This window comes from Mesoplodon mirus (assembly GCF_964341445.2).
Source record: "Mesoplodon mirus genome assembly, contig: SUPER_3_unloc_4, whole genome shotgun sequence".
NCBI classification, from domain to species: Eukaryota; Metazoa; Chordata; class Mammalia; order Artiodactyla; family Ziphiidae; genus Mesoplodon; species Mesoplodon mirus.
In genome coordinates this window covers 330,957-403,045 of record NW_028295514.1, presented here as the reverse complement: position 1 = coordinate 403,045, position 72,089 = coordinate 330,957, and the positions used below count along the sequence as shown (strand labels likewise).

The 72,089-nt window shown below is 41.8% G+C and overlaps 1 pseudogene across 1 annotated transcript; it reads left to right on the top strand.

Moving 5' to 3' along the window:
• The first annotated feature begins 14,326 nt into the window (after nucleotides 1-14,326).
• LOC309801724 (piwi-like protein 3) lies at nucleotides 14,327-49,197 on the top strand (annotated as a pseudogene). The gene is made up of 15 exons: nucleotides 14,327-14,646; nucleotides 26,254-26,450; nucleotides 28,439-28,550; nucleotides 34,733-34,859; nucleotides 35,066-35,183; nucleotides 35,897-36,011; nucleotides 37,188-37,366; nucleotides 37,808-37,880; nucleotides 43,564-43,748; nucleotides 43,874-43,977; nucleotides 45,959-46,029; nucleotides 46,389-46,542; nucleotides 47,249-47,369; nucleotides 48,228-48,381; nucleotides 49,063-49,197. The product of its transcript is annotated as a piwi-like protein 3 (transcript).
• The last annotated feature ends 22,892 nt before the right edge of the window (nucleotides 49,198-72,089 follow it).

Here is a 72,089-nt window from a genome sequence, read left to right as displayed (position 1 = left end):
ATGGGGGGCTGTGGAAAACAGGAGCCCAATGTAAGAAGACAGCCTGGGAAGGAGGTGTGTTGTCCATAGGTTCAGTATCAGACCTTATGCCTGCTGAAGCCGTAAATGGGGGGCTGGGGTAAACAGTAACCGAATGGAAAATAACAGCTTGGGAATGAGGTGTGTTGTCCATAGGTTCAGTGTGGGAGATTCTGCCTGCTGAATCCGTAAGTCGGCGTTGGGGAAAACAGAAACCGAGTGGTAAATGTTAGCCTGGGAAGGAGGTGTGTTATCCACAGTTTCAGTGTCAGAGCTTCTGCCTGCCGAAGCCGTAAATGGGCGGCTGGGGAAAACTGGACCGTAATGGAAAATGACAGCTTGGGAATGAGGTGTGTTGTCCATAGGTTCAGTGTCAGAGCTTCTGCCTGCTGAAGCCCTGAATAGGTGGCTGGGGAAAAGAGGAGCTAGATGGAAAATGACAGCCTGGGAAGGAGGTGTGTCTTCCGTAGGTTCAGCATCAGAGCTTCTGCCTACTGAATCCTTAAAGGTGGGTCTGGTGAAAACAGGAGACGATTGGAAAATGACAGCCTGGCTAGGAGGTGTGTTTTCCATAGGTTCAGTGTCAGAACTTCTGCCTGCTGAAGCGGTAAATGGGGGGCTGGGGAAAACAGGAGCCGACTGGAAAATGACAGCCTGGAAGGAGGTGTGGTGTCCATAGGTTCAGTGTCACAGCTACTGCCCTCTGAGCCATAAATGGGGGACTGGGGAAAACAGGAGCTGAATGAAAATGACATCCTGGGAAGGAGGTGTGGTGTCCATAGGTTCAGTGTCAAAGCTTCTGTTGGCTGAAGGCATAAATGTGGGACTAAGAAAACAGGAGTCGAATGACAAATGACAACCTGGGAAGGAGGTATGTTGTCCATAGGGTTAGTGTCAGAGCTTCTGCCTCCTGAAGCCTTAAATGTGGGGCTGGTGAGAACAGGAGCTGAGTGGAACATGACAGCCTGGGAAGGAGGTGTGTTGTTCATAGGTTCAGTGTCAGAGGTTCTGCCCGCTAAAGCCATAAATGGGGGCCTGGGGAAATCAGGAGCCTAAGGGAAAATGACAGCCATGAGGGAGGGCTGATAGTCATAGATTCAGTGTCGGAGTCTCTGCCTGCTGAAGCCATAAATGTGGGGAGTGGGAAAACAGGAGCCGAAAGGAAAATGACATCCTGGGTGGGAGGTGTGTTGTCCATAGGTTCAGTGTCAGAGCATTACCTGCTAAAGCCGGAAATGTTGGTCTGGGGAAAACAGGAGCCGAATGAAAAATGACAGCGTGGAAGCAGGTGTGTTGTCCGTAGGTTCAGTGTCAGACAGAGCTTCAGCCTGCTGAAGCTGTAAATGGGGGGGCTTAGGAAAACAGGAGCCGAAGGTTAAATGACAGCCTGGGAAGGAGGTGTGTTGTCCGTAGTTTCAGTGTCAGAGCTTCTGCCTGTTGAAGACATAAATGGGGCGCTGGGAAAAACAGGAGCCGACTGGAAGATGACAGCCTGTGGAGGAGTTGTGGTGTTCATAGGTTCAGTTTCAGAGCTCATGCCTGCTGACACCATAAATGGGAGACTGGGGAAAACAGGAGCCAAATGGACAATGACAGCCTTTGAAGGAGGTGTGTTGTCCATAGATTCACTGTCAGAGCTTCTGCCTCCTGAAGCCGTAAATGCGGGACTGGTGAAAACAAGAGCCTAGTGGAACATGACACTCTAGGAAGGAGGTGTGTTGTGCATAGGTTCCGTGTCGAGGATCTGACTGCTGAAGCCATAAATGGGGGGCTGGGGAAAACAGGAGCCAAATGGAAATTGAAAGCCTGGGAAAGAGGTGTGTTGTCCATAGGTTCAGTGTCAGAGCTTCTGCCTGCTGAAGCCGTAAATGGGGGCTAGAGAAAACAGGAACCTAATAGCAAATGACTGCTAGGGAAGGAGGTGTGTTGTCCATAGGTTCCGTTTCAGAGCTTCTGCCTGCTGGAGCCGTAAATGGGGGTCTGGGGAAAACAAGAGATGAATAGAAAATTACATCCTGTGAAGGAGGTGTGGTGTCCATAGGTTCAGTGTCAGAGCTTCTGCCTGCTGAAGCCGTAAATGGGGGGCTGGGAAAGCAGGTGCTGAATGCAAAATGACAGCCTAGGATGTAGGTGTGTTGTCCGTAGGTTCAGTGTCAGAACTTCTGTCTGCTGAAGCCGGAAATGGGGGGCTGGAGGAAACAGGAGACAAATGGAAGAAGACAACCTGAGAATGAGGTGTATTGTCCATGGGTTCAGTGTCAGAGCTTTTGCCTGCTGAAGCCGTAAATTGGGGGGCTGGGGAAAGCAGGGCCTTAATGGAAAATGACAGCATGGGAAGGAGGTTTGGTGTCTATAGGTTCAGTGTCACAGCTTCTGCATGCTGAAGTCGTAAATGGGGGGCAGGGGTGATCAGGAGCCAAAGGGAAATTGAAAGCCTGGGAAAGAGGTGTGTTGTCATAGGTTCAGTGTGAGAGCTTCTGCCTACTGAATCCTTAAATGTGGGTCTGGTGAAAACAGGAGACGAGTGGAAAATGATAGCCTGGCTAGGAGGTATGTTGTCCATAGGTTCAGTTTCAGAACTTCTGCCTGCTGAAGCGGTAAATGGGGGGCTGGGGAAAACAGGAGCCAAATGGAAAATGACAGGCTGGGAGGAGGTGTGATGTCCATAGGTTCAGTGTCACAGCTACTGCCCTCTGAGCCATAAATGGGGGATGGGGGAAACAGGAGGTGAATGAAAATGACATCCTGGGAAGGAGGTATGGTGTCCGTAGGTTCAGTGTCAAAGCTTCTGTTGACTGAAGGCATAAATGGGGGACTGAGAAAACAGGAGTCCAATGAAAAATTACAACCTGGGAAGGAGGTATGTTGTCCATAGGTTCTTTGTCAGAGCTTTTCCTGCTGAAGCCGTAAATGGGGCGCTGGGAAAATAGGAGCCAAATGGAAAATGACAGCCTGGGAAGGAAGTTTGTTGTCCATAGTTTCAGTGTCTGAGCTTCAGCCTGCTGAAGCCGGAAATGGGGGGCTTTGGGAAGCAGGAGGCAATTGGAAAATGAGAGTCTGGAAGGAAGTGTGTTGTCCATACCTTTAGTGTCAGAGCTTCTGCCTGATGGAGCCACAAATAGGGGGCTGGGGAAAACAGGAGCCAAATGGAAATTGAAAACCTGGGAAAGAGGTGTGTTTTCCGTAGGTTCAGTGTCAGAGCTACTGCCTGCTGAAGCCGTAAATGGGGGCTAGAGAAAACAGGAAACTAATGGAAAATGACTGCTAGGGAAGGAGGTGTGTTGTCCATAGGTTCCGTTTCTGAGCTTCTGCCTGCTGGAGCCATAAATGGGGGTCTGGGGAAAACACGAGATGAATGGAAAATGACATCCTGTGAAGGAGGTGTGGTGTCCATAGGTTCAGTGTCAGAGATTCTGCCTGCTGAAGCCGAAAATGTGGGGCTGGGAAAGCAGGTGACAAATGCAAAATGACAGCCTAGGATGTAGCTGTGTTGTCCGTAGGTTCAGTATCAGAGCTTCTGCCTGATGAAGCCAGAAATGGGGGGCTGGGGAAAGCAGGGCCCTAATGGAAAATGACAGCCTGGGAAGGAGGTTTGGTGTATATAGGTTCAGTGTCAGAGCTTCTGCCTGCTGAAGCCGTAAATGGGGGGCAGGGGTGAGCAGGAGCCAAATGGAAAATGACCGCCTGGGAAGGATGTGTGTTGTCCATAGCTTCAGTGTCAGAGCTTCTGCCTGCTGAATCCGTAAAGGTGGGGCTGGTGAAAACAGGAGGCGAGTGGAAAATGATAGCCTGTGAAGGAGGTGTGTTCTCCATAGGTTCAGTGTCAGAACTTCTGCCTACTGAAGCGGTAAATGGGGGGCTGGGAAAACAGGAGCCCAGTGGAAAATGACAGCCTGGGAAGGAGGTGTGTTGTCCATAGGTTCAGTGTCAGAATTTCTGCCTGCTGAAGTGGTAAATGGGGGGCTAGGGAAAACAGGAGCCCAATGGAATATGACAGCCTGGGAAGGAGGTGTGTTGTCCGTAGGTTCAGCGTCAGAGTTTCTGCCTGCTGAAGCTGTAAATGGGGGGCAGGGGTGATCAGGAGCCCAATGGAAAATGACCGCCTGGGAAGGATGTGTGTTCTCCATAGCTTCAGTGTCAGAGCTTCTGCCTGCTGAAGCTGTAAATAGAGGGCTGGGGAAAATAGGAGCCAAATAGAAAATGACAGCCTGGGAAGGGGGTGTGGTGTCCCTAAGTTCAGTATCAGACTTTCTGCCTCATGAAACTGGAAATGGGGGGCTGGGGAAAACAGGAGCCCAATGGAAAATGACAGCCTCCGAAGGAGGTGTGTTTTCCATAGGTTTAATGACAGAGCTTCTGCCTGCTGAAGCCTAAATGGGGGCCAGGGGAAAATGGGCCAAAGAGAAAATGACAGCCTGTGAAGGAGGTGTGGTGTTCGTAGGTTCAGTGTCAGAGCTTCTGCCTTTTGCAGCTGTAAATGGGGCATTGGGAAAACAGGACCTGAATGGAAAATGACAGCCTGGGAAGGAGGTGTCTTGTCCATAGGTTCAGTGTCTGAGCTTCTGCCTGCTGAAGCCGTAAATGGGGGGCTGGGCAGAACAGGAGCCAAATCGAAAATGACCGCCTGGGAAGGAAGTGTGTTGTCCATAGATTCAGTGTCAGAGCTTCGGCCTGCTAAAGCCGTAAATAGAGGGATGGGGGAAACAGGAGCCAAATCGAAAATGACAGCCTGGGAAGGGGGTGTGGTGTGCATAAGTTCAGTGTCAGAGTTTCTGCCTCCTGAAGATGGAAATGGGGGGCTGGGGAAAACAGGTGCCTAATGGAAAATAATAACCTGGGAAGGCGGTGTGTTGTCCGTAGGTTCAGTGTCAGAGCTTCTGCCTGCTGAATCCCTAAATGGGGGACTGTGAAAAACAGGAGCCCAATATAAGAAGACAGCCTGGGAAGGAGGGTGTGTTGTCCATAGGTTCAGTATCAGACCGTATGCCTGCTAAAGCTTTAAATGGGGGGCTGGGGAAAACTGTGACCTAATGGAAACTAACAACTTGGGAATGAGGTGTGTGGTCCATAGGTTCAGTGTGAGAGCTTGTGCCTGCTGAAGCCCTAAATGGGGCGCTGGGGAAAACAGGAGCTGGGTGGAAAATGACACCCTGCGAAGGAGGTCTGTTGTCCATAGGATCAGTGTGGGAGCTTCTGCCTGCTGAAGCCATAAATCGGCGTTGCGGAAAACAAAACCGAGTGGTAAATGATAGCCTGGGAAGGAGATGTGTTGTCCACAGTTTCAGTGTCAGTGCTTCTGCATTCTGAAGCCCTAAATGGGTGGCTGGGGAAAAGAGGAGCCGGATGGAAAATGACAGCCCGGGAAGGAGGTGTGTTGTCCGTAGGTTCAGTGTCAGAGCTTCTGCCTACTGAATCCTTAAAGGTGGGTCTGGTGAAAACAGGAGACGATTGGAAAATGATAGCCTGGCTAGGAGGTGAGATGTTTTGTCCATAGGTTCAGTTTCAGAACTTCTGCCTGCTGAAGCGGTAAATGGGGGGCTGGGGAAAACAGGAGCTGAATGGAAAATGACAGCCTGGAAGGAGGTGTGGTGTCCATAGGTTCAGTGTCACAGCTCCTGCCCTCGGAGCCATAAATGGGGGACTGGGGACAACAGGAGCTGAATGAAAATGACATCCTGGGAAGGAGGTGTGTTGTCCCTAGGTTCAGTGTCAAAGCTTCTGTTGGCTGAAGGCATAAATGGGGGACTGAGAAAACAGGAGTCAAATGAAAAATGACAACCTGGGAAGGAGGTATGTTGTCTATAGGTTCTTCGTGAGAGCTTTTCCTGCTGAAGCCATAAATGGGGGGCTAGGAAAACAGGAGCTGAATGGAAAATGACAGCCTGGGAAGGAGGTTTGTTGTCTATAGGTTCAGTGTCAGAGCTTCTGCCTGCTGAATCCGTAAAGGTGGGGCTGGTGAAAACAGGAGCCGAGTGGAAAAATGAATGCCTGGAAGGAGGTGTGGTGTCCATAGGTTCTGTGTCAGAGTTTCTGCCTGCTGAAGCCGTAAATGGGGGACTGGCAGAAACAGGAGACCAATGTAAGAAGACAGCCTGAGAAGGAAGTGTGTTGTCCATAGGTTCAGTGTCAGAGCTTCTGCCTGCTGAAGCCGTAAATGGGGGGCAGGGGTGATCAGGAGTCAAATGGAAAATGACAGCCTGGGATGGCAGTGCGTTGTCCATAGCTTCAGTGTCAGCGCTTCTGCCTGCTGAAGCTGTAAATAGAGGGCTGTGGAAAATAGGAGCCAAATAGAAAATGACAGTGTTGGAAGGGGCTGTGGTGTCCATAACTGCAGTGTCAGACTTTCTGCCTCCTGAAGCTGGAAATGGGGGGCTGGGGAAAACAGGAGCCCAATGGAAATTGACAGCCTCTGAAGGAGGTGTGTTTTTCATAGGTTTAATATCAGAACTTCTGCCTGCTGATGCCTAAATGGGGGCCACGGGAAAACAGGGGCCGAACAGAAAATGACAGCCTGTGAAGGAGGTGTGGTGTTCATAGGTTCAGTGTCAGAGCTTCTGCCCTTTGCAGCTGTAAAGGGGGCATTGGAAAAACAGGACCGGAATGGAACATGACAGCCTGGGAAGGAGGTGTGTTATCCATAGGTTCAGTGTCAGAGCTTCTGCCTGCTTTAAGCCTTAAATGGGGGGCTGGGAAAATTATAGCTGAATGGAAAATGACAGCCTGGGAAGAGGTGTGTTGTCCATAGGTTCAGTGTCTGAGCATCTGCCTGCTGAAGCTGGAAATGGGGGGTTGCGGAAAACGGGAGCCGAATGGAAAATGACAGCCTGGGAAGGATGTGTTGTGTCTATAGTTTCAGCGTCAGAACTTCTGCCTGATGAAACCCGTAAATGGGGGGCTGGGGAGAACAGGAGCCAAATGGAAAATGACAGCCTGGGAAGGTGGTGTGTTGTCCATAGGATCAGTGTGCGAGCTACTGCCTGCTGAAGCCCTAAATGGGGCGCTGGGGAAAACAGGAGCTGGGTGGAAAATGACACCCTGGGAAGAAGGTGTGTTGTCCATAGGTTCAGTGTGGGAGCTTCTGCCTGCTGAAGCCGTAAATCGGCGTTGGGGAAAACAGCGCATGGTAAATGATAGCCTGGGAAGGAGGTTTGTTGTCCACAGTTTCAGTATCAGAGCTTATGCCTGCTGAAGCCGTAAATGGGCGGCTAGGGAAAACAGGAAGCTAATGGAAATTGACAGCTTGGGAATGAGGTGTGTTGTCCATAGGTTCAGTGTCAGCGCTTCTGCTGGCTGAAGCCCTAAATGGGTGGCTGGGGAAAAGAGGGGCCCGATGGAAAATGACAGCCTGGGAAGGAGGTGTGTTGTCCGTAGGTTCATTGTCAGAGCTTGTGCATACAGAATCCTTAAAGGTGGGTCTGGTGAAAACAGGAGATGATTGGAAAATGATAGCCTGGCTAGGAGGTGAGATGTGTTGTCCATAGTTTCAGTGTCAGAACTTCTGCCTGCTGAAGCTGTAAATAGAGGGCTGTGGAAAATAGGAGCCGAATAGAAAATAACAGACTAGGAAGGGGGTGTGGTGTCCATAAGTTCAGTGTCAGACTTTCTGCCTCCTGAAGCTGGAAATGGGGGGCTGGGAAAAACAGGAGCCCAATGGAAAATGACAGCCTCTGAAGGAGGTGTGTTGTCCATAGGTTTAATGTCAGACCTTCTGCCTGCTGAAGCCTAAATGGGGGCCATGGGAAAACAGGTGCCAAAGAGAAAATGACAGCCTGTGAAGGAGGTGTGGTTGTTCATAGGTTCAGTGTCAAAGCTTCTGCCTTTTGCAGCTGTAAATGGGGCGTTGGGAAAACAGGAGCCGAATGGAAAATGACAGCCTGGGAAGGAGGTGTGTTATCCATAGGTTCAGTGTCAGAGCTTCTGCCTGCTGAAGCGGTAAATGGGGGGCGGCGGGCTGGTGAAAACAGGAGCTGACTAGAAAATGACAGCCTGGGAAGGAGGTGTGTTATCTATAGGTTCAGTGTCAAAGCTTCTGCCTGCTTAAGCCTTAAATGGGGGACTGGGTAAACTGCAGCCGAATGGAAAATGACAGCCTGGAAGCAGGTGTGTTGTCCGTAGGTTCATGGTCAGAGCTTCTGCCTGCTGAAGCCATAAATGGGGGGGCTGGGAAAACAGTAGCCAAATGGAAAGTGACAGCCTGGGAAGAGGTGTGTTCTCCATAGGTTCAGTATCTGAGCTTCTTCCTGCTGATGCTGTAAATGGGGGGCTGCGGAAAACGGGAGCCGAATGGAAAATGACAGCCTGGGAAGGATGTGTGGTGTCTCTAGGTTCAGCGTCAGAAATTCTGCCTGCTGAAGCCGTAAATAGAGGGCTGGGGGAAGCAGGAGCCGAATCAAAAATGACAGCCTGGGAAGGCAGTGTGGTGTGCATAAGTTCAGTGTCAGAGTTTCTGCCTCCTGAAGATGGAAATGGGGGGCTGGGGAACACAGGAGCCCAATGAAAATGACAGCCTGGGTAGACAGTGTGTTGTCCATAGGTTCAGTGTCAGAGTTTCTGCATGCTGTAGCCCTAAATGGGGGGCTGTGGAAAACAGGAACCCAATGTAAGAAGACAGCCTGGGAAGGAGGTGTGTTGTCCATAATTTCAGTATCAGACCTTATGCCTGCTGAAGCCGTAAATGGGGGGCTGGGGTAAACAGTAACCTAATGGAAAATAAGAGCTTGGGAATGAGGTGTGTTGTCCTTAGGTTCAGTGTGGGAGCTTCTGCCTGCTGAAGCCGTAAATTGGCGTTGGGGAAAACAGAAACCGAGTGGTAAATGATAGCCTGGGAAGGAGGTGTGTTATCCACAGTTTCAGTGTCAGAGCTTCTGCCTGCTGAAGCCTTAAATGGGCGGCTGGGGAAAACTGGACCCTAATGGAAACTGACAGCTTGGGAATGAGGTGTGTTGTTCATAGGTTCAGTGTCAGAGTTTCTGCCTGCTGAAGCCCTAAATGGGTGGCTGGGGAAAAGAGGAGCTAGATGGAAAATGACAGCCTGGGAAGGAGGTGTGTTTTCCGTAAGTTCAGTGTCAGAGCTTCTGCCTACTGAACCCTTAAAGGTGGGTCTGGTGAAAACAGGAGACGGTTGGAAAATAATAGCCTGGTTAGGAGGTGTGTTTTCCATAGGTTCAGTGTCAGAACTTCTGCCTGCTGAAGTGGTAAATGGGGTCTGTGGAAAACAAGAGACGAATGGAAAATGAGATCCTGTGAAGGAGGTTTGGTGTGCACAGGTTCATTGTCAGAGCTTCTGCCTGCTGAACCCGGAAAAGGGAGGCTGGCGAAAACAGGAGACCAATGTAAGAAGACAGCCTGAGAAGGAGGTGTGTCGTCCATAGGTTCAGTGTCAGAGCTTTTGCCTGCTGAAGCCGTAAATGGGGGGCAGGGTTGATCAGGAGCCAAATGGAAAATGCCCGCCATGGAAGGAAGTGTGTTTTCTATAGCTTCAGTGTCAAAGCTTTGGCCTGCTGAAGCTGTAAATAGAGGGCTGGGGAAAATAGGAGCCGAATAGAAAATGACAACCTGGGAAGGGGGTGTGGTGTCCATATGTTCAGTGTCAGAGTTTCTGCCTCCTGAAGCCGTAAATGGGCAACTGGGGAAAACAGGATCCTAATGGAAAATGACAGCTTGGGATTAAGGTGTGTTATCCATAAGTTCAGTGTCAGAGCTTCTGCCTGCAGAAGCCCTAGATAAGTGGCTGGGGAAAAGAGGAGCTAGATGTAAAATGACAGCCTGGGAAGGAGGTGTGTTTTCCGTAGGTTCAGTGTCAGAGCTTCTGCCTGCTGAAGCTAGAAATGGGGGCCTGGCGGAAACAGGAGACCAATGTAAGAAGACAGCCTGAGAAGGAAGTGTGTTGTCCATAGGTTCAGTGTCAGAGCTTCTGCCTGCTGAAGCTGTAAATAGAGGGCTGGGGAAAATAGGAGCCGAATAGAAAATGACAGCCTGGGAAGGGGGTGTGGTGTCCATAAGTTCAGTGTCAGAGTTTCTGCCTCCTGAAGCTGGAAATGGGGGGCTGGGGAAAACAGGAGCCCAATGGAAAATGACAGCCTCCGAAGGAGGTGTGTTTTTCATAGGTTTAGTGTCAGACCTTCTGCCTGCTGAAGCCTTAATGGGGGCCAGGGGAAAACAGGGGCTGAAGAGAAAATGACAGCCTGTGAAGGAGGTGTGGTATTCATAGTTTCAGTGTCAGAGCTTCTGCCTTTTGCAGCTGTAAATGGGGCATTGGGAAAACAAGAGCCGAATGGAAAATGACAACTTGGGAAGGAACTGTGTTATCTATAGGTTCAGTGTCAAAGCTGTTGGCTGAAGGCATAAATGGAGGACTCAGAAAACAGGAGTTGAATGAAAAATGACAACATGGGAAGGAGGTATGTAGTCCATATGTTCTTTGTCAGAGCTTTTCCTGCTGAAGCCCTAAAAGGGGGACTGTGGAAAACAGGAGCCCAATATAAGAAGACAGATTGGGAAGGAGGTGTGTTGTCCATAGGTTCAGTATCAGAGCTTATGCCTGCTGAATCCTTAAAGGTGGGGCTGGTGAAAACAGGAGCCGAGTGGAAAAATGACAGCCTGGAAGCAGGTTTGTTGTCCATAGGTTCATGGTCAGAGCCTCTGCCTGCTGAAGCCGTAAATGGGGGGCTGGGAAAACAGTAGCCGAATGGAAAGTGACAGCCTGGGAAGAGGTGTGTTCTCCATAGGTTCAGTATCAGACCTTATGCCTGCTGAAGCCGTAAACGGGGGTTGGGGAAAACTGGACCCTAATGGAAAATGACAGCTTGGGAATGAGGTGTGTTGTCCATAGGTTCAGTGTGGGAGCTTCTGCCTGCTGAAGCCGTAAATCTTCGCTGGGGAAAACAGAAACCGAGTGGTAAATGATAGCCTGGGAAGGAGGTGTGTTATCCACAGTGTCAGTGTCAGAGCTTCTGCCTGCCGAAGCCTCAAATGGGCGGCTGGGGAAAACTGGACCCTAATGGAAAATGACAGCTTGGGAATGAGGTGTGTTCTCCATAGGTTCAGTGTCAGAGCTTCTGCCTGCTGAAGCCCTAAATGGGCGGCTGGGGAAAAGAGGAGCTAGCTGGAAAATGACAGCCTGGGAATGAGTGTGTTTTCCGTAGGCTCAGTGTCAGATCTTCTGCCTACTGAATCCTTAAAGGTGGGTCTCGTGAGAACAGGAGACGATTGGAAAATGATAGCCTGGCTAGGAGGTGTGTTTTCCATAGGTTCAGTTTCAGAACTTCTGTCCGCTGAAGCGGTAAATGGGGGGCTGGGGAAAACAGGAGCCAACTGGAAAATGACAGCCTGGAAGGAGATGTGGTGTCCATAGGTTCAGTGTCCCAGCTACTGCCCTCTGAGCCATAAATGGGGGATGGGGGAAAACGAGCTGAATGACAATGACATCCTGGGAAGGAGGTGTGGTGTCCCTAGGTTCATTGTCATAGCTTCTGTTGGCTGAAGGCATAAATGCGGGACTGAGAAAACAGGAGTCTAATGAAAAGTGACAACCTGGGAAGGAGGTATGTTGTCCATAGAGTCTTTGTGAGAGCTTTTCCTGCTGAAGCCATAAATGGGGGTCTGTGGAAAACAAGAGACAAATGGAAAATGAGATCCTGTGAAGGAGGTTTGGTGTCCACAGGTTCCTTTTCAGAGCTTCTGCCTGCTGAACCCGGAAAAGGGGGGCTGGCGGAAACAGGAGACCAATGTAAGAAGACAGCCTGAGAAGGAGGTGTGTCGTCCATAGGTTCAGTGTCAGAGCTTTTGCCTGCTGAAGCCGTAAATGGGGGGCAGGGATGATCAGGAGCCAAATGGAAAAGGCCCGCCTTGGAAGGAAGTGTGTTGTCTATAGCTTCAGTGTCAAAGCTTCGGCCTGCTGAAGCTGTAAATAGAGGGCTGGGCAAAATAGGAGTCAAATAGAAAATGACAGCCTGGGAAGGGGGTGTGGTGTCCACAAGTTCAGTGTCAGAGTTTCTGCCTCCTGAAGCCGTAAATGGGCAACTGGGGAAAACAGGATCCTAATGGAAAATGACAGCTTGGGAATGAGGTGTGCTGTCCATAAGTTCAGTGTCAGAGCTTCTGCCTGCTGAAGCCCTAAATGGGTGGCTGGGGAAAAGAGCAGCTAGATGGAAAATGACAGCCTGTGAAGTAGGTGTGGTGTTCATAGGTTCAGTGTCAGAGTTTCTGCCTTTTGCAGCTGTAAATGGGGCATTGGGAAAACAAGAGCCGAATGGAAAATGACAACCTGGGAAGGAGGTGTGTTATCTATAGGTTCAGTGTCAAAGCTTCTGCCTGCTTAAGCCTTAAATGGGGGACTGGGAAAAGTGGAGCCGCATGGAAAATTACAGCCTGGAAGCAGGTGTGTAGTCCATAGGTTCATGGTCGGAGCTTCTGCCTGCTGAAGCCGTAAATGGGGGGCTGGGAAAACAGTAGCCGAATGGAAAGTGACAGCCTGGGAAGAGGTGTGTTCTCCATAGGTTCAGTATCTGAGCTTCTTCCTGCTGAAGCTGTAAATGGGGGGCTGCGGAAAACGGGAGCCGAATGGAAAATGACAGCCAGCAAGAGGAGTGTTCTCCATAGGGTCAGTATCTGAGCTTCTTCCTGCTGAAGCTGTAAATGGGGGGCTGCGGAAAACGGGGGCCGAATGGAAAATGACAGCCTGGGAAGGATGTGTGGTGTCTCTAGGTTCAGTATCAGAACTTCTGCCTGCTGAAGCCATAAATCTGCGCTGGGGAAAACAGAAACCGAGTGGTAAATGATAGCCTGGGAAGGAGGTGTGTTATCCACAGTTTCAGTGTCAGAGCTTCTGCCTGCCGAAGCCTTAAATGGGCGGCTGGGGAAAACTGGACCCTAATGGAAAATGACAGCTTGGGAATGAGGTGTGTTCTCCATAGGTTCAGTGTCAGAGCTTCTGCCTGCTGTAGCCCTAAATTGGGGGCTGTGGAAAACACGGGCCCAATGTAAGAAGACAGCCTGGGAAGGAGGTGTGTTTTCCATAGGTTCACTGTCAGAACTTCTGCCTGCTGAAGCGGTAAATGGGGGGCTGGGGAAATCAGGAGCCGACTGGAAAATGACAGCCTGGAAGGAGGTGTGGTGTTCATAGATTCAGTGTCACAGCTACTGCCCTCGGAGCCATAAATGGGGGACTGGGGAAAACAGGATCTAAATGAAAATGACATCCTGGGCAGGAGGTGTGGTGTCCCTAGGTTCAGTGTCAAAGCTTCTGTTGGCTGAAGGCATAAATGTGGGACTGAGAAAACAGGAGTCGAATGAAAAATGACAACCTGGGAAGGAGGTATGTTGTCCATAGGTTCTTTGTCAGAGCTTTTTCTGCTGAAGCCGTAAATGGGGGGGCTGGGAAAACAGGAACACCAGGGGGAGAGGCCCTCTGCTGCCCATGAGTGGTCCCAAATATGGGCTGTGGTTTGGTTTGGGGGCCAAAAGGATGGTTAAAATTGGGGTGGCCTAGGGCACCATCGGCAGATGTGCGGTGATGGACACTCTTACCCCTGCAGGGTGCCTCTGCTCCACCCTGAAACCTGGGAGAGACCTAAAAATTACAGCTTGGGAAGAGGCTGTCGTGTCCATGTATAAATCAGAGTGTGCAGTAGACTGGAAGGTGAAACTTCCCGATGCCGTGGCCATGCTGGTGGAAGGGATTCCCATAGAACTTATTGGCCGCCCGGTTAAAATAGGGGGATTGATGGTAGGGACTGGAAGAGGGGTAAGTAAGTATAAAGGGGGGCTAGAATCTACACAAACAGGTGTTGGGGGTTCCTTTTCGTGGAATGGTGGCTGGAAGGAGAAAGCCTGGATGCTAGGAGGTGTGGGGAGTTCAGAAATAAGAGGTGTGTGGCTGTGACTGAATGAAAAGGTCCTTCATTCTTCTTTAGTGGAATTCCCAAAATGGGATCAGAAGCTGAAGGAGGAAGAGAATCAGCAGGACTGGCAGCTTAGGGACTGTGTATCTTGTTTCCTGATCAATATTAGGTGTTGGGGAAGGTGGAGGGGCAGACAGGATGAGGGACGTGGAATATAGGTCGGCCAAGGCGGTGGTAGCAGCAGGGACCTGCAAAGTGTGAGTGGCCGTGGGCAGGGAGTCTGCAGTGTGTGAGGCAGGTGGGGAGAGAGAAGGGGCAGGCTGAGGGGCACTGCAGTCTTCCTTGACCGTCCTTAATATGATTCAGGATCTTGTTCCACTGACAGTCAGTGTTCTTCTCCAAGGTGCCTGGGTTTTTGGCAGCAGCTAAGCGCAGAAGCTTAGGAGGGGACAGCTCACCTTGATCCCATGTCAGTGCCTCGATCCCTGATGGGAGTGACCTCAGCCCTGGCAGCGGCAGAAAAAGCGGCAGGGGAATCCCCCTTGCAGGGCCTACTGCTGGTAGATACCAGGGAAGAGGAGCTTTTTGATGGGATGCGTGAAGACTTTTCACGCTGCAGCTCCTTCCCAGCCATCAGTGAGCCTGGTGATTTGGGCTGGTGGTCTTCACCCAGCACTTCTTTTGTTGGCCTCTCCAGCAGCAGGGAGCAGCATGCGGTTGGGGCAGAGAACACCATGGCATGGGATGGGACCTTCACCTCCCTCTCCTTTGGGGAAGGAAGTGGGAGGTGACTGGATGGTACCAGATTCCTAACGTTGACTACCTGCTCAGGGCAGAAGTAGTATTTGGAGTACTCTGATAGCTATCCTAATAGATAACATTTTGTTCATTTCAATAGTTTTAATGAGAGAGCTGGGAACTAGGGACACACAGCATCAAGGTTTTTATAATGCATTTTGTAAGAGTTCTTTTTAAGTGTGTACAAATATAGAAAATATATGCACTCATATACACCTCTGTTGTTTTATTTAGCGCTTTACAAGAGCCCCTCAGTGAAGGGGTAGTAGCAGCTCTCAGTATCCTTCCTTTATGATGAACTTAATTTATGCAAAGTTACATCATAATTTATTTGTAACTGTGAAACTAGACTTAGTTATTGAGTAGACCCTCCCTAGAAACCTATGGCATTAATAAAACCAACAAAAATTTGTTCAATTTCCAATGATACACACACTACAGACTGAATTATGGGCCATCCATTTTAATGAAGGGAAGAAGTGCTGTAACAAATACAGAGCAAACGGAATATGAAGTTTTGTCCTCCATTAATATTAGTGACGGGTAAAGTGGGCTCCAACGCCTTCAAGGTAGCTGTAGACCATCATCTCTGTGTCATGGGCAGAGGGATGTTCAGCCAGGATGTCTTTCTCTGTCACTGAGAAAAATTTCCATAATATATAATGATACTTACTGAAACAGATATGGGGCATTTGGGTAATTAGGAATCCGTTAGCATATTTTTCTCTCTTCTCTTTTTCATATATGTCATCTTTTTCAGCAGATGTGTTTGGCTAATATTGGGAGGTAACACGAGTAAGAAAGGATATGGTAAGATTCCTTAGACATGCTTGTTTCTTAAAAAAGAACTGCTTCCTTTCTCTGTTAGAAGTAATTTCATATTCAGATGGAAAGCATGGCTTCCCGAAGCTGTTAACATGTTCACTTAGTCTTGGATGTGACCAGTAGCACAGAACTCTGGTGGAACTCAGTAAGACTCCAAATGGTAGCAAGTCAGCATGTCATGGAAAGCACACCATAAGCAGGGTAAAAACTAGATGTGCAGGGGCAGCAGGAATGGTGGCAGGCACACATATTGCACGTGTCTCCTCTGCTCATGCGTACATTTTATCATCCCATAAACGTTCCTTACAAAACGTAAGTTCAAAGATAAAATTATTAAGAATTTCAAGACAGCAGTAGCAGAGCATGAAACCAAGCAAGCGTGGGGCCTTCCTGAGCATTGTTCATGAGGGACGTGATAAACTGATAAAACAACCAAGGCTCTGAGATACCCACACCATGTCAGTGACAGAAGTCCAAGCTACAGATATTGAAGGAACCCTCAATGCCGCTCAGGTACCGAAAGCCCTGTCACTGAGAATGAACCAAAATATAAATTTGGGAGGATAATTTATGGACATTTAGGACTTTGGATTTTTAACCCACAATAACAAGAAAACTTCATTTCAAAAGAAAGTGTGAGGTCTTCAAGTTTGCTTTGGTTATTGAGGGTCCTGTGTGGTTACATATCAATTTTGGGGTCGTTTCTTCTATTTCTGCAAAAATAGGGGATTTTGATAGGCATTGTATTAAATCTGTAGATAGCTTTGTATAATATGGACATTTTAACAATAGTTCATGAACATGGGGTATCTTTCCATTTATTTATGTCTTCCTTAATTTCTTTCAATAATGCTGTAGTTTTTGTTTGTTTGTTTGTTTTTTTTTTTTTTGCGGTACGTGGGCCTCTCACTGTTGTGGCCTCTCCTGTTGTGGAGCACAGGCTCCGGACGCGCAGGCTCAGCGGCCATGGCTCACGGGCCCAGCCGCTCCGTGGCATGTGGGATCTTCCCGGACCGGGGCACAAACCCGTGTCCCCTGCATCGGCAGGTGGACTCTCAACCACTGCGCCACCAGGGAAGCCCAATGCTGTAGATTTCAGTGTACAAGTCTTTCATGTCTTTCGTTAAGCTTATTCCTAATTATTTTCTTCTTTTTGATGGTATTGTAAATGGAACTGTTCTCCTAATTTCTTTTTCAGATTGTTCATTGTTAATGTACAGAAATGCAAGTGATGTGTATATGTTGATTTCTTACTCTGCAAACTTTGCTAAGTTGTTTTATTCTAATAAATTTTTTGTGAAATATTTAGCATTTTCTATATCTTTTTCAATAGTTTCCCTTTCAGCCTAAGTGTATCCTTAAATCTAGGGGACATTATGACCTCCATCTGAGGCTTTCATCTTAATTATCAACTTATTCAGAGTCTTAGTTGGTTAATGTTCTCCTTATTGTTTGCCACTTTGGAGAATCCAACAAAATGTTCTACTCAAGGTGAGACCTCTTTTCTCTTCCACCTCTGAACCTGAATATCACTTATTACTTACTTCATTCTCTTAGAAGTTTAGCATTTGAAGTTTAAGTGGTGATCCTTCTTAAAAGAGGTCAATATGCTCACCGAATTCAAGACCTCTGGTGAGTTGTGTCAAGTGTATAGGAATCATATTGACTTCTTGGCTGTTAGCACCCCTGGAAACATTTCTAAAGTGGCATTTGAGCTTGATATTCAGGTTTATTGGACACCACATTAAAGAGGTTAACAGAATAAGAGTAGGCTGGTCTTTCCTAAAGCAGACTTTATTCAAGAGTGACCTTGTAGCCACGTGCATCAGGCTCATCCTCATTGAGTCACTGAGAGCCCTCAACCCCCCTAAACTGTAAACTCCTTATAGACAAGAATTATATTTTATAGCTGTTGTTCCCCTTCCCTATGCCTAAACATGCCTGAAATAGAAGGTGCCTCTACGAACAGGTGTTGCTTTATTTTAAACTACATTAAGTACATGTATATGTTCATTTCCCTCTGGGAAAGGAGGCTGCATTCCACAGGATTCAAATATCAAGCCTTTAAACTTCTTTGAACCCATAGATATATAAGTAGTTGCATAACTATCCTCCCTCTATACAACTCTAAGATGATCATATCAAAGTATGGTCATTAATTGTTTTTAATTGCAAACAGATAATAAAGCAAAAGGAACTTATTCCACCAAAGTAAAGGCCAAAGTTCGAAAAGACAAATTAATATGGGATTTGTTACTATTTAAATAGTAAAGAACACTGACAAGAAATATCACAGTGCTGGTTGCTATTATCATCTTTTCATTTTCCATTACAGTTGTTTATATTATCTTCATGGAGTTTCACTGAAGTTATCAAGGTTTTTGAATAGTCAAATTAAAAACCAAAATCCCTTGAAATGCCAATACAAAGAAAAATGAGTCAGAACATGAAAAAATGCTTTAGACAAGTTGACAACACATATTCTTTGCTCATTTCTCTTTTTGAGAGAAGTTCCTTTTTATTCGCACCCACATGTACAAGACACTGAATAAAATACAACCCCATCACTCGATGGTGATAAAAAAGGGAAAGACAAGCTGTTTCCAGAAAATTCCTCTATTTATTCCTAGTATCTTGTTACATCTGGCAAAAAAGAGCATTTTGAAATATTCTCTGAAGTTTTGTATTTTATAATTTGCTTATTTATCTCAATTTAAACATTAAAAACACATGAGAAATATTTTGACATTTGGCATTTGACTATTCCTATCTATTTCCTTAATGTTTCCTTTGCCTCCTATGATGATCTTTTGGGATAGACAGCACATACCGCTCTCATACTCCCCAGACTCTACAGCCCCATACACATGCAAAATAGCTTGTGGGGATGTGTTAACATACACTTGGTTGAGGCAGGAAGGCTGTAGAATACATCGTTTATACACCTCAACATTTTAAGTGTTTTTGGAAAGTAACCCTAGTTTGAGTGCAAATTCCATCGATTTATCAAATGCATTTCAGGTATACCTAGATATGTCCAGTCAAATGGAAAGGCTATATTACTGGGAGACTATTTACATGAGCAAGTGAAAAGAAATCAGTGGAAGAATATATTATAACCAAGAGTCAGATATAATAGGTCAATCAAATAGAATGTAGATCCCAGAAGCATATCCACACATATAAGGACAATTGAATTTTCAACAGAGGTTCAAAGCCAATTTAGAGGAGAAAGGATAGTCTTTTTGACAAATGATGCTAGAAGCATGTAGTACACGGATATTGTGCATAGATAGCCATATGCAAAATTATGACCTCTGATCCCTACTTCACACCATATAAAGAATTAACTAAATGTAGATGAAAACATGAATCTCTAAAACATGGACAGAATCTTTTTGACCTTGAGTTAAGTGAAGATTTCCTACAGATGATACCAGAAACAAGATCCATAAAGGAAAAAAAGTGATAAATTGGGTTTCATCTTTGGAAGCCATTATTAATAAAAGCCACAGGTTGGAAAAAAATATTTACAAATTATATACATGAAAAGACTTGTATCTCTAACACATATAGAACTCTCAAAACTCAGTAATTAGAAAAAATTTTAAAAATTAACAGTATGGGTAAAAATATTTTAAAAGAGATCCTGCCAAGGAGGTGTACGGATGCAAATAAGCACAGGAAGTTGCTCACTGTAATCAATTATTAGCTAAATGAAAGTGAAAGCCCCAGGAGATACCACTACATTCCTATTGAATGTCTAAAATTAGAAAAGTCCAACCACACCACTTATTGGTGAGGCAGTGTAGGAACTGGAAGTCTTTTACACTGCCAGTGGGAAGGAAGGTGTCATAGTCACTTCAGTCAACAGTTTGGCTGTTTCTTTATAAGTTGAACATACACCTACCGTATGATCCAGCCTTTCTGCACCTAGATATTTATGCAAGAAAAATGAAAGTATATGTTCATACAAAGACTTGTACATGGATCATCATAGCATCTTTATTTTTAATAGACAGAATTGTAACAACCTCAAGCACGCATCAACAGGCGAATGAATAAACGTACTGTGGTATCCTCATACAGTGAAACACTACTCAGCAAAACAAAGTGATAAACTATTGATAGCCACAAAAATATGAATTACTCTCAAAATGATTACATTGAGTAAAAGAAGCCAGATAAAAGAGTCCTCACTGTTTGAATCCCTTTATATAAATTTCTAGAAAAATGCAAACACATCTATAACGATAGAAAGCATATCAGTGGCCATTTGGGGATGTGGAGGGGTGGAATGTGAGGGGGGAAAAGGGGCTTTATGAATGAGGCATAAAAACACTTGCAAGTGATGGATATGTTCGTTTTCTTGATTGTGTTGGCAGTTCCATGGGTATATGCATAGTTCAGAACTTAAATTGTGTTCTTTAAGTATGTGCAGTGTACCGTGTGTCCGTTATATTTAACAGAGCCATTAAAAAAGGCTAAGAACAGACGTTTGTCTCGACAAATGTAGCAAAGAACAGAAAAGTCAAGTACAGTATGATCTCTGTCCATTGAATTTTCCTATACTTTATTTCCCTCAAAAAATATATCCCAGTTCTTAAAAGAGATGGGACTCTTAATAAAAGGTAAAAACAAAACAAAACAAAACAAAACAAAAACCGGCAAAGCCATCAGCAGGGTGAGCTCCAGCTACTTTTCAATTGTGAGACACTAGGTGCACGGTGCAGACATGCCAGGATGTTTGTTCTTCCTGCACAATATTTTAGAGAGGAAATTAAACCACCCCTGTTAAATGCCTGCAAGTGACGGCCAGAGTGGAGTTTGGAGAATGATGGCTGTGATCTTTAATATGGTTGTGCCTTTGTAAAGACTCTCACTCAGAATTTCCAGGGTAATTTTGGAGTCAACTTGTTTTTGTTTTTTGGATGATATATATGTCTTAACTCACCTCAAGAATATATACACGTAGACTTGAAGTTAGGGACCAGCTGGTATAAATTTGTGTGGTTATCTCCTGACCTTACCTTGTAGCTTCCTTTTGTTCCTTGATTGTAGTTAAGCTTCATCTTCCCTCAAGGCCTTTGTATTTGCTGTTCCCATGTCTTGGAAATAATATTTACAGAAAAATTGTCCATAAATGATTCCTTTCTATTTGGCACTCATCTCTTAAAGATATTTTTTTCCTTGATTGTCCTACGAGCCTAACTCAGTCCCAATTTATCAGATTACCTTACTTCTTTCACAGAATAATAATAAAAACAAATATTATCTTTGGTGTCTCTTTGTATTTAGATGAACTTCTTCCCAAAGAACTCAAGCCCCGCAGTGACAGAGGTTGTTACTTTTCTTATCCCTTATTCTGTGTCTTAGAACTGTGTCTGGCATGTAGTAATCACTTGAGGTCTGTTGACTGGGTAAAGAAGATGTGAGTAGATGAACAGATTTGGAGTTATTTGAGGTCGCGCTTAATGACGGCTGGTGTTGGTGATTCAAATTGTAGGTTTTAGAGTTGGAAGTGATCTTGCTGGTCTCACAGCTACAGCAAAACTCTCCCTACTGTAACATCCCTGACAGACGATCAAGTCTGAGCTTGAATAACTGTATATGGAAGACCCTAACCAGGGCACCCTCCTAGTTCTCTTCAAGCAGATCACAACTTTCCATGGGAGTTTGCTCCCAGTTATTCAGCTGTAATTAGGAGAAAACGGTTTGACTTACCCACAATCATCTTCTCATTCTCCCTGTTCTAGTTCCTAGAGAATAGACAGGAAGAGTTTCCTCTAAATTACATCCTTTGGATTTGCATTCTTGCTTGTACCAAAATAAACACCATGCTATGGCAAAATTCCCCTTGATTGTCTGCCACTTATTGCTACATTGCTTGTTAGTGTTTAGAAATAATTTGTCTTAATGTTCCACATTATAACTGATGGAGTACCTAAATAAAAGAGCTCTCAGTGTTATGTCAGAAGCAATCATACAGATATTTTAACTTACCCTTTTCATGTATTTAATGCTGATGCTGTGTGGAATTGAGCAATAGAGTCACCACATTATTGCCATTGATGAAAAAACATATTTATGGTGAAATTTTTGGTAACTTTGAAAGCTTTACCTGATGCGGAAATTGTCAGCTACATCTTAGAGCTCTGAGCATTTCTCAAAAAGCTGTGATACGAAACATCTCTGCCTTTTCTTGTATTTCTGTTATGTTCAACCACTTCACAAAAAGCATTCTTCATATTCCTGAAATAATGATGGGCTTAGTTGAGATTCTTTTGGGACCTAAGGGACCCACATGTGTTCATAATAGTGTTGAGTTACACAGAGCCTGGATGTTTGGCTCCAGACTGAAAGCCCCATGGAGTCGCTTTTTCACATCTGTTTACCAGTGTGTATGAATGGGAGAAAACCAAAGTTCTGGTTCATTTGATCAAGGTGAGCCAAAGTCCTTTTACTTTTGCTGTGACAAACAGGTAAAGAGGTGTAAAATATCTGAAACCAGCCACTTAGGGTTTGGTAGAATGCTTAGAGAATATACAACAAAAAGAAAAACAAGTGAGTACTGCTGGCAAACTGTTTCAAGGACAGCTAACGAAATAATAATAATAGTAACAACAATAGTAAGGTTGATTTTAAAAGACTTAAGAGTGGCATAGATTCCTAACCACTCTACATGTATTAACTCCATGCCACAGCTTTGTAGAATGGGTGAGGTTATTAACCCCTTGTTTTTTAAAAAGGAAGTGAAACAAAGAAGAAACACTCCTGAAGTCCCACCACTAATAAGTGGTAAAGCTGGGGGAAAAAGATCCAGGCAAATTAATTTCAGAGTTAGTGGTCTTAACCAGTAGGTTATGTCCCACAGGTAATATTTGCACGTTTTGAAATCACTTTTCAAATACTATTTCTACCCCTAAAGTACACAGGGAATACCCAGAGAAATTGGCATTATAATTATTGTTATTTCTTTGCCAATAATCTGTTAACTTTTGGCAGTTCAGTATCCTTCCCCAACTTCTTAAAAATTCAGCCAACAATCCCAAAAAAATAAGGGCTAGTGAAAATAAATGTCTTCTAAATCCAGTTCAAGAGAGCAACTAAAACCTAAGGCCCCCAAGGATGTAAAAGAGAAAGCAAAAGAAAAGAAGAGACAAGAAGCCCAAACCCAATGATTAAGCTCCACGTTGTTAGGTAAAGGGGCACTTAACTAATGCTTCTTTAACACCTTGTGCACAGAGACATGGCTCTACAGAAGCCAAGGAGTCTCCCTTTCATCACTGATTCATGGTATGCTTCTGGCAGGGTCACTTCCTTCTTTGAGCCTCAAAGCTTTTCATGAATATAATGAGGGAATTAGAACAAAGTGAGCTCTCACAAGCCAGCTCTCATGTTCTCTCGTGGTACCTGTGAGTCTAGGTAAGTGCTGAATGTCGTTAACATGACAGGTTATATTTTTCTTAACCATTTCTCTTCTCCTGATTTTTATGTAATTTCTAATACATAGTAGAATACTAGAAAAGAAAAAATACCAAACTGAAAAGTAACTGATACACTAACTTTCCATTCTCATTTCACTGCCAATTCAGCCAAAAGCCATCTGTAGAATTCTGATGCAGACCATGAAAACACACTCTAATTGTTCCAAAGTCTTTGCCATACTTGGTAGTCCTGTGATTTCCATTGGCAGAACTATCTTGGACTGTCATCTGCAAATCAATGAAAAAGAAATTAAGTAATAGGAATTCATATCAATGGTATTGGAGAAAGAAATCCTTGAAGTTATCTTATTGTGTGAACCTTCATCCATGTACAAAATCAACAAGAAAAGTTAAGCTTTAAAGGCAACATATTCCCATGAATAGAAGGGAGAATATAACACAAACAATATACAATGCTGAAATTATGTACATGCACATATATACAAGTGGTCTTGAAATATATTCCAGGATATTAATTGGATTAAGTTTTGGGGCACTAAAGCATTTTTTCTCATAGAGAACATTATTCTTTAAGACACATACAGACACACACATATCTGCCCTGCTGGCCTCTCATAGTTTCAGTTGATTCCAATCATTTCCCCATATATTTATTCTCAGATTAATGATTTTTGAACAAGTGTTCATCTCTTTAGAAATACCTGTGCCATGACCGCAGAGTGCTCAGATTTTTTTTGGCATTTGGTGGCATATGATGGGGAAAATGATGAGTTGTGTGACAGGAGAGGTACAAGGTGAACCTTAGAGTAAGTAAGACTTTGTGCATAGTTCTTAATCCCAAAAGGAAAAGAGAAGGATAGCAACAGCAGTCATTGGAATAAAGGACCTCTCAGATGAATCAGCATTAGGATAATTCATTGGTTACTGACTGTCCAGTCATTTTACGTTATAAAGTATTCCTGAGTGACTGCATCATTTTATGAAAGGATCTACCTAACTATAGCTATGTCTTGCTGGAATTAGTTTAGATGGCAATAATGTGCATAGAGAATGGCAATTCTGAATTCATGTCTTCCCAAAATTGAAGACACTCATTAAGGTACAAGTTTACCCAACACCAAAAATGATTTATCCATACTATACTAACTGAGACTGTGTCTTACCATTCTTGTTTGTTAAAGGAGATAACAAGGCTAACTTTTAGTAGAGTAATAGCAGTATACTTAGAAAATGCTTTCAGGTTAAGTTTTGTAAGCAAAGTTCAGTGTTCACCCACCAAAAGCAAATCAGCTCATTTAGTATTGCAGGAAATGCCTTCATACTTTTTCATTGCCACTAAAGGAATTGAAAACACCTGTTGGATATATTCCCTCCTAGAATGTCATTTGTACACTTATTCCTAATAGGACCTGTTATTTTAAAAGCAAACTCCTATTATACAGCGCAGAATAGATACTCAGTATTTTTAGTGATCACATGGTTTGGGGTTCTAAGATTTGGGCTCAGACTTGCATTTCAAGCATTGCAATCTGGGCTTGTTAAATGATTTCCTTGCAACCAGGAAAAGTTGTTTATCTGAATCTAGAGCCCAATTAAGTAAATGTGATAGTGGTGATAGTGGTTGATGAAGCAGACTAGCATAGCAGCTAGGGCAATTATGGACAAGTTCCTTTCAACCTCTCTGTGCCTCAGTGTCTTCCTCTGAAACTGAGTTTCTTCATCAATGGTGATAAATACTGGTACCAATCTGACAGACTTATTGGAAGAAATGAAGGAGTTCACAAATTTCCTAAAGGCTTAATGTTTAGCTTGTCGTTACTAAATGCTGGTAATTAGTAGTAAAACAATATCCCTCTATTATTTATTATATCAAAATAATAATGATAAGGGCCTGTAATTTTATTTATTTATTTAGTTAGTTTTGTTTTTTGCGGTACACAGGCCTCTAGCTGTTGTGGCCTCTCCCATTGCGGAGCAAAGGCTCCGGACGGCAGGGGCAGCGGCCATGGCTCACGGGCCCAGCTGCTCCGTGGCATGTGGGATCTTCCCGGACCGGAACACGAACCCGTGTCCCCTGCATCGGCAGGCAGACTCTCAACCACTGAGCCACCAGGGAAGCCCAGGGCCTGTTATTTTAGTAGTTCTATTTTTTGGTCATATAGTTTAGACTAACACATATTGTTTAAATGTGAAACCAAGAAGAAAAACAGTTTTGTTTCTTAAACCTGGTCAAGGCACCCAAATCACCTAATTCAGAAATGTTTCTAATTTGGCATCTGCTTTGAATCTGTCACATCCAGAGAAAGTTTATTGTCTCAGAAAGTGACAGCCTTGTATTTGTGTAGCATAGAAAAGAAGATACAAGCTAGATAAGATACATATACCCCTTATCCTAGTCATGCCACATAGAGTGCAAAACTATTCCTGCTGGGTTCAAACATTGTGATCCAGAGCCTGCCATTGCCTATTATCAGGAGCAGCAAAGGGTAAGAACCGTATGTGTTTTCCCTTAAGTTGGTCTACAACACAGATACTGTCAATCAGCGTCTGATACTACCCTCCCCATGGACAAACTTCTGTGCTCTTTTGAGCATGCTCAGATGGAGTCTACCATCAGTGTGGTGGGAGTTCACTTCGCTTCAAGTGTGTCCACGTTGAAGGGTGAAATTAACACATACTAACGAAATTGTGGCTGTCCAAACTAGGAAAATAGTTAAAGAATCAGGACAGGAAGAATCAGGCAAATACTCATTCGGCATCAACCCAATAAAAAAGCTTCTTGGTGAGAAAATAGTTGCCAAAGATGAAAACCCAGAATAGTGCTACTTTAGCCTAACCACAGTGTCAAAGCAAATAACACACATACACAAAACGCAAAAGGAAGCCCTCTTCACACTAATGCCCCAAAGTCCTTTATGGGTCTTCAAATTGAGCAGGTATGTTGGTTGATTACTTGGGTAATTTCTCTGAAAATATTGTCAGTCATCACACTTGTGTCTCTGTGTATGTATTACTCCTTGGTATACGTGTATATAATTTACATATGTATGTATCATATATATCCTCACATTTGAGTACAGATAATAGTTTAAGCCCATAGGTGATAATAAAAATGGTTTAACAAAGATGATGTATTACTTATAACTAGTGTATCTGGTAAAAATCTCTGTTTGAAGGTCCTTCAAAAGACCAGAGATTATTAAAAATAAGAGATTAAAACTGACTCTAAAAGCCTCAATTTTAGACAGTGAGTTTAGGTTCCCTAATACCTGGATTTACGTCCAGAGCTGGGATCTTGACACCCACATCTAACTTATTTGCAGATCGGAAATCTGGCCTGGCTATATTACTTCCATTCTTCCATATGAAACTGGTCTTACCCTCTGTGCTGATGTGAGCCATAAACTGCTCCGAATGGAAACTGCTTATGATTTAATATCACACACTCGTGAAAAAGCCAGAGGAGAAGATGCAAAAGAGAAATTCTTAAAAAATTAGTTGGGTCATCTGTTCTTACAAAGTATGTCTGCTTTTTGGAAACCTATCCAATCACTTTGACTTTTTTTCATTAGAGATGTTCCTAGGGTTTTTGAATGATTAAATGTAGACATTCAGAAGTAGAAATAGCATGAAAATGGCAAGAATCACTGGATAATTTTTCTCATCTGGTTGTACAGCATGGGAGAGGAACATGTGTCAGTTGTAAACTCTGAGGCTCTTGTGAGGCCTACTGTTAACTCAGTTGTTGGCTCTGAACGCTCACTTGCACTCAAGAGAGTACGCATCTTCCAAATTTCTCTTTTCCTTTCTCTGTCTAGCTATTTTTAAAAATTGGTGCTTAATTACAATCTACTAGAAAATTTCCATTCGAAGGAAGCTTTTATTTTTAATCTCCCTCTACACCAGAAATCTTAAATTGATAAGAGGATGTTTTGGCTAAGTAACCTTAAATCCAATCTTTAAGAAGAGCAACGTTGGAAGACTCACACTTTCTAATTTCAAACCTTATTATGAAGCTACAGTAACCGAGACAGTGTGACGCTGGTGTAAGTATAGACCTAAAACTCAGTGAAACAGAATAGGGAATCCATGAATTAACCCTCACTTTTATAGTCAGTTGACTTGAACAAGGGTATGGAGATAATTCAATCAGGGAAAGAACAGTCTTTACAACAAGTATTGCTGGGATAGCTGGATATTCACCTGCCCCTTCATCACAGGATACACAAAATTAACTCAAATTCACTAAAAAATTAACTCAAAATAGACCTAACTAAAAGAGGTAAAAATATAAAATTCTTAGAAGAAAACATAAGAGTAAATTTTGACTTTGAGTTAGGCAAAAACCTTATTAGATAAGACACCAAAAGCACAAGTAATGCCCAAAGAAACAAATAAATTGGACTTAACCAAATAAAATGTTTGTTCTTTAAGGTATACTGTCAAGAAAGTGAAAAGATAACTGGCAGAACAGGGGGAAATACTTGCAAATCACATGTAGTAAATAATTTGTATCTACATACATAAGGAATATTTACAACTCAATAAAAGAAACTCAACTTTAAAAAATGGGCAAAGGATCTGAATAGACATTTCTCCAAATAAAATATACAAATGGCCAATAATCACATGAGAAGATGCTCAACATCATTAGCCATGAGGGAAATGCAAATTAAAGCCACAATGAAATGCCACTTCCTATCTACTAGGATTGCTAAAATTTAAAAAGGAAGATGTTAACAACTGTTGGCAAGGATGTGTAAAAATTGAAACCAACCATTATACACTGCTGGTATATGTATGGCCTCTTTGGGAAACAGTCTGGCATTTCCTCAATGTGCTAAATATAGGATTACCATACGACCCAGCAATTCCACTCCAGCTTATATACCCAAGAGAAATGAAAACATATCCACCACAATTGGTATATGAATGTCCACAACATCACTATTCATAATAGCTTGAGCATAAACAACCCAAATGTTCATTAACTGGTAAACGGATAAACACAAATGTGGTATATCTATACAATGATATATTATTTGTCAATAAACTGGAATGAAGTAGCAATACATGCTACAGCATGAATGAACCCTGAAAATATTATGCTAAGTGAAAGAAGCCAGTCAGGGAAGATCACATATTATTTGACTCAATTTATATGAAATGTGATGAGTAGGCAAATGCATAGGGACACTAAGTAAACTAGTGGTGGTTTAAGGACTGGGGGAATTGGGTGGAAACAAGGAGTGACTGCTCATGGTTCAGGTGTTTCTTCTTTGGGTGATGAAAATATTCTAAAATCGCGTTATGATTGCATTACTCAGTAAGTATACTAAAAACCATTGGACTGCACACTTAAATGGGTGAATTGCATGTTATGTGAATTAATCTTAACAAAGCTATATATATCCTGCAATTACCTGTAGGATTTTAAACCACTTCTTTCTTACATGGTTTCATGCAATAACGTCAGGAATAATACCACATATTACATTTATTCCACAGGTATGACAACAGAACCTATAGGGTGGATGGTATTACTTGGGAGAAGTCTCCCAGCTCTACATTTACAAGATCGGATGGCAGTGAAACCTCCTTTGTAGACTATTACAGGGAGTTATGAAATTTTATTTCTTCAAACATATTTGTCTTAAAATTTTTCATGTTATACAATTAAGTATATTTCTCAAGTCTTAGTTAGACACATATATATGTATTTGTATATATTCTCCTTTTGGGGTATTATAGCGTGGCTTATATCTGTTATCCATGTATTCAGTGTTTTGTGTATAGGGTAATGTCACATAATTAGAATGGCTCCAAGATGGCCCTCCCTGTCAGGCTTAGAAGTGGCTATGGATGTTTTGACCATGTAGATGGATTGTTAGGTAGAAATAAAATATGGTAAGACTTCAGAAATGAGAACTTTATGTAGGAGTTTCAGCCCTACAGAACTTGGTTCAAAAAGAAGAAAAAATGACCAGTTACAATCTGAGATGATGTCTGTTATGTGCTAAATCTCATAATTCATGGATTCCTCTATTTATTTATTTATATTTGCCTGTGTTGGGTCTCCGTTGCTGTGCGCGGGCTTTCTCTAGTTTCGGCGAGTAGGGACTACACTTCATTGTGGTGCGCGGGCTTCTCATTGTGGTGGCTTAGTTGCTCTGCGACATGTGGGGTCTTCCCGGACCACCGAACGAACCCGTGTCCCCTGCATTGGCAGGCGGATTGTTAACCACTGTGCCACCAGGGAAGTCCCTCCTCTATTTTTTTAATTTTTAATTTTTTATTTATTTTTTTTTTGCGGTACGCGGGCCTCTCACTGTTGTGGCCTCTCCCATTGCAGAGCACAGGCTCTGGACACGCAGGCTCAGCAGCCATGGCTCACGGGCCTAGCCGCTCCGCAGCATGTGGGATCTTCCCACACCAGGTCATGAACCCATGTCCCCTGCATCGGCAGGCAGACTCTCAACCACTGCACCACCAGGGAAGCCCTCCCTCCTCTATTTTTAATTTGAGTGCTCACAAATAAACTCAGGCCAGTTGGTGAGGTTGGTTTTCTAGCTTTAGCAGATGAGAGAAAGGTAATTGAAGGAATGGCAGATATTTGTGGCAAATGGAAAGAACTTATAGATGGATGCTTTTTTTAAGAAAGCTTGTATTATACTGGGAGTCAAAACATAGCTACTTGGAACAATTGCAGGTACATAACCCTCTGACATCCCTTCAAGGGAGGGTTATTATGACATTATCCTCATTTGTGTTCCACACTTATTACTTGTTCATTCAATCCCAAAAGCATTTAGTGAGTGCCTATTGTATATCTTGGGTATACATTAGTAAGACTATTTAGTTCTCAGCTCTTAAGGCACTTGCATTCTCATGGCAGACAGAGAGATGACAAACGAGAAGAAAACTATTCTAATAGTTATAAGGGATATGGAGATAATTAAAATTGGGTGGTACTATGGAGAACATCTGGTGGCTATTAGTCTGCAAGGTCATGGATATCTTCTCTGCGAAGCTGATATGTAAATGGCAGCAAGGAGCGAGCTAGGTACGGATGAGGGAGAAGAGGTAGAACAAAGGCACTATTTTTGGGGTGGGCATGGTGTACCCAGAGCCCAAACTAGGCTGGAGTGTTCTCTAGAGAAGTAAATTGGATTTTATTGTCAAATCATATTATGTAGGGCTTCCCTGGTGGTGCAATGGTTGAGAGTCTGCCTGCCGATGCAGGGGACACGGGTTTGTGCCCCGGTCCGGGGAAGATCCCACATGCCACGGAGCGGCTGGGCCCGTGAGCCATGGACACTGAGCCTGTGCATCCGGAGCCTGTGCTCCGCAATGGGAGAGGCCACAACAGTGAGAGGCCCGCATACAGAAAAAAAAATCATATTATGTAGATATTTGTAAGATTTCTGTCTAATATACAGAGAATGGGCTGTACGGGGGTAAAAATGGAGGCAGGAAAACCAGTGAGGAGGTTATTAAATCAGTTGACTTAAGTGATGATGGTGGCCTGGAGCAGGATGGGAGAAGTGGGTGAAAATGGAGAGGACATAGTGAAGGCTTGGTTGTAATAAGTGTAATAAGATTGTTCTGGGATGAGATAGGCACAGATGGAATTGCAACCTGAAATATCAGTAAGTTAATTTTAAAAGGTTTATTTCTGGCTTGAATAAAGTCTAATGAGAGTCAGGGAGACTCAGTGATCTCATCTGTTACCATTTTGTGGCTCTACCATCTCAACAAGAGGACTCCAAGGTTGTCATGTTAGAAGAAAAGAGGTAGAAGCAGCATACTGGCTCTTAGGTCCCTTAGACTGAAAGTGATAGGCTAATGCACTACTTTCACTCATATTTCTTTGTTAAAATTCAGTCCTATAGCCTGAACCTACCTAAGTGGACACTCTTTTCTTTCGTGTACAGATGTGGTGAGTTCAGTATCATCTCTCTGCCAAAGGGGGTAAAAAAAGTATGCTCTTTGGGCATGCTGATGAGTCTGGAGTCCCATGGTGTAAAGCCTGGAGTTTTCATTTTGGGAATTATTAGCTCTTACCTAGTCTTGGATTTTGATATGCAGTCACCTAGGCAGAATATATAGATGACCAAGAGAATGTAATATTTCAGGAAAGAAAGATATGCGTCTCTGTAGAATGTTAAGATGAGGTTAAATGAGAGCGTATACATATGCCCCAATTCACCAAACTGTACACATTATGGGCAGATTTTTGTATACCAGTTATACCTCAATAGAGCTGGGGGAAAAATACACAGTGAAGAGTATATTGAGTTTCATAGCATGGAGTTCACTGCCAAGAGCAAATTGTGTAATGGTGGGCATTGAAGTCCAGGTGGAGGGTACTGAAGGAAAAATTTAGCAATGTTTGCATAGAAGGGAAGAGAAATGCTATGTAGATGAAGGATTTTTTTAAGTCAGAGAATACTACAGTGTGTGTTTATCCTGGTATAACTAGAGAAGGAGAAATTGTTAATACGGAAGGCAAGATAAATGAGGGGTAATGATAGGAACAAAATCCCTGAAGGAAAGAAGAGGTTAGAATCCATAGCTGTAGTAGAGATTACAGACCCTTTTCTGGAGCAGGACACATCCTCCATAGTAATCAGAGGGCAAGAAGAACATACATATGTGTAGAGAGAAGGCAAACACTGGGCAGAATATAAGTGTATTCCTGTCTGAATCCTCAGACATTCACTTCTCAGTGAGTATGAAGCAAGACCATTGGCTGAGTTAGTTGATGGGCAGCGATGAGGGAGATGTATAGCAGATTTGAGAAGAGATGAGAAAGTGTGAAATGCTGGTTTTTTGAACGGGTAGGAAGCATAACTAGGGAATCTGAACAGAACACCCCTTTTAGATTGTGGCAGACTAACTCTAGAACCAGTCAGCAGGGTTTGGTTGTTGGTTGCATGGGCAGAACAGACAGCTGGGTTTTACCAGGGTTTGAGACTTGCCAACGTAGCATGATCAAGGCATAGTGAAGGAATGAATGGCATTTGTGAGGACGTGATTGTGACAGGCTATGGAATGCAAGCTGGGGAAGTAAGGGAGGTGAGGCTGTGAGAGAGTTAAGGACCTCTCTCCTTCTCAGTTTATGTGTGCTGATTCCTCCACCTAGGCTGATGTTTGCTTGTTCATCCTACAAATTTTATCTCAAAGATCTTTGATTAAGAAGAGCCGTTCTGGGTCCATCCATGTTGCTGCTAATGGCATTATTTCATTCTTTTTTCTGACTGAGTAATATTCACTTGTGTGTGTGTGTGTGTATACACCACAACTTCTTTATCCATTCATCTGTCGATGGACATATGATTTACTTATATGTGCAATCTAAAATATGACACAAATGAACATATCTATGAAACAAACAGACTCACAGGTACAGAGAATAGACTTGTGGTTTCCAAGTGGGAGGGAGTCGGGGAGGGAAAGATTGGGAGTTTAGGATTAGCAGATGCAAACTATTATATATAGGATGGAACAACAACAAAGTCCTACTGCATAGCACAGGGAACTATATTCAATATCCTGTGATAAACCATAATGGAAAAGAATATGAAAAAGAATATACATATGTATAACTGAGTCACTTTGCTATATAGCACAAATTAACACAGTATTGTAAATCAACAATACTTCATAATTTTTTTTTAAAAAGAGCCATTCTGGATATCCCAACAGTACCCCTCCCTCCCATGCATACACTGACCTGCAACATCAGGCCTCTGTGAGGTCACCCTTTTCTGTTATTTACTTGTATTTCATAACACTTATCCCAATTTGTAATTATATATTTGGGTGATTTTTATAAATCTCTCCCCTCCCCAATAGACTATGAGTTTCATAGGACTAGGAGAGCTATGATTCTGCTCTTTGCAATACATATCTCTTATACCTTACACCATGACTGACACATAGTAGTTCATACACATAGGTTGTAATAGATAATTCATGCATGTTAGAATCAGAGAGTAGTGGGATTAGTAATAATTTGAGAGAGTGTGTCACATTAAGGCAAACTACCTTCTCAGCATGTGTTGATATATAGAGTCTTACATGTAAACATAAGAAAATGGTTCCAGCAGATTTACTTGAGTGAAATGGATGTGCTGAAATATTTGAATGACTAGGGTAGTCTCAGGATGCCCTGGTAGGAGCTGAGTCTCATAAGAGTCTCATAATGAGATCTGGGAAAAACTGCTGAATTCATAGATGAGGCATTAGAAAGTAGGCACAATCCTACCTTTCAAATAATGGAAATAGGGACAACAGGACTGATTTGTTTTTTGGACCTAAAACAATAGACTGCAGGTTTCTTCTTCAGCAAAGATGGGTTTATTTGGGATCAGTGGAGAATTGCAATTTGGGGTCTGCAACCCTGGTGAGCCATGTGCAAGTCCCACTTGAGGAGGACAGGAGAACCCTTTCATAGAAGAGAAAAGAAAGTTGGAAGGGCTTTAGTAAACAAAGAGACCATGGCTTTTCATTGGCCAAGGTCTTGCCTGGGAAGAAGAGAAGTCTTTCTTCTTCCTGTTGGGCTCTGCTATCATGGCAGGGTATGAGAGAGCTCCCCCTCTGGTCTCCTGACTCTATTTAATTGAGGTTTGTTTATTTTTTTATTTTTATTTTTATTTATTTTTTATTTTTTTTTACAAATTTAATCAGTTATACATATACATATGTTCCCATATCCCCTCCCTTTTGCATCTCCCTCCCACCCTCCCTAGAGGTTTGTTTATTTTTTACAAAAGCTATAAGAAATGGGAAGTGTGATTTCTAAAGTTCTCTATAGGAGGAAGAGCATGTCCAAAGGCTTTGATAAACTGGGTGATAGGAGCTGTGGATGAAGCTTAAAATGATGCCATGATTCTACATGCATGTATATACCTGCACAAGTGCCCTCCTTAAAGAAGGGTCTAGGACAAGGAAATAGGGGGTGAATCTTAGCTGCCTTCAAATAACTACAGTGCTTGAAGGAAAAAATATATAATCTGCAACAATAGCATGAGAATTAATAGTAGCCACCCAGCTTGAAAAGAAAAGAGCCATGAAACCTCGATTTGAAGTCTTCTTGCCCAAAGTTGGAACTCCTTTTGAAGCTCTCAGATGCTTAAATGACAGATGATACCAGAATTCATGTGGTTAACTTATTGATGAGGACCTTGCTAATAAGCAGCTTAGGAAGATCTACAAAGAATCTCCACTTTGTGTTGGGGAGTAAAGTCACTCTGTTGTACAAGAATTTGCTGCCTTAGGGATAGGAACTTCTGTATGTGATGTCTTAGAAGATGCCTTTCCCTACTGGAAGCAGAGACTAAGGGTTTAGGGGAAATAAAGTAAGAGGAATGTTGGGAATAGATCTGGAATTGCCACTCTAAAAAGTTGCCAGGTTTTTTTGTCCCCCATTAGTAGAGGAATCCTCTTGAAAATTCTCAATATGTTTTAGAAACTTTCAAGGCATTACTGTGGTGAGAAAAACATACTACACAAGTCTCACCCATCTACATCTATAATAAAAAGGGTAGCACAATGATTCCATTATGTTTTGTGGGTGTTCTACTCTCCTTGGCCATCTATGTTTATAAGTGATCCCTGGGACATCAAATTAAGAGAATATTAAGAGTGTTTTGGAGGCTTTCTTAAACTGGGGGAAACAATATCACCACACCTCTAGGCCTCCATTTGTGATCCGAAAATGCACTTTTGTACCTATTTATTTGATGTTACTAAGGTTTTGCTAATAGGCATGCCAGTGTTCGTTTTTCTGTTGAACAGCACTGTGGTACAGTGGTCACTACCTTAAATCAGCCACTTTTGATCACCAAGGGCAAATGGAAAATGAGCCGACAGGACACACTCCATCAACCTATAATGCTGGTTCCTGAGCTATGCCACCTGACAGGTACTGTGGATTTATACCATTTTCATAAAAGAGAGCCCTTCTTTAAAGTCACCAATATTACTTTACAGGATTTTCACAAGACTCCACATGACCCAGACTTGCTCTCTCTGATTTTCTTCTTCTTCCGGATACAACAGTTAAGTTTTCTCTAATAGAAATCTATTCTTGCTAGTTTGGAGTGTTATCTTTCGGATTTTTTTTTTAAGGCTTAACGGATGACCTGCATAAAGACTACAGAATGATGAGAGAGTAGTCCACCTATATGAGGATGGATCCAGGTAGAAGGCAGCATAAATTGCTAACATTCATGGATGCTTTAAGGGAGTAAGTGCGTGGCAATTCCCTGGCTGTCCAGTGGTTAGGACTCCATGCTTTCACTGCTGAGGGCCTGGGCTCAATCCCTGGTCAGGAAACTAAGATCCTGCAAGCTGCACAGGGTAAGTGCTACTTTTCTGTGTGTGTGAAGTGGAGACCTGTGTGGATCACTTGGCATCTCAGATTCTTCAATTAAAAAGTGACAATTGGGGCTTCCCTGGTGGCACAGTGGTTGAGAGTCCGCCTGCCGATGTGGGGGACACGGTTCGTGCCCCGGTCCGGAAAGATCCCACATGCCGGGGAGCGGCTGGGCCCGTGAGCCATGGCCACTGAGCCTGCACGTCCGGAGCCTGTGCTCTGCAACGGGAGAGGCCACAGCAGTGTGAGGCCCACGTACCGCAAAAAAAAAAAAAAAAAAAAAGTGACGATTGGGAAGAAAGTGATATTTGGGGAGTGGGGAGGTGCAACTCTATTTTTTTCTGTCATTGCAGTGTCAGAGGAGGCCAAGAGGGGCTAAGAATGAAATAGATTCTAAGTGTCTGCACAAATGTGAGAACAAAGACAAGATTGAGTCTTAGGGAGTTTACCTGTAGCATCTTGACACAAAACACAAGCAATAAGGAACTTTAGATGAGAGGAACACTGACTTGTGTTTTGCAAATGGATAATTGCCTCTGCATATTTTCTTGGATTTGAGCATGTGGAAATATTTTTTCTTTCAGAAATAATACTGTGCAAAAGGAGCTTCGAGACTGGAATTTGGAACTTGAGACAGAGTTTTTATTCTTTTCTGGAAGAATTTTGCAAGATGTAAGAATTCATCAAGGAAGAAGAATTGTAAGACAGCTGCAGAATTGTCACGTCAAAGTTGGGTCAAATTAGTAACAACCCAAAGGGGAACTAACTCGGTCATGTCATAACTATGACTGCTGTTTTCAGACTACCTGTCATTTCCATATGAGAGGACAAGCCATCATTTAATAAGAATACAGGTAACACGCTTGGCATATAGTAGACTCTGTATTATATCTTTATTAGTATTGTGCACATTCTCTCATAGTAAAATGATCTTCCAAATGTATCCTTAAGAGTCAAATACCTAAAATCATAATAACCCATGGTATTCTAGTGTGACTAACCTATATCTTAAGGAAAAATAGCTGACATTAGACCAGATGTGAAAGACTACAATGTACATAGATTTCCTTGGACTGCCTTTTTTTTTTTTTTTTTTTTTTGCGGTACGTGGGCCTCTCACTGCTGCGGCCTCTCCCGCTGTGGAGCACAGTCTCTGGACGCGCAGGGCCAGCAGACATGGCTCACGGGCCCAGCCACTCCACGGCACGCGGGATCCTCCCAGACCGGGGTGCGTACCCGTGCCCCCTGCATCAACAGGCGGACTCTCAACCACTGCACCACCAGGGAAGACCTGGACTGCCTTTTTAAGTCAGCGTTTAATTCCACCCCCAGGATTCTCATCTCAGTTGTTCGTGATTTCATAGATCCGTGAACTTTGAATATCTGTCACGTGCAATCTTATGTTACCTGTTCTTGTCCTTCAGCATTTTGAATGAGCATTATAATGACAGTAGAAAGCAAGTGGTTTGTTGATTTCTTAATTTTAATGGACCTTTACCTAGAATATAATGTGTTGGAGCTTTTCAGGATCAACTGACAAATGAGAATTTCATGTTTAGATTTCATGTAAAACTCTGTCCAAGTTCTTACTCTGTATCTTGTGGGGAGGGGTAACAAGGGAGGGCTTTACTTTTTTTGCAAACATGTTTGAAAACATGTCAGCTTTTGTATTCATTAGTTATAATAAACTTATTTTTAAAGTACTTAAAAAATCTTGTCATGGCTGAAGTTTAAAATGGTAATGTTTCAATGGGAGATAGCACAGATTTACAGTGGAAAGGATTGTAAATGGATAATTGCCTTTGCATATTAGATGATGTTGGTTTTCTTTTTTTTTAATGAAGTTTTATACCATGTCTTGGAATTCTCTTCCAGTTTGACAACCATAATGAAGATTGGTCAAGAAACACAAGGGTACCTGTACTTAGAGCAATGTCACTGGATCATTGGCTAATACTCTACACTAAGGGAAATTATGGAACAGCCCTTACCTTTCAGCAGAATCTACAGAAAATCACACCCAAAATGGGCATAATTGTCAGAAATGCAAAACTGTAAGTAGAGCAGAAATTATCTACAATTTCAAAATCGATTGCTGGCAATTTGAAAGTGGAAAAACTTCTTAAATTGTAGGAATCTGTCACGTTATCCAAACTCTGAAAGTGTGTAAGCAAAAAAGTAAAGTCTGCTCCAGCCCACACATATTAAATCAGGCTTTTGTGATCTATGGATTTCTGGCTATTGGGCTACATCTTGAAGACATGAGAATTAGCAACTTGATATGAGTGGACGGGGGAGGAGGGAATAGCAAAAACTACTTCCCAGTCTTGTTTCCAAAAATTGAACTTGTTTTTGTCTTAAAAACCTTCAACTGAAATACTTACCTTGGCAGTTTATCTTGCCTTGTTTTATATCATGTTTCATTGGCTGTATAAAATGTGACATGATTCACTGTTCATTACTTTTGAAGTATAGATGAAATACTTATTTTCTAGGCTTGAAGCAGATGATACAGTCCATTCTTATATAAGCACCTTTGAAAAACATGCTTCACAAAAAACACAGATTGTAAGTGTCTATTTGATGTGTGCCCCGTCCTTAGTGAGCTGCATTTGTATGTATTTTAGAATTTGGATGTTGCCATTGGTTTCCTAAACCAGCCAGAAAATATAAATTTACCCCTATAATGTAGCTGAATACAGACTTTGGGGTTTAAGCTACTACTTAATATCACCATGTTATGCTCATTCTTTTAGGCTTGAGGACTTAGAATTATCTTTTAAGTCTCAGATTAAAAAACACCATACAAATATTAAGTAATATGGATTATGGTAGGCACACATTCATCATTTCTCTGTCCAGCTGTAACCTGCAAAGTCTATGATCTGTTCTCTTCCAGTAAGTGTTCTTTCTTTTGTCTGGTATTTTTCTTGGGATTTTTCCTTTCTCCCATCTGTTGTCACTACGTTGTATCTGAATTACTAAAGCAACATCTTTTTCCTTTCTTCCTTGGATTCTTTTCCCAAACTCATCTCCCATTCTTCCCTCATCATCCAGGATGTTCTTTATATTTATCTATCTATCTATCTATCTATCTATCTATCTATCTATCTATCTACCTATCTATCTTGGCAGTGCCAGGTCTTAGTTGCGGCATGTGGGCTTCTTAGTTGTGGCATGCAGGGTCTTTTAGTCGCAGCATGTGGACTCTTAGTTGTGGCATACGGGATCCAGTTCCCCAACCAGGGATCGAACCTGGGCCCCCTGCATTGGGAGCGTGGAGTCTTACCCACTGGACCACCAGGGAAGTCCCCAGGATGCTCTTAAAAGGGATCTTTGTTTCTTGATCCTGAAACCAGGATATTCCTCCTCTTGTCTTTTCCATAGAGCCTAGACTTTTCTCTCCTTTCAGCTTCTACCAAGCAACCTTGTAGGCTACTCTGAAGGATACCTTCTGTGAGCCATTATTATACTCAAATGAAATGTCTTACTTTTGAAATCCTGTTCTTAAATCTGTGTCTTGCTTCCTGTTACTTTGATTGAATGCCATGCTTCATGCTTCTCTGGTGCTGTAGCCTTAAATGCTCAGCTAGGTCAAGGAAGCCTCAGGTGGGACTCAGCAAAGCATCACGTGTTAGAATGGAGTTCAAGAGGCCTTGGTGGTGGTTTGCATCCCAACTCATCACATGACTTTCTTTGTTCATTTAGCATCTGCCTAGAAAGTGAAAGACTGCCTTTCTAATTGTGGGAATTTCTCTTAAGAAAGTTTATCTGAAACTTGAATGGGAATTTGCCCCACTTTTACTAATTTATCCTAGTTTTGCTTTTTGGAACAATATCTTTTATTCAGGGCAGTCCCTTAAATATTTTAAGGTATCTTTTCAAATGGTGGGGAGAGCATGCCTACAATCTTATGCATTCCAAACAACTGGGAATGACCAATAAAATAGGAACTGGAAATTATGTGTAAAACATCTTCTGGCACAAATGTAAGTCTCCCTAGACCAGGAACAGAGGGGAATTCTCGTATATAAGCAGGGGTGAAGCCATGTGGCTCACAAATTTCAAACGCTGTGTGGCGCTGGGTGGGGGCCAGAACCAGGCTGTGTAAGGTAATCCACTGAATGTGATGGGAAGACATCAAGTCAAATATTTATATTATATCCCAAATTAAACATTAACTTCCCAAATATTAATATGAATTGGTGGTAACACTACCAAGAGTTCATAAGTACTCACATAGTTTGGGAATAGTAAAGAATTTAATTCCTATAAACGTGTGAGCTGGTGGAGTAAGGCAGAAATAGAGGAAATAAAAGCATAGGTAAACTATAGACAATTTTAAAACCAGGAAGGAAAAGCAATCTAGCACTGTATTAATAATTTAAGGCTAAAAGAATAAAAATAGCCCTCTTACACATAACATTAATAACCTATTCCTCAAAATCAGATATTGGCAGTAAAAATGGCAACTGTGAACATAGTCCCTGTTATTTTAAATAGAGAATCTTTTACAAATTTTCTGTTTAAAAATGAGTACACACCAATCCAATCTAAAACCTCCACTATCTATTTTCCTGAATATTTTAAAACTTTTTTCTTTTCACTTTATATTTTCAGACTTACAGGAAGAGTTGCAAAGACAGTACAAATCTCTCAATAACCATCATCCAGATTTCCCAACCAGTAAATTTTAGCACATTCCTATAATCATTCTCTCCCTCTCTATATCTACCTACATATAATCATTCTTTCCTTCTCACTATATATACATATATATGTATATATATACACGTGTCATTATTCATAGTAGTTACATGTGTATATATATGTTTTTTCCTGAGCCATTTATCTGATCTATACCCCTAATCCAAATTCTTCCAATCATTCCTTTTTACAGCAAAATAAATTCTTTGGTCCATCAAGGGTCACCTGAGGCATCTAACCAACAGGCATTTTCAGTCTTCTTTTAATCTGGGAAGTATCTTCAATCTGTCTTTGGGTTTTATGGCCTTGACATTTTAGAAGTGTACTGGCCAGTTATTTTATGGAACAATCCTCAATATAGGTTTGCCCATTTCCTTATGACTAGATTCAGGTAATGCATTCTTGCAGAATATCACAGAAGTATTCTATGGTTTACTAAATCCATCATATTTGGAAGACCATGATGTTGATTTAACTGGTCTTTTTTTTTTCTTTTCATGGTTTAAGTCATCAGCTCTCCATGTAATAATTTTTTATCATTATTAGAGTTTAGTTGATGTACAGTGTTGTGTTAGTTTCTGCTGTATTAACTGGTCATTGTAATTTTGCTCATTTGATTAAGTTGAGGTCTGGTAGGTTTCACCATTATAAAGTTACTGTTTTATCCCTTTGTAATTGATTAAAGTTATTATGGTGCGACACTTTGAGACTATGCAAATGTTCTGTTTCTCATTGAAGTTTCACTCATTAATTTTAGCATCCATTGAGGATTCTTGTCTGAAACAGTTGTTAGTTAACATAGTCTCACCAAATAGTGATGTCTATGTTTCCAATATCCCTTCTATATTTATTAGTTGATATTTTATTATAAGGAAGAGCTCTTCATTCTTACTTATGTAAACACAGACTCATGGATTCTTATTTAATGGATCATAATCTTTTAATCTCATTGGATGCTCACTTTGTCCCCTTCACACTCACTATCCTACGAAAGAAACTACTTCCCTGACTTCTTATCACCATAGCTTAATGTTGTCTGTTCTTGAACTTTACCTAAAGAGCCATGTGGCTTCAGTCTTGTGTTGGTTTTTCTTTGGCTCAGCATTGAGGTTTATCTTTGTTGGGTGTAGCTGTAGTTTTTTGTTCTCTTGCTCTAGATAGTAACCCATTGTTTTTAACTTAATGCATCCTATTGTCAAACATTTGGGATATTTGTAGTTTTGCTATTACTACAAATAATCATGACTACTATCATGACTACTTTTGTACTTGTCTTTAGTGCTCATATGTATGCATTTCTGCTGGGATGTACCTGGGAGAAGAATGTTCCTTGTCACTAGATGCTGCTAATCAGATTTCTAAATGGTTATACCAAGGTGGTACACACCCACCATCAGCTGGAACATTCTCATAGCTTCATGTCTTTAAAGCATAGTATTATAAATCGAATCTGTTTAGAGTGGTAGGCTCAAGATTTAACACGAGTACCCTTTCCTTGGCAGGACCTGGTCTTTGATTTCTGTCCTTCTCCCTCTTTGAGGAGAGGCTGTTAGTCTTTTCAGAGCCTCCCAACCTCTCAGTCATGTTTACTGGGATGGGCAGATACCTCAGGAGAGAATGCAGCCTCAGTTGCTGGGATCACCTCTCTGGGTCCCTACTTCTCTCCTATCTTAATCCTATCATTCTTTATTGCCTTGTTAAACTGGCTGAGCCTGAAACAGGCATGTTTCTATATCTTCATCAGCTTGAATAGCTCTTAAGAGGAGACAGGTCCATGCTATTCCAGAAGCTGAAATTTTAGGAGACAATATTAGCTGACCACTCTCAGGAAACTCAGATCAGCAGATTTAAAAAAAAAAAAAAACAGAATCTAGAAGATTTTAAACTTGTACCTAAAAGCTTGACCTATTAACCTACTCACATATATATATATATATATATATATATATATATATATATATATATATATAGAGAGAGAGAGAGAGAGAGAGAGAGAGAGAGAGGAAGGAGAGACAGGGAGATGTGTGCGTGCACGTGGGCATGCATGTGTGTGTGTGTGTGTGTATATAAAATATGGACTCAAAAGATTAGGTGCTCTTTAAAAGTGCATCTATAAGTTCATTTTGTCTTTGTCTTCAACTGATCACACTGGGCTTGGAGAAACCTAGCCAAATAATGTAGGACCAGGATCCTATCGACCACATACACTGACCACAGTACATTACAATTAGAAATCATTAAACCACGTACACCTGAAGAAACCATTATTTTTTTAAGTAACAGTGATATTAGAGAGAATAATGGAAATTTATTAAACTCTTACAACCGAGGGACTATATAAATAAGTACTAGGCATCAAAACGTGGGTGACACAGCAAACTAGAAATGAGACCAACAGCCCTTGACGAATACACTGGGAATGAAGTCTAGATTTTAATGCACCAAGAACCAAGTCAACCAAAGTAAAATAGAATGAATGAAATCAACAGTAAAAAGAGAAACTAAATAGAAAACAATCTGCAAATAAATCTAAAGCTTTGGAAAAGTTAAAATTAGATACTGTCAAGAATAAAGAAAAAGAGTAAGTCTCAACAACACTAGGAATAAATAGAGTTCATTATTAGAGATTTGCTGGCGGTTAAGGAAATATTAGGAGAACACCATGGGCTAGAGTGGGCCACTAAGTTCGAAATAGGTTGTTTATATTTTTCAAAAAAACTGGTTAGTGTGGTGAATTATAGTGTGGTGAATATTTCTTAGTCCATGCAGGTAATGCATTTAATAAAATCTCATACTTCTTCATGTGAAAAGAAAAACTCACTTAATCTACAATGAGAAAAGAATTATCCTAATCTGATAAAGAACGTCTGCCAAAAACTTCTATAAGCATCATTATGTTCAAAAGAATATACTGATGATTTTTCCCATTAGTCAGAAACAAGGCAAGCAGTAGCCTCTCTTCCTAACTGCTCAGTGTCCTACTGAAGGTCCTGGCGAGGGTTTGGAAACTTGCTCTGCTGCTTGTAAATCAGGCAGTTTCCATAACAGCCCCCAAGCTTGTTTGCTGGTGGGGGCAGATAATAGTATTTATCTCAGTCGATTGGTGAGAGAATTAAGTGAATCAAGTAGAATGCTTGGGAAGTGTCCACACAGAGCCATCATCCCATCGACGGTGACTGTCCTGAGGACGGTATAGATCAGTCTGTGTTTTTAACCCACCCATATTGACTTCATGATAAACTTCTGGAAATGGAATGACTCCTGGGAATGGAATGACTAGGATGAAAGGGTTTTGCAAGTTTAAAGGATCGATGCACATTGCCAAATGCCTGTCTCGCAGCCTGTCTCTTCCATACACTCACACTCACACTTGTTGAATGCAGTGTGATTCTAGACCCTTCACCCTCATGGATTCAGATATCTATTTAATAAATAGTCTCTACTTTGTCAGTGCTCCACCTATATAGCTTCCTCGACACGCATCCATTTCTCACATCACTGTGTTCTTGCATTTTGGGGAATGTCATGTTTGCTTTCTTTCAAGGTCCTTTTCTTGCTGCCCACTGAAAATAAAGAAATTTATGAAGGCATAAAAAGATATCTGTGTGTCAGTTACCCGATTCCAAGCCAGTGTGTGTTGAAACGGACCTTAGAGAGACCATCACTACAAAGATTGCCCTACAGATGAACTGCAAGCTAGGAGGTGCCCTCTGGAAGGTGGATATAGAAGTACGTGGGGATTTTGTTGCCTTCTCTTGCTTTCATCTGTCTTTGGTAGAATTTGTTAAGGTCCTATTTAATTGGAAATTTGCTTTGTGTTCTAACTCAAGCTGCTACCTGGTTTAAAATTTAAGTTGCAGAATGCAATGTTCATCATTATCGATTGTTTCCATGGTATTGTACATCGACGGAAGTCAGTCGCAGGATTTGTGGCAAGCATCGATCCAGACTTGATGCGGTGGGTAAGCTTTGGCAGACAGTGTTTAGTGGGGAGCTATCTGGAGGCCAGATAGGAGAGGCGGACCTAACACACATTGTTGGCAAGCTCCATGGGCAAGTTGTTCTTAGAGATGTGCTCTCCTGATCTTCTGGCAAAGTCAGGCTCCCAGAACATTCTGTATGGAAGCCTCTGATCATTCTCTATTGCTGCCTAACAACTATGACAAAATATGGCAGCTTAAGACGACACTCACATGACCATGGACAGTCCTGTGGGTCAGATGTTGGGCACTGCGTGGCTCTCAGGGCCTTACAAGGCCAAGATTTTGTTTTTTGGCTGCACTGCGCAGCATGCGGGATCTTAGTTCCCTGACCAGGGATTGAACCCATGCCCCCTGAGGAGGAAGTGCAGATTCTTAAACACTGGACCACCAGGGAAGCCCCAAGGCTAAGTTAAAAGTGTCACAGAAGCCACATTCTCACCTGGAGGCTTGGGATCCTCTTCCCAGCATACGCCGATGTGGCAGAGCCAATTTTCTTGTGATTGTGGGACAGAGGACCCCACTTCCTTGCTGGCTGTCACCTACAGCTAGTCTCAGCTTCTAGAGTTCCATCCACATTCCTTCTGATGTGCTCCTTGCCTCCCCTCCAACTTCCAACCCGCCAATTCACACTGTGCTCTTGTTCTCTTTTGAATCTCTCCATCTTCCTCTTCTGTCATCAGCCAAAGAAAACTTGCTGATTTTAAAGGAGCTCATGAGGTCGGATATCATCCATCTGGAGACTCTCCTTATCCTAAAGTCAACTGTGCCATATAACATCATCACAGGGGCTAGATCTCAGTATGTTCACAAGTTCCAAGGATGAGGACAGGTAGAATTCTGCCAACCGCAGGATTTGATCAGTGAGCCTCTGCATAGGGACACATGAGGAAGCACTTAGGATATACGTGGGTGAAGACACCTATGGGAACATACCTAGTGGCCTGTAGGTATCATAAGATCTTGTCTTCATACATTTGTATATAATGTACCTGAATAAGGAGATGTGCTTCTATAGCCTATGATTCTCCTTTTCTCCAGGGACCTTCTTTTTTCTGTGCTTAGAGTAGAAAATAAAACCCATAGTGCAGATGGGTTTGCATATTCTTGTGCATTATGGTATGTGGGACAGTCACAAACCACCACTATGTTCAATGTTGTTTGTGGCCCACCAAGTATAATTCCACAGTATCCTTTAAGGATCTTTTTTTTCCAGTCATACTCTAAATACAGTAACATGGATTTACTCTGCCTTTTTTAGTAGAAAATGTTGTGATAATAGGTAAAAAGTTAAGCTTGCATTCATGCAATAGATATTTTTGAGCACTTGCTATGTGTAAATACTGAGAATGCAGCAGTGAAAATGTAAAGCCAAAATACCTGATCCCATCCATCGGAGTACAGATTCAGATGAAGAGGCAAACATACATCATACCCTATCAGGTCATCCTAATACTCTGAAGTAAACAAAAACGCAATAAGGGGATAGAAACTCTAGACAAACAGGTGATTTTACTTGATACATTGAGCAGTGGTCACAATAGCTATTACTGTTTTGAAGCAAACTGCTCCCTCCAAAGCAGATTCATATGGATGAACCATTGTTTAAGACATTGAACTAGAAGTAGGAGTCTCCAGAAAAACACTGGGTTTGCACTTTGTGGAATTCCCCAGGAGCTGAAACAATATGAGTCATATGTATTCAAAGCATGTATAATTTGTAGTTAATGTTAACAAATGTTTCCATTCTTACTCTTTGTGTGCATGCAAAATGTTACAAAATGCCTAAGATATGTGAAGAGACCAATACTTGGATCTCTACAGCAGGATGAAGAATGGATCTTTAATTGGGTCCTCAACCACTGACAGTGAATTTTTTTTGGTCATGGATTAATTTCATCATTTTGATTCTGAATTAATCTTGTTTTCCAAACTAATGGCTTATTTTTCTCCATACAGGTGGTTCTCTCAATGCATCATCCAGCAATCGGGGCAGGAGCTTGTCAATGGGCTGACAACCTGTTTGCATAGTCAGTGCCTGGTGGAAGCTGGAGGGCTTGAGTCTATACTGGTGGAGATACTGTCCCCCCACCTGGGACATCTGGCAATGAGTGAAAACATTTTTCATTGTCACAATGGGGATAGAGTGCTAGGGATGCTGTTAAATGTCTTACCATGCATGGGACAGCAACACTCCCTGTCCCTGACCACCACAAAGAATTATCTGGCTCAAAATTTTCATACTGTTGTTAAGTATGGACTAGACTGAAGATTTAAGCAGTGTCCTGAAAGCTACCATGTTGACAAATGAACATAGAAGTTGTCAAAAACAGTGGCCACTTTGTTCCAAGTTATGGTTTATTTATATGTGTTTCTGACTTCCTTTCAGCTGCCTTGAAGCTCTGGTATGAACAAAATTCATCTCTGCCACATTCTACCATTGTGCATCGAGTTGGAGTGGGAGATGGACAGTTTCAAGCACTGATTGACCAAGAACTAAAACAGATGGAGTCCTACTTAGAAAATGCTTACAGAGGACACAAGTGGGTATATTACTCATTAAGTGCAGATTTTGTAAGCTTTACATTTTAGTTTCCGGGGGCAGGGGGAAATATCTACAACAGTTGTGATGTGTGAATTGGAAAGCTGGATACAGAGGGCTTCAGTGGATGGGTGGGGAGAAAAAAACAGACCCTTCCCACTTTGTGTTCCATGCCCATGTCAGAGGAGAAAGCAGAACTGAAGCCTTGCAGTAGCAGGTTGTTTCCCCATATGGAACCGCATGATTCTTCTCTTTTTCTAATCTCCTTCCAAACCTTGATGGAGGAGGGCTTGCTAACCTCAGATATTCCTAAAAATCCATGAACATAGCCTGTCAATGGTTTGTACTATCCAGCTCCTTTATCCTGGAGTTCTGTACGTCCCAGGACTGGGGATTCCTCTCAGTTCCCTTCTCTGGCTTCACCTGTTTGTCAGTGAAGCCTGGCGCCCAGCACAGACAGTACTAGTAATCCTGACTTTGGGAGGAAGGGACCCTTCCCCTAGGATCTGAATGGCTATGAATAGAAACCTCCTCCTTTACTTCCTGAATCAGGCTCTTGGAGCTAAGACAGTAAAATTGGGGTGTGTGGAGAGATACCATCTGCAGACTCCTTTTAATGGCTCCTATGTGTGGGCTGTTTTCGACACTCTGAATGCTTCTGAGATAATGCAAAGCAAACAGAGTGACATTGATCTTAATCTTTTAAGTGTCAGACTAACTTTCATCGTGGTGAAGAAACAAACATCAGATTTTTTATTGAAAAGGATGAAGACTTGACAATCCATCTCCAGGAACAGTTATTGATTTAGAGGTGACTAGGATGGAATGGTAAGCCATCTTTCTTTATTTTAAAGATTCCTTTTTATTTAAATAGTAACAGAGTTTTTTAAGGTTTGCATGATTTGGACGAGAAAGGAAGAATTGACCTAAAGAAGGTTAAAAATGATAGGTATATTAGATGATAATTTTTTCTGTCTTCAATCATTTTGTTTTTCGGAGAATTTTAAAAACAGACAAATATTTATTGATCGTTCTATGATTCAGTTGTTAGGAAGAAGGCTAGAACTTCTGGTTAACTTTAGACTTCTAAGTGAATTATGCAAATAAGAAAGTTATGCAAAACCACAGCAAGAAATAAAACAGGACATTCATACCAACTGATAGGGAGAAATGAATTAAATTTGAAGGCAGAAACATTGATTTTTCTAGTAGAAGGCATGAAAGGATTGAAGAAAACAAAGCAAATGAAAAGTACAATTAACATAAAGTATAACATAAAATGACATAAACATTCAATATTTACAATAAATTGGTTAACCTTACCACTTATATAACTTAGTTTGAATATATTCTGGTGATTTGCAGAGATGGATATTCCGATCTTTCCCTAAATCTCTGAATCACATTACCTATGACCATGTCTAACATGATAATTTGATGTTTGCTGCCTCTAGGCATCAGTGCATATGCTTGTGAGTTTAAATCCCATGAGTGTTATTGTCAATGATTTCACTGTCCTTTGTGGATTTGCTTTAGCAAATCATTGCTCAAAATTTAGCCAGGCTTCTAAATATAAAGGAAACTCTGTATCATAGATTTCTGTAAATTGTTACTTCAAAGACTAGGTTTGCTACATTGTTTTTCTTCTAAAATAAGCTTGATACCAATTATGTTCTATAATTCTAGGTATGACTTTTTTATTGTGAGTCAGTCTGTGAAAGAAGGCACTGGCACTGGCACTCCCACTCATTATAATGTCATCCATGACATGCTTTACTTGAGCCCAGATGCAGTACAGAGTCTAACTTACATACTATGCCACATGTATTACACTTTTTTAGTAAGTATTCTTTTTCTTTAATTTGGTAATGTGCATCTGTTAATCCTATACTCCTAATTTATTGCTCCCCCCTGCACTTTCTTCTTTGGAAACCATAGGTTTGTTTTCTGTCGCTGTGAGTCTGTTTCTGCTTTGTAAATAAAAATAAGTTCATTTGTATGCTATTTTTTGGGTTCTACATGTAAGTGATATCAAATAATATTTGTCTCTGATTTACTTCACTTAGTACGATAATATCTAGGTCCATCCATGTTACTGCAAATGGCATTATTTCATTCTTTATGAATGAGTATTATTCTATTGTATACACCTACCATATCTTTGTCCATTCATCTGCTGATGGACATTTAGGTTGCTTTTGTGTCTTGGCTATTGTAAATAGTGCTGCTATGAACATTGGGGTACATGCATATTTTTGAATTAGAGCTTTCATCTTTTCTGGATATACGCCCAGGAGTGGGATTGCTGGGTCATATGGTAGCTCTGTTTTTAGTTTTAAGGAGGCTCCGTACTGTTCTCCATAATGGCTATGGTATTTTTTGATACTGATTTTCCTTCAGATCTGTGAAACTGTTCAAAATTGAATCTACTTTTTGAACCTTGGATATCCATAAAAATTTAAACTTAGGGAAAGTAGATATAAAGGTAAAAAAAAATTTTTAGTTGATCTTTCTCCTAAAGGGTATCATCCGAGTTCCTGCTCCTTGCCATTATGCCCATAAGCTGGCTTACCTGGTGGGCCAGAGTCTTCACCAAGAACCACATGGATCTCTGTCAAAAGTCTCTTTTACCTTTAACATAGAGAAGAAAGCATGATGGGATGTTGAAAACCACAATTTGTAAATTTATTTTCTCATTCTGCATCTGTACATCTGAAATTTTTTTCCTAGATGCACGATCAGAGTTTAAAACCATTCTTGACTGGACATGGATGAGACTCCAAGTGTGTTATGCTATTTTCAATACTACCACTAACTTAACATGAGGCTTCTCTTCTCCAGGCGGGAGAACTGACAGTGAGAGTTTTGTTTTACAATTTACCTCTCAAATGTGTTACAAGGACTTTATGATTAAACATGCCTGAATATTCTGTACTCCAAGCAATGCTGCTCTAATTGTAAAGGTTGGGGGACTTCCCTGGTGGTGCAGTGGTTAAGAATCTGCCTGCCAATGCAGGGGACACGGGTTCGAGCCCTGGTCCAGGAAGATCCCACGTGCCGTGGCACAACTAAGCCCATGCGCCACAACTACTGAGCCCACATGCCACAACTACTGAAGCCCACGTACTCTAGGGCCCATGCCCTGCAACAAGAGAAGCCACCGCAATGAGAAGCCCGTGCACCACAATGAAGAGTAGCCCCCACTCACCACAACTAGAGAAAAGACTGCACACACCAATGAAGACCAAACGCAGCCAAAAATAAATAAATAAATAAATAAATAAATTTTTTAAAAAAGGTTGGTCATTAGTCACATGGAGAATATATATATCTATGAACAAGTAAATTCTACTTGGAAAATCATACCTACTTTATTTTTGTAACATCCTTTTTCTCAAGGACAACAAAGACATAAAAGTGGCAAAATTAAATGGGAATTTATTTGTGTGTAATATTTTGTATGAAAGAAACAACCTATGTATGAAATAGTTTGTTCTTTGTACCTGCATGGGAATCTGAATTTTTTCTGGTGGAGCTGCAGTAAGGAGAGCTTTGCGATTTAAAAGTTGGTGGCTCAGGAATGTAATATTTTGTCACTTTTTCCACAAAGAAGGTAAATTAAGGGCTTTGTTAGCATTTCTGTTTAATTCATTCTCTTGTGCATGTCTAAGAGTGACATTATTGTGTTAGCTGTATCATCATCAGAAGAAAGTCTTGAATAAGTTGTTTAAATGAAGCTATCATGTTTTTCCTGAAAGCAGACACATTTTTTTTCTCTCTCCACTTAAAACTATCTTTAAATAGACTTAAGAAACAATATGAGGGACTTCCCGGTGGCTCAGTGGTTAAGAATCCACCTGCCAATGCAGGGGAGACGGGTTCAAGCCGTGGTCTGGGAAGACCCCACATGCCGTGGAGCAGCTAAGCCTGGGCGTGACAACTACTGAGCCTGCACTCTGGAGCCCGCGAGCCACAGCTACTAAGCCCACACACCACAACTACTGAAGCCCACACGCCTAGAGCCCATGCTCCACAACGAGAAGCCACCGCAATGAGAAGCCTGTGCACCACAATGAAGAGTAACCCCCACTCACCGCAACTAGAGAAAGCCCGCACACAGCAACAAAGACCCAACAGAGCCAAAAATAATTAATTAATTAATTTATTTATTTATTTATTTAAAAAACAATATGTGAAACTTTTGTTCTCTTATACTCCTAGAGTGTTTTTTTTTTTGAGGTGGGGTAGTTAGGGGGCTTCAAATACATCAAAAAGGATATGTTTAAAAACAATATAATTGCTTTGATTATAGGTTAATCAATTTAGGTTTGCAATTTGAACCCATCTTATAAGAAACAAAATTAAAACAAGTCTTTTAAATATACTGTAATCCAGGTAACGTCCTACCTAGCTGTATTGCTAATAATGATAAATATAATATAGGATATGGTCTCCATGATTAAAGATAACACATTCTTTTCTAAAGCTAGAATTTGATTTATGATAATACATTTATGGTAGTACATTTCTAGAGAGCTACAAAAATCACTTGGAACAAATTCAAAGTAATGAGAACTTTCTGAACATTTCTTATAAATGCAATACAAATATTATTTATTCACAAAACTATAATGTCTAGAATTATAAATTTAAAATGTGATTCAATAAAGGTATTCATGTTAAAATCACTGAATTCAGTCTTGTTATTAAAAATATGGTCTTGGGCTTCTTAATCTACTGATTAGAAAAAATTGTTGCTTTTGTAAGATGAATAGAAATATTGTGACCAGGACACCATCTGACTTTATTAGCCTACTAGTCCTTTATAAATTAGATGAAGGAAACTGGGTATCAAATATTTCTAGGGGAAAGTGGGCTTCCCTGGTGGTGCAGTTGTTGAGAGTCCACCTGCCGATACAGGGGACACGGGTTCGTGCCCCAGTCCAGGAAGATCCCACATGCCATAGAGCAGCTGGGCCCGTGAGCCATGGCCACGAGCCTGTGCATCTGGAGCCTGTGTTCCACATTGGGAGAGGCCACAGCAGTGAGAGGCCCGCATACTGCAAAAAAACAAAACAAACAAAATATATTCCTAGGAGAAAGCTTTATTGTTCCAAAGGCTTATAGATAAACTTTCTCCAGTGTATCATAGTACCTAAGTTTCACGTTACTGAGTAGCTTAGGAATGAATTTGGCCTAAGCAGCAATATAATATATAATCTAAGAATAATGAATTTCCTGACTCTGAGTTAGAGGTCTGATGTGGGCATTACTGGGCTAAAATAAATATCAGCAGGGCTGCATTCCTTTCTGGAGGCTGTAGGAGTCTGTTTCCTTCATTCTAGCTTCCAGAAGTTGTCTGCATTCCTTGCCTCCTGGCCCCCCTTCCATCTTCAAAGCCTGCAATGGCCAACGGAGTCATTCTCATACCCCACTGACACTGACTCTTCTGCCTCCCACTTCCACTTTTAATGGCCCTTGTGAAGATGTTGGGACCGCTTGGATAATCCAGGATATTCTCCCTATTTTAATGTTAGCTGATAGGCAGCCTAGCTCCATCTGCAACCTTAATTCCCTTTCCCCATATAAGGCAACATTTGGGTAGAATCCAAGGATTAGAACATAGACATCTTTGGAGGGGCCATTAACCTGCCACAGAGACATTGTCCAGGGCTGAGCGTGTCGGGGAACAGGGACACATGTGAATGTAGGAACTCCTTCCTCCAATGGGTGCCTCAGAATAAGAGAGACTTAGGGGAGCACCCACTGGAGTCTCAGGCAGCACAGCTCTTGAGCACCTGCCCCATGACCTGCACCCCTCTCCTCATCATTCTCCTCCCTCTCTGCATAGGTGAGGGCTGACCTGTTCTGGGTGGAATATTTGTGGGGGACCCCTCAGTTCTGCCCTGTACCCTCATTCACTTGGCTCACTCTTCCCTCTCTCCCTCTAGGGTCTTTGGCCCAGGCAGGGCTGACTTAGCCACCCTCAGCATCCAAGGGCCCAGGACAGATGGCCACCATCACCTGTACTGGAAATAGCAACAATGTGGGCAACCAGGGAGCAGCTTGGCTGCAGCAACACTCAGGCTGTGTCCTCACACTCCTGACCCACAAGTATGTTAACCGACTCTCAGGAATCACAGAGAGATTCGTGGGCTCTGGGTCAAGGCAGACTGGCTTCTCTCTCTCTGGTCTCCAGCCTGGAGATGAGGCTAATTATTAGTGCTCAGCATGGGACAGCAGCTTGGTGCTTGCATTGTGCTCAAGGTCCACAGGGAAGTGAGAGAAAGACCTTTGGGCTTCAGGCTACCTACTCGCTGCCCAGAGCATCGGGGAGCAATGGATCCCTGAGGAGATATGGAGTAGACAATATTGGGTACTTGAAGGGGCTTTTTAAAGTCGGGACTGCCAACAAAACTCAATAAATCCAGTTAAGGATGTTTAGAATTACTCATTCAAAAATATTTATATGCAGCACAGTTCTAAACCTACTGGGATCTACTTGATGATGTGTATTACATGTATTTATTAATGAAGAGGAGCTAGGTTAAATGTTTATTTAACCTCCGATTTTTTTTCCATAAAGGAACTGTAAACAATTAATGCCAAGAATAGCTAAAGGGACATTTACTTACCCAACTTCTTCCTAACAATCTTTCAATTCCATGCAATGATCTAATTTTTCAGTCCTGTGGATTATCCACCATTACAGCATATATTGGCCACTTCCTGGGGTCCCTAACGCTAGAACAGTAATGCTCTCACACAGCTTATGTTTTTGGATGTCAGTCTCTTCAATTGTGCCTCCAAAGCCCCACCTTCACCTTTTTCTACCAGTCCCTGAACACAACGGTGTGAGAATTAGAAGGGTGCCTTGGGAGCACAAATTGAGTTAAATCCCCAGTGAGGGTTTGGGCTTGGGGGAAGCATTTAGGACACAGAAACCTGACCCCAGAGGGTGATATCTTTAGGATTTATGGAAATGAGCTAGAAGGAGAAATGAGGGGGGAAATGCTCTAGGTGTTGGTAACAGCATATGTCAACAACAGAAAAAAAATTTTTTGGTTGTTCATCCAAGTAAATAATAGAATTTGCACTGGGCCTAAGTGTGGCAGATGGCGGTAGGGACAGGGTCAGGAGAAGTGACTCTAGATGTGTCTGGATGAGATGAAGGAAGGGTGCAGCCATGTTGTAAAGTTGACACATTCTAAGAAGTATGCATTTGGCTGTAGAGGTCATGTGGAGCCTGAGCTAGTCAGAGTTCTCTAGAGAAACAAAAAGAGATAGAAGGAGATTTATTATGAGGAATTGGCTCACATACTCAGGGCTGTGCACATGCTCAGGAAAGACCTGGGAAGGTTCTAAGCTCTCACCTCTGGCTGACCTTGCCATTCTGCACAAGCAGGAAGTGAAGGCTTAGGTGGGGATTTCCACTGCCTGGCTGAGTGTTAAGACAAAAATCCCCATGCTCACAGAGCCCCTCAGTAAAGATTGGGTGACTTCTTGGTTCCAGGCTGTTAATGAAATCTCTATCCAGTCAACAAATGACCACCAAGTAACCAAACAGGGACGACAGTGGTCACACACGACACAGAATACACTTTAGTGAATTCCCCCAGAAAAGTCAATAGCAAAAAACAACAAAAGAAAAAAAAACCCAAAACAAAAAACAAACCAAGGGCTTCCCTGGTGGCGCAGTGCTTGAGAGTCCGCCTGCCGATGCAGGGGACACGGGTTCGTGCCCCGGTCTAGGAAAATCCCACATGCCGCGGAGTGGCTGAGCCCTTGAGCCATGGCTGCTGAGCCTGCGCATCCGGAGCCTGTGCTCCACAACGGGAGAGGCCACAACAGTGAGAGGCCCACGTACTGCAAAAAAAAAAAACAAAAAAAAAAACAAGTACAAAAAAACAGCATAACAACAAATCCTGGGGAAGGGTGAGAATCTGATTCTCAGAGTTTCCATGTGATATTAATTTAAATGTCCAGTTTATGCCCCCCCACCAAAAAAAAGAAGAAAGTAAAAAAAGTGTCCTACGTGGTCCAGAAAAGAGTTGACATAGTAGGGCTGAGACTGCTTTCCTTAGAAAGGCCTGCTTGCTAGGTTGGCCCTTGGCTCGAGACTGGGAACTTGGAATCAAGACAGTCCCCACCATTCTCCAGTCAAAGTGGCTCACTGTGCCCAAGCTGTTGTTGCAAACACTGTGCTTTATGTTGAACATCTCTTTCCTGCTGAAATTCTTGAGTTTAGGTATGTGCTAGGCAGAGGATGACTAAATGACCAGCCCCCAGTAACAACCTCTGGGCACACAGTCTCTAATGAGGTTTCCTGGAAGACAACATTTCACATGTGCTGTCACAAGTTTTGCTGGAGGAGTTCAGTGTGCCTGTGTGACTCCACTGGAGCAGGATTCCTAAAAGCCTGTGCCTGGTTTCCTCTGGACCTCCTTCATGCACTTTTACCCTTAGCTTATTTTGCTTCGTGTGCTGTCATGGTAATAAATCATAGCAGCTAGTATGATAATATACTGAGGGCGGCGAGAGAATCACATAGCCTGGGGGTGTTCTCGCCACCCCCCAAAACAGGCTGACACACAAGGGGAAAAAAGCCCTAGTAGACAGTATCTTCATGAAACTCCTGACAATGGACAAATACTTTATATCAGCTATTTTTTAAACCATTTTTTAAAACTGAAGTGTAGTTAATTTACAATGTTGTGTTAGTTTCAGGTATACAGCAACAAGATTCAGTTTATATATATATATATATATATGTGTGTTCTTTTTCAGAATCTTTTCCATTATAGGTTATTATAAGATATTGAATATAATTCCCTGTGCTATACAGTAGGTCCTTCCTATTTATCTACTTTATATATAGTAGTGTGTATATGTTAATCCCAAACTCCTAATTTATCTCTACTCCCTCCCCCTGCTATCCCCTTTGGTAACCATAAGTTTGTTTTCTATGTCTGTGAGTCTATTTTTGTAAATAAGTTAACTTCTATCATTTTTTTTAGATTCCACATATAAGTGATATCATATGATATTTGTCTTTCTCTGTCTGACTTCACTTAATATGATAATCTCTAGGTCCATCCATGTTGCTGCAAATGGCATTATTTCATTCTTTTCTATGGCTGAGTATTATTCCATTATATATATATATATATATATATATATATATATATATATATATATATATATATATATATATATATATATATATATATATATATATACACACACACACATATACACCACATCTTCTTTATCCAGTCATCTGTTGATGAAGATATAGGTTGCTTCCATGTCTTGGCTATTGTAAATAGTGCTGCTATGAACCCTGGAACATTTTTTGAGTATGTTCAAAGAATTAAAAGAAATCATATTTTAAAAACTAAACAATAGTATGAAAATTATATTCCTCGAAGTAGAGAATGGCAATAAAGAAGATAAAATTATAAAAGAGAACCAAGTGGAATATCTGTAGTTGAAAAGGACAGTAATAACTAAAAATTTCACTGGAGGGGCTTAGATTAGTTTCCCAGGGCTGCTGTAACAAATTACTACCAACCACATGTCTTAAAAACAACAGAAATTTACTGTTTCACACTTCTGGAGGGTGGAAGTCTGGAGTCAAGCTGTAGGCCCGGCTATGCTCCCTATGAAAGATCTAGAAAATTATTCTTCCTCGCTTCTTTCTAGCTTTTGGTATTTTCTGGAACTCATTGGTTTTCCTTGTCTTGCAGCTGTATCATTCCAATCTCTGCTTTCATTATCACGGGGCCTTCTTTCCTCTGTGTCTGTGTATCCAAACTTCCCTGCTCTTATAAAGACAACAGCCATTGGGTTAGGGCCCACAGTAATCCCATATAACCATATCTTAACTTGAGACCCTATTTCCAAATAAGGACACTGTCACAGGTACTGGGTATTAGAGATTTAATATATAACTGGGGGGACACAAACCCACAATAGGGCTGAACAGATGTGAGCAGGAGGAAGACAGAATCAGTGAATTTGAAGACAGGTTAACTGAGTTCCAGTCTGATGAACAGTAAGTTAAAAAAAGGGGGGGATAGGGAAGAAAAATGAACAGAGCCTTATGAGACCTGGGTAATACTATCAAGCATACCAACACATGCATAAAGAAGAGTCCCAAAAAGACATGAGAGAGAGAAAGGGAGGCCATGTGAAGTATTAGCCAAAATCTCACCAAATTTGATGGAAAACACAATCAATATTCAAGAAGTTCGATGAACATCAAGTTGAATAAGCCCACATCACAATAAAATGGTTCAAGGTCAAAGACAAAGAGAGAATCATGAAAGCAACAAGAAAGAAGTGACTAATCACGGGCAAAGGCTCCCCACTAAGTTTAAGGGTCGACTTTCATTAAAAATCATGGAGAACAGAAGGCAGTGGGATGACGTAGTAAAAGTACTAAAACAGGGAATTTCCTGGCAGTCCAGTGGTTAGGACTCCACGCTTTCATTGCAGAGGGGCCGGGTTCAATCCCTGGTTGGGGAACTAAAATCCCACAAGCTGTCTGCAGCGTGGCCAAAAAAAAAAAAAAATGAAGTGCTGAAAGACATTGACTGTCAACCAAGAATTCTCTAGTAGAGATGCCCTTCAGTAATGAAGAAGACATTAAGACATTCCCAGATAAATAAAACCTGAGAGAATCCATTGCTATCATCAGGCCTATAAGGAATATGGAGTCCTTTAGGCTGAAATGAAAAGACAACAGAGTAACGCAAATCTACATGAAGAAATTGTTACATATGTAAATATAAAAGAAAGTGTAAATATAAGTACATAAGATGTATATAGTACAAACATATAAACAATGTACTATTTTCTTCTATCTGCTTAAAAAGGACACTTACAAGAATATAATAATCTACATTGCTGAACACACAATGTATAAAATATGTAATTTATATGACAATAACAGTATACAGAAGGGTACATGGAACAGATCCACAGATGAGTAAAGTCTCTTTAAGTCACTGAAATTAATTTGGTATTAATCCAAATTAGAATGCTATAAATTAAGATGTTAATTGTCCCCAGGGAAACCACTAAGTCTATAACCCAGAATCTATAGTAAAAGAAACAACATGGGAATTAAATTGGTACACTAGAAAATAACCAGCACAAAAGAAAGCAGCAATGGAGGAATATTAGAACAAAAAGATATAACTCATACAGAAAACAGATGGCAAAATGACAGATTTCAATGCTACCTGATTAGTGATTAAATTAAATGTATTCATACATAGTTTACAGACTCCAATAGGCAGACATTGGCAGAATGGATAAAAAGCTATGATCTAGCTATATGCCATCTACAGAGTTGCACTTTAAATTCAAGATACAAAGAGATCTAAAGAAAAAAGATGGGAAAACGTATATCAAGCAAATATTAACCAAAAGAGAATTAGACTGGCTTTATCATATAAGGCAAAAAAAAAAATTATGGCAATTTTTTTCTAGAGACAAGTAAGGACATTTTAGAGTGACAAAAGGGTCCATTTCTCAAGGAGGAAACATTATAAACATTTTGCACTTAACAAGATAGTTCCAAAATACGTGAAGCAAACTGACAGAATTGAAAAGAGAAACAGACTCCTCAACAATAATAGTGAGAAACGTCAATACTCAACTTTCAGTAGTGGAGAGAATCTGTTATTTCTTGGGATTCTCACATCAGCACTGTGGGGTGGACAGAGTAGGGGCTGTGGCCCATATTTTACGGTTCAGGGCACTGAAATTTAGAGAGATTGAGTAACTTGCCCAGAGTCACAACACTGAGGAGTGATGGGTCTGAGGCAGGGGAGGGAGTTGATTCCCTGGGGATAGAGATTCCTGAACACGTGGACATGAGATCATGCCCTGGATACACAAACCAAGAGCTCTCCTCACTCCCTTTCCCACATCCTCCTGCCCCAAGGATGCTGCAGGGAGACAGCTGATACTCGGAGGAGGTACCGGGCCCAAGAGAATGGCTCAAATCGGGACCCACCTCCTGGCTCTACGTTTCAATCCCTGACCCCAAATACAATGCCTTTCCCCCAAATGAAGACCCCCTGATGGAGCGGGATATCCAAATATGTGTGCATCTCCCCTCCCTTCCCCCTCAGCACTGGATTCTAGCAGCTGATTTGCAGTGAGACTTCCTGGTGGTCAGGTGACCACCCTGAATAACCAGTAGTCTACTTGACTCCCTAACGACTCAGAACCCAGGACATTCCAAACCAACTGCCCACATGACAGTTGCACAGAGAACTAGCATCATCTTCAACTGACCAAACCTGGATGATGAGCAGTTAATATTCATTATCTGGGAACAGGGTCTACTGGGCTGGTGTTTTGGTGGCTTAACAGATGAAGTTTACAGCCCCCCAGGGTCTCACTGACTAGAAACTGCCCAGTCATCTGAGCAGCTTGGACTAAGCCCTGGCTAAGAGCGGGCAGTGGCTGCATGGGCTCTGAGTGGGCACCTTCCCTGCCCAATCCTCCCTCAGCCAGATCCAGGCTCTGCTGTACAAACTACAGCCATTACTCCTGAATCTACTTACTGGTATTATTTCCACAGTACCTTCGGTGGAGTGGTTAGTGGGGGTGCTATTTGTGTCTGTACCCTGTTGTTTGGCCAGATGCTGATTCTGATGTGTCTGAAACACCGCTGCGGATGGCCAACAGATTATCTTGATCGCAGAAGGTATTCTTGTGCATCCTGTGTTTGATTCCTTTATAATCTTCCTTTTCTTCTTGGTACCCAAGTCATGATCTTGGAAAACACAAGAAAAATTGAGAGAACTATTGATATGTTGCTGGGAGAAGACCATGAGGAGGTGTCAATTCATTCCCAGGTCACACGTCTGTTCTCTTTGTTCACCAGCCTCTTAGGGGAGCCAAGTGAATCAAAGCTGGGCTTGAGAAGAGGGTGTTGCAATGTGGTGTGCACTTAAACTAGCCAGCAGGCTGACTGCACGGGGACATGACTTTATTTAGTGAGATAATATAGAAAGGGAGCACAGCACAGTGACCAACAGAGTGGGGGCTGGTGCCTGATGGTCTGGATTCAAATCATACCAGAAGCCACGTGAACCTGGGAAAGTTATGCAGACCCTCTGTGCTCACTTCCTTGTTCTGTGATAATGGAAATGTTAATAGGGCCCACTTACTAGTATTACATGATGAAGCTTAATACAACAAATCAGGTAGACCCTGACGAAAAATGATGGGTACTTCATAAGTGCTACCTAAGTGTTCAAATAGTAAATGTCTGGAAGAATAAGCAAGAAATGTGGTAGTGTTGCCTCCAGAGAGGGGACCTGGATGCCACAGGGCAGGGGAGCAGGGAAGGTTATGGGTGTGATGCTTTAGAGCTTGTGAAGAATATCTGTTATCATTTCCTGTGATCCCCACATCAGCCCCGTGGGGAACTCACGGCAGGTGCTGTGATCCATATTTTATGGTACATGGCACTAAAATGTTGAGATTTTAAGTGACTTTCCCAGAGTCGCAAAGCTGATGACAGATGGATGTGGGACAGGAATGTAGTTGGTTCCCTGGGACAGAAATCACTGAACCCCTGAATCCTCTAGATGGTGCCCTGGACTCCTGAGCCCAGGGCTCCCCTCCCTCCATCCCCCAATCCTCCTGCCTGCCCCATGGTTGCTCCAAGGACAGGAGGGGTCTGAGCCAACAGGAGGGCCCATGCCTGATCCAGCTGCCTCCCTTACATGTTGATCCCTGACTCCACAGCTGTTAAATATCCCTGAAAGAGGGTCCCTTGAAGGATCAGGGGGTCCCATCTACGACCCTCCTCCCTCAGCATCTTCACACACTGGGTGAGCCTCCTGGTGGTTTGACCAGTGGTTGGCTTGTCTCCACGTGGCCCAGAGGCCTGGTCTCTCCAAGCCAGCTGCCCACATGGCACGTCTCTAACAAATTAGCTTGGTCTTCAACAACCAGCCCTGGATGCACAGTTAGTGCTGATTAATGAGGACAGTGGCCTGCTGGGCTGTGCTTGGTGGTTTAGTGGGTGAAGCTGGCGTGCCCCACTGTCGCCTGACTATTGATGTGAGCAACTGTCTGAGTAGCCTGGGCTACAGCCCGGCTGGGGAGGGGCCGTGGCTGCACCGGCTCTGAGGGCGCACCTTCCCTGCTCATCCTTCCTCATCAAAATCCAGCCCCTACAAACTCCTCATCCATCCCTAGACCCTGCAGTGGCACAGGAGAGAGGCCCATGTCCTCCTAGAGGGACCCCTCCATAGCCACAGCCTAGAGATCCCATCCCAGGACTGTCTCTGAGGATGACCCAGGCCCTCCCAATCTCTGTCACCAAATGTTCATTCCACTAACCCGATGGCACTGTCCCTTCTCTCCACGCAAACACCCAGTGATCCTGTCCACATCAACCACTGGAAATACTGCCATGAAATCCCAGTTTCCTTCCTTTCTGAAAACCTCTAGATTTAGACTGCTAACATTTGCTTTTGGATTTTGACATTGACATTCAGAAGTGTTTAGCCTGTAATTTCTCCTGTCCTGTAATATCTGCTGCTGGTATGACATCAGTATTCTCCTGGTCTGATGAAAGCAGTGTGGGTGTGTTCCCTCTGTATCTGTTCTCTGGAAGAGTGTGTAGGAGACGGGCATCATTTCTGTCTTAAATGTTTGGTAGAAATCAGAGGAAGCCACCTGGGCCTGAAGTTTGTTTTGCGGGGAAATTTTTTTGCATCTCTTTCTAATTGAAGTTTACTTGGTGTATTGTACAGGGCACAGATCTTAAGTGTAGAGCTTTATGGTGTCTTGTAAATATAAACACATCTATTACCAACACCCAGTTCAATACACAGGACATCCCCAGCACCCTCACAGCCCCCTGTAGAAGGGGAGAAGAATAAGTGCTAACTTATTCGGTTCTAAGAATGAAATCAGTTACTCCGTGTATATTCCAAGTGCAGTGATTTACACACAAATAACTCAAAATTAGTGTGGCAGCACAATCAGAAAGTAGTGGAGGGCGCTGGAGGGCTGGGAGAATCCAGTCCCTTTGGGATTTCCGCTGTGGAGGTCTGGGGCCAGAGTAAGGAAGCTGAGAGGAGCTTCTCAGAAGCATCTGGGCTTTTACAGAGGGAAAAACTACTGCTCCCCAGAGTGGAGCGCCCATTGTAATTCACTGAGCCCTCCCTTTGCGGAGAGTGCTTTTCTATACTTGTGTGTTATTTTACATAGAAATGTTTAAAAAATAAACCAAGGAGGAGATCAATTTTGCTTGATGTAAGAGCCTCCAGTGTTAAAAATAAAACATATATCTAAAATTAATGCTAAATCTGTACAGCTCTGACAGGAAGTAACCGGCACTCACTAGCTGACTCAGGAGCGGAGGGGGAGCAGAGAGGCGGCCCTCCTTCCTAGGCCTCATGTCTCATTTAAGCTGCCAGATGCTGCACAAGCTCCATCCCCTCTGAGTCTCAGGCTGAGGCCTCCAGGTCACGGTCTTCACAGGTGTCAGACCAGAACCTGCCACACAAAGGCAGGGACTGGAATCAGTGGGGAGGTGGGCTCCCTGGGGTCGGTGTGTGGGGCCCAGGGGGCTACTCAGACCCTGGAAGTGACTTTGGGCCCTGGCATCCACAGGGCTCACATCCTCAGGGCACTGAGGCCTGTTTGCTGCTCTTTGCCAAGTGTGTTCTGGTATAAGAGAGAGATGTCCTACAGGGGCGATTTAACCTGGGCATTTGGCTGGGCGGCGTTCAAGTGACTGGTCCCCTGAACAGTGAAAGTGATGCAGAGGAAAGGGGAGGCCCTGGGGCTCCAGGGTGAAAAGTGTGGGTCCCTCTCACCTGGGCACTGTGAGGAGTGGGAGGTCTGATGACACAGGTGGGAGTAGTGACCCTGTCCCTCCAGCCCACACACAACATGGCCCATCATGAGACCAGCACAGTGGAAGTGGGCAGAGAACCGTAATGTTCCCTTTTCCCCTAATACTCATTTTTCTTTCTTTAACACCCCAGCCAAACTTGCCAGTGCTTTTTAATTAAAAAATATCCTGATGATCACTGCTTTGTGACCGCCTGGAGGGGTGGGATAGGGAGGGTGGGAGGGAGGGAGATGCAAGAGGGAAGGAAAAAAATAAAAATAAAAATATCCTGATGCTGTGGTAATAGAATCATAAATTTTATAGCTTTGCTATATCCCAACATGAAAAGTTTACAGAAGACACTGCCTTTCAGAGTGTAATAAAACCAGATGTATTTGTTATTTAATTTTAAGGTCATAATTAATTTGGAATCCTGGTCCTTCAATTCATCCTAAATGAGCATTGCCTTGAATTGCCTTCATTTTTTGTGTGTGTTGTATTCAATTTTTACACATCTATGAAAAATCTATAGAACCTCAGGTTGAGAAATGGTGCCATGAGGTGACCCAGGCCTTTCAGTGGGGCTCCACAGAGGCTGAGTGGTCCCCAGGGGTTGGGAAAATCCCGGCCAGGTGTGGATCCTGCAGTGTCCCCTACTGGATACCAGGGCTACCGCGTGCCCACAGGGACGCAGCAGCGCTGGGCCAAGTGAGCTGTCTTCTTGCATGAGAAGAAGCCCCGGTGCCTCTGTCCTCCTCACCCTTTCCCCAGGAGGCCTGAACTGGGGGGTACCAAGGCCACTCCAGATATCTCACCACACCTGGTGATTAACTGGGGATGTTGCCTGCTGACCTTGGCGGGTTGGGAGGGCAAGGCTGGGTCCTGCAGAGGGAGATGTTGAACCTCACCAGGGACACTCTTTACAAAGAACACAATGTGAACACCACCACCAGGAGTGATGTATGTGGTGACCCCACAGACGCCTCCGGCCCCCCTCTAAACATAAGAGCCTGGCATCTTCAGGGGTTCTATGGAACGGGGACTGTTACCTGGTGAGATGCACTCAGGTCATCCTCCAGTTGCCTGCGCAGATTACCACCATTCTCTTGTCTCCACCTTTTTGTTCACACGCAGTGGTGACCACCTCCGTGCTCTTTTCTGGCTTTTGGGTTTTCCTGAAGCGCCAAAAAAAAAAAAAAAAAGTCAGGGATGGTAAGGGAAGCACATACACTTAGTTGCCTTCTGCTCTTCCTCCTACCCTCTCCACGCTCACATTTCCTCTTCTTGTTCTTCCTCACCCTTTTACTTCATCCCTTCTCTTGAATCCAGGACGAGAGAATTTCTTTTTTTTTTAATTGGATGAGTCAGTCTTCTTTTATTTATTTATTTATTTTTAACATCTTTATTGGAGTATAATTGCTTTACAATGGTGTGTTAGTTTCTGCTTTATAACAAAGTGAATCAGCTATACATATACATACATCCCCATAACCCCTCCCTCTTTTGTCTCCCTCCCACCCTCCCTATCCTACCCATCCAGGTGGTCACAAAGCACCGAGCTGATCTCCCTGTGCTATGCATGCAGCTGCTTTGCACTAGCTATCTATTTTACGTTTGTTAGTGTATATATGTCCATGCCACTCTCTCACTTTGTCACAGCTTACACTTCCCCCTCCCCATATCCTCAAACCCATACCGTTTTTATGTTAAGTTATATTCTACATGTAGCTGGAAAAATGTTAAAATATTTTAAAGAACTGCACATCTATTTTTGAAGCTGATTTGTCTGTTCAAGGCTTGCTAGCACTTTATCCATCTCAGTACTACTTCACTTAGTAAACAAATGCAGTTGCCATAATTGCTGCATATGTGTCTGTGTTCCCTTCTAGGTTATATGTTTTTGAAGTTAGAAACTATATTTATATCACAGCCCCTATGTATAGCACAATATCCATTGCTAATTCAGATTGTGTTTTAAGATATGAGACAAAATTTAAGATTTTTATTATAGTCATAAACATCTAGCAAACCAACCAGAAAATAAAAGCTAATTTTCAATTGGTTGGCCAAGAACAAAAAAGAGAGGAATACCTAGTGCAAAACCATATCTCTAATAACTACTGTTGGATTTAGAGCACACACATGCTAACCTTGTTTTAAAATATCTTCTTATCAAAGATTTGAGGTTGAACCTGAAAAAATTATATCAGAAGTGAAAATAATTATGTGGTCTGACCAGCCTGGATCACACAAAGTAAGTGTACACTATATATAAAGTAGATAAACTACGAGGTCCTACTCTATAGCACAGGCAAGTATATTCAATACCTTGTAATAACCTATAGTGGAAAAGGATCTGAAAAAGAAATATATATATATATATATATATATATATATATATATATATATATATATATATATATATATATATATATATCTGAATCACTTGGCTGTACACCTGAAACACAACACTGTCAATCAACTATACTTCAAGTAAAAAACAAAACAAAACAAAACAAAACAAAGTAAGTGTAAAGGGAAGTATAGTTTTATAAATTCACCTCTGATATCCAATGGACCAACTGAAAGACAACAGAAACTACAACTTTCTAGGAGACAGGACATGGCTAGCAAACCAGGCCGTTACCCTCGGTAATGGTCATACCTGCCAAAAAATATACAGACTAGCCTGCATTCATGAATACATAGGTATTCTTCACTTATCTGGCATTATTAGGCAATGAGGTATTGTATGTTAGGAGAAGTTTTTTTTAAATGACAAATTTAAGAGGAGTTATTTTAACCTTCACTCGGTAATTTTTTTCTAAAATTAAGAAATGTGGGCCTCCCTGGTGGCGCAGTGGTTGAGAGTCCGCCTGCCGATGCAGGGGATACGGGTTCGTGCCCCGGTCTGGGAGGATCCCATATGCCGCGGAGCGGCTGGGCCCGTGAGCCATGGCCGCTGAGCCTGCGCGTCCGGAGCCTGCGCGTCCGGAGCCTGTGCTCCACAACGGGAGAGGCCACAGCAGTGAGAGGCCCGCATACCGCAAAAAGAAAAAAAAAAAAAAAAAAAAAAAAGAAATGTATCCACTGGTGTATCTAATGTTTCCGTGATAACTCGGGGTCATCAGTTCAATCAACGTTTGCATGAATAATGCAAATGGAAACAAGACAGGCATGCTTAATGAAACTGAAAATGACATAGCACTGGCTGGAATAACTGATGAGAGAGCAAGAAAAAAACAAAAATGAAAACAAACCGTGATCAAGAAACAATCAGTCAAGTTCTGACTTTCTGTAGTTAGTTTCAAAAAGAGATATCACAAATCCCAGCGAGAGACTCCAGCATCATTAGCTGTCTTTCTCCTTTGTTTCCACCTTCCTTTCCTTTTCCTTCTACCCTAGATTGTTCCAGGAAATGTTTATAGCTGCTTCCAAGACAAATGCTAATACTTACTTTCTCTCACACAAACTTCACAATATGTCACGTGATAAATAGTGTGGAGGTAAAAGACAATTCATCACAGGGACATCTCCTATGAAAATAAAATTAGAAACTAGCTTCTAAACATGCAGAGAGAAGGGCGTGGTGTCAGGCACTAATTTCCTTGCAAATTCCTCTCCATTTCTAATAGACGTTCTTATTTACCAAGATCCCTTTTTATTGGTGCCCTATTCCAGACTGCTCCACTCCACCCATCCTCATCCTGTAAAATACATTCACACTCTTTTGTGACCCTACTTATTTGCCCATTAAATAATCAATCATAGAACTGTCGGAATTAAATATAGCGTGAAATTAAAATACTGGAGTCACTTGGAGGGTTTAAGCAGCTCCACCAGAAAATACTGGGCATGGATTTAAAGAGGCTGTGCGGGATTTGCTCTTGTCCAAGTTCTTTCTCAAGAAGAATCTGAAATAAGCCTAAATTCAGAGTTAATCAGATTGGCCTGCTTTCTCAGGGGGACTGGAATTCATTGCTCTTTCCCCTCAACTCCCTGATGTTAATGGCACTTTCCAGAGATGAGGTGGACTTCTCTGCCTACTGCAGAAGCTCAGTTCACCCCGGGCCCACTTCCTGTCTGAATCCCACACTTGAGGCCAGATGCCAGCCTTCCCAGAACATTCGTGGTCTCATTTCAGTTTTTGACCTGCTCAGATTGAGTCCCTGTAGACTCTTTCTCAGCTTGAAACCTGATCTTCAACCCCTTTCCCTCACCTCGATGGTTACCTTCCTACTTTAGGTCTCAGGTGCTTTAGCTATAAAATGATATAGTTGCCCTTAAGTCTAAAGTCTTCTTTCTAAAGCTCTGCAATGTGGTGGCTCCTTGAAAATGTTTCTCTTTGCTGGTTTTAATTTTGTAGAGAATTAAAACCACAGCTACTCTAAAAGACAGTAAGTTACATTGGATAAGGAAAGTGTGTTTTTGTATTTAGATTAACAGGGATAGAAGACGACTTAGTATGTTTTAACATACTCATGATCCATTCTCGGGAGAGTCAGGGGAAGAAGGGGAAGGGAGTTAATAAAATACCAAATCATTGTGACAAATTAAGTTAACCAAGATGTAGCTGATTAGTTACTACTTGAATAAGCCACACATATCCAATTCAAGTTTTCCTTTATTTTTCTAAGAAGGGATCCCAGTGAACTGAGTCCCATGTTCAGTAACTCCACACTCAATGGCTTAGTCTTTAAAAACTGTTATGTTGCTGGAAGAATAAATATTTCCCATCAGTCCTAATTGATGTTCAGCTATCACGTACATTTGAAATAAATTTATTACTTTTCCTGATCTCAGTGTAATACATTCCAAAGGGGGCAAAGAGCACACGAAAATTTATGAAGTCTCTATCTTCTACAATAAAGTGTGTAATAAATTACATACTATTTGTCCGTGAAATTCACAAGCCATAGAAATCACACCATTAGCAATGTATACAGTGGTAAACAGGTAATGATAATGATATAAAACAAAATAGACTGTGTATGTTGGCACTGCAGCCAATAAAGTAATCATTAAATGCATTCATATGCATCTATGCTAGTTAAGCTCTTTGAGGGCAATTGCTATGAATTCTACATACCTGTCAGGATATTATATAAAGCCCAGTTTCTATGGCCTTTATTCAAAGATGCTGAGAAAGGGTTACTGTGGGTAAATTCAGACCTTTTCTCAATATAGAATTTGGTCAAAATGCATTCTGAACAACAAAATTTCACACTGCTTTCAATTTTCCTACACTAATTGCCACCTCAACAAATGCAGGATTAAGTATAATGGATTATAAGAAGTTAGAAAGGAAAGATGGAAGAAAAGAAGGAAGGTAGAAAAAAGGTGGGTATGGAGTACTTCAACATTTATGTAAAGAGTGGACCTAAAACTAACCTGAGGTTACCCTAAACTATTAGCGTATGATATAGAAGCGTAAGTGAAAAAATAAAAAAAAAAACAGCAAGGAAAACTCAAAGATTCTTTGTTTTTTCACTTTACTGCATATACACATCCATCTTAAACAATCTATATGCTTATATCCAATAAGAGAGCATTGTTTTGCAAGGCTATTTGGGTTCTATCAGCATATAAAGGTTGGACAACTCAACTTTAGCAGAGTTAGCCTTCAGGTGAATAATTGCTTCTTTCAGGTTGTGAGCATTTCAATTTTCCAGAAATGTTTCCCAAAAAATGAAAACTAAAAGAGTCCTAGGACAGCGTCCTTTAGAAGTTTTATAGTATCAAGGTTTTTGGAGGAAGAGTATCCTTGTCAATTATCAACACAATGATTCCAAGCAGGTCAATTTATTCTGAGAATATTATATAACAGAACCCACTTCACCTCCATTATACTGACAATGATCTTCCTTACTTCAACCTTGTGCTTCTTAGTAAAGTTGAAAATACTGAGCCAAGAACAGACAGTGACAATGCCAGAGACTCAGATGTACCTATAAGGTGCCTTCAGACAACATCAGCCACCCAGGCTAAAGTCCTGGTTTAAAACATCCCAACATGAATGAATCTCAAAAACCATATGCTGAGCAAGTGAAGCCAGATCAAAAGGGCACCTACTGTATTATTCAACTTACATGAAATTCTAAACTGGGCAAAATTCATCTCTAAAGATAAAAATCAGATCCGTGGTTTCCTTGGGGTGGGAGATGGGGATACTTTTGCAAAAGCCTAGGAGTAAACTTTCTAGGGTTTTAGAATTGTTATCTATCTTTATGGGGGTGGTAGTTATACAAATGTATACATTAATTAAAAGTCACTGAACCGTTGACTAAAAATGTCTGCATTTTATTGTGTGTAAATGATACCTTAATAAGGTTGATTGCAAAATGAACAAAAAACAAAACAATGCAGAGGAAGTACCTCTCAAGACCTCAAAGGAAATAAACTGTTTTCTTCCAGGGTACCAGATTGGAAATGAGGCACTGGTCTGTTCTACCCTCAGATTATCCCGAGGATTATCTAGTCTATTTTAAAGCACTAGAGTCTCCTATCAGAAAAACTCACCCCATGTTAAATTACTTTGATTTCTTCTCTGCCTCTTCTCCCAACACAGTGAAGTCATTTACGGAAGAAAAACCAGCTTTTTCCAACTTTGCATCATCACATATTCTTTCCAAATCTATTATTTATGGAATAAAATTTAGCTACACTTTGTAAAAATCTAGCTTTTTGAGCCTTACAAATCTTAACAGTTAACCTATTGCCTCCATTGGAATTTTGAAAAACAATTATTTTGAAAATGAATAGCTGAGATTTGACATTTTTGTGTTTTGTGATTTTCTCTTCACCTAAGAGAGAAGTGAGTAGGAATGAGAAACACATACATAAAGAAAAAGCAAATTATCTTGCTGCCTTTGCATGGTTATAATTTATAGGAGGCCCTTTTTAACAATAATCTATTATCAGAGTCAATAAAATATAATCTCCATGAAGGTCAGGCCAGGATATTGTCTCTTTTTCAGCAGATTGCAATACAAACCACATTCATGGATATGCTTCTTCATGATCTTTGTAATACTGTAACAGCTGACCATTTCCTCATGCCTCTTCACCTTAACTTAAACCTGGTTTTTCACTAATTACCTCACATTTCCTTCTGTATCACTTGGTTGTCGGCCTCTTTTCCAACTCCAACTCCAACTCGCATTTCACTCTGCAACCAAAGGAAGACTCACACCTTTCTGCTTTTTAGTGATACCTCAAGGTCATTACCATATTGTGATCACCCTGAAGAATAGCCAGACAATTGTTATTTCAGAGCCATCTGACAGTTTGTAGCTCTAAAAATTAACTAAGGACCGCATTTGTTAAAAAATATCCTAGTTTAAGATTTTGGTAATACAGCAACAGTAATTCCAAAGTCATTTATGACAATCAGTGTGGGAAGCACCCTCCTTTGGGAAGATCCTTTGCCATACAATACATTTTCCCTGTCAGGTAATAAGGAAGCACGGCCGTGGAAAGTAACCTTTTGTGGAAAGAAATACTTGGCTTCGAGAAGGCTTGAAGTTCATACATTTTTCTTGAATTAGATTCCCCATTAATTACTTTACCCACAAAGAGGTAATTATCAGAATTATGTAAGTGATTAAGGAGATGCTACTCCACATTCTTTCAGCTTGTTGACCTTTCTGACTTTATTTCATGTGGCTATCTGAAAGATCAGTGATTTACACGTCTTTCTTTTTTTTAACAGATTTCTGTGTGTGTGTGTCCCCATGATGAAAACATCATTAAAATAAAATATCATGAATAGACTCTTAAGAAACAGAGTCTACGTAAAGTCCTGGAAAATGTGAAAGCACTAATATTCATGGACAATTCTACACTCTGAAAGTTACTCCAAATTTTGTTGATCTCTATTTTGTCTAGGAGTTTTTCAAATTTCCTACAATGATCATTTGTTAGTTTTATAATTACATAATAAAGGCATTACATCATACAATCTTTTGTTATCCATTGCAGTTTTAAAACTATTCCTTTCCTTCTCCTCAGCAGATATGTCATAGATTATTAGTACACAAGCAAAGACTTTCAACTTAACAGTACTTTATAGTGAGAAAAACTATACTGAGCTATCTCTATCCTAAGACAATGCACTAGAAAAGCACTAGGAATTCTTAAGCAGTAGGAATACAGAGACGATCAAGGGGCAAGTTCCTTGCCTTCGAGTATACATAATCATTATAGCAAATGCTTAAATAGCACTTAGTATATAACTCACCACAGCGGTCTTATTATACTCCTTTTAAATAGGTGAGCAGAGGAAGCCACAGGGAAGTCATAGGGTAAAGCCAGAATTTGAACCTAGGTAGACTAGTACACTCTCCATGGCTTTAACTAATATGTTAAAAAAAAAATATATATATATATATATATATATATAAAGGTTATATATATATAACTCCAAGTATTCCAAAGTTACAAAACACTTATCTACGAAAATTCAAAAAGGAGCACACAAACTTGAATAGAAAATAAACATGTAAAAGGTCATAAATAAACCACAATATAACCTGCTCCACATAATATACTGACTGCAGTGTCCTGAGCCTCTCCCATCCTTAGGTAGCCGGAAATTACAACAAAATAATACTTTTCACTTTTGGAAGCCACACTATCTCTCATACCAACCAACCAATTACTTCCTTAGAGAGAATAGGAAATTAACCTGAATATCATAAAATATATCTATCTATATATATATAAATACTGATGTAGAATCTTTGTTTAAAGACAATAACTTCGATAGCAGAGGGAACTTTACCACTGCAGGCTTCAGATAACCTCTATATTTCTCAAAGTTCATGCTAAATCATAAAATGCCATATTGTGTCTGAAGCTATTTTATCCATAGTCCATTTTCTTAAATGGACTAGCAAAGCAGTAAATACTGAGGAACATTTTGGCTCCCAAATCCTAAAGCCATTCTGATTATGCCTGGGTCATCATGGGGACATCATCGGAACTACCAGAGGACTGGCAGAAATACCAGTGTCCTGGCCAGCTTATAAATTAGAAATTATACAGAATCCAAGTTTATTTTTTTGTTAAGTAATTCCTATGAGGTTTTTGGGATGTCAATGTAAAGTCCTTTCATGTGTAATGTTTATCCATAAAATAGGGAACAATGCCAATCCCCGTCATAAATACTTTCACAATCTGACACAGAAAATCCACTGTAGGGCATAGGACCTGCAAATAGGATATGAATCACACACATCCATCCACTCATTCAGACAATCCACAAATATTCATTTTTAAGTCTACTATATGCCAATAATGTACCGGGCTCTAAGATGCTAAACCATGCTAAATGCTGAAACAGACATACTCAGTTCTGGCCCTCCTGGAACTTATGACCTACAGAAGTGCCTTCATTGTAAATGGTCAGGACTCAGCCGATGCTATTATCATCAGCAGGTGACCAAATGATAGAGCTTGCTTTCTAAACAAGCTCCACACTCTTTGCTTTCAACATTTTTGCTTTCCTTCAAGCCACATAATCCAGTGGTCAGTTTCTCCCAGTTAGTGAGGTTTGGGGAAAATGTACCCAGTGAACAATTCCTTGTGGCCTCACTCTTTCCTCACACTCTCCTCTGTGCTCTTGAGCTAAAGAGACCTGGATTCAAGTCACTTGCTCTAACCTTATT